At 46.1% G+C, this 72,089-nt stretch overlaps 1 protein-coding gene across 1 annotated transcript; it reads left to right on the top strand.

The window, feature by feature from the left end:
* Positions 1-14,742: 14,742 nt before the first annotated feature.
* On the top strand, positions 14,743-64,493 carry LOC137525541 (serine/threonine-protein kinase mos-like). Its single transcript, XM_068246671.1, has 4 exons — positions 14,743-14,857; positions 38,069-38,201; positions 63,437-63,544; positions 63,634-64,493. Coding segments are annotated over exons 1-4 (669 nt in total). The 5' UTR covers positions 14,743-14,855; the 3' UTR covers positions 64,060-64,493.
* Positions 64,494-72,089: the final 7,596 nt, after the last annotated feature.

The raw sequence follows: 72,089 nt of genomic DNA, 5'->3' as shown, positions 1-72,089 counted from the left end.
GTATGTCACCTTTGGCTTCACATCCTCTACAACAGTGACCTGTGTTCATGCCAGATAAGTGAGATAGCCTGGCTGGTACCCAATGCCAGTGGAGGAGCACCTTGCAGGCTGATTCAACCATAGAGATGGCTCAAACGGGTTTGCATGCGAACGTGAACACGCAAACTTCGGTGGTTTGTGTTCGCGGTGAACCGCAAACTATATGCGAGGTCGATCCGCCCCCTATATTACATCATTAGGCTCAACTTTGACCCTCTACATCACAGTCAGCAGTCACATGGTAGCCAATAAGGCTACACTCCCTCCTGGAGCCCCCCCTTATAAAAGGCAGACAGCATCGGCCATTTCCCTCACTCGTGCGACTGCAGTAATTAGAGAAGGGAGAGTTGCTGCAGAGACATAGGGAAAGCTTAGTTAGGCTCTTGTTAGGCTTGTTAGTTTGCTCCTGTTGATACTTATTGCTAAAAAGCACCCCTCAACAGCTCTTTTGAGAGCTAATGTTGTTCGTGTGATCTATTTTGTGTGTGTGTGTGTGTGTGTGTGAGTGTGTGTGTGTGTGTGTGTGTGTGTGTGTGTGTGTGCATGTGTGTGTGTCCCACTGACACTTACATATACAGCCCTGTCAGTCAGTCGCAGCTGGCCCTTGGCCCCTTGCTAATTCCTACTGTGCCACTGCCAGGCCCAGCACATTCAGTGCCTACCTTTTCACTGCACGTGTGTGACAGGCAGCTGCACATTTGTAATACCAATCACTGCATACCTGTTCATGTTTACTGCAGCTGTGTGACAGAAGCATGCAGTGTTATATACCAGTCACTGCACCTGTTCACGGTACCTGTGTGTGTGTGACAGCTGCACATTTAGCTTCACCTCTACAGAAGGAAGAGTTGTGGGATCAATTCACAGCAGAACCAGATGTTTCCTAAACACCTGTGGCAGCACAGAGGAGGGGGGAGGAGGTGGAAGAGTCATGTGGGGAAGAGTAGTCAAATGATGAGGAAGGTGTTTTTTTTTTTAGGAGAAGGTGGAAGAACAACCGCAGCAGGCGTCACAGGGGGCTTGTGCTGCTCAACAATCCTGTGGTATTCTTCGTGGCTGGGGGGAGGAGAGAACTTACCTGACATCACTGAGGAAGAGCAAGACTAGTGTTGGGCGAACACCTGGATGTTCGGGTTCGGGAAAGTTCGCCGAACATGGCCGCAATGTTCGGCATGTTCGGGCCGAACCCCGAACTCCCCGAACATCCCGCTTGTAGGGGCCCTATGGGGTCACAGGCATAAGGGGGGAGCATGCCCCGATCGCGGGGGGGGTCGGAAAGTACTACTGCTGAACCGCCCGCTGCCCGGCCTCCCTCAACGCGTCACTCTCCGGACTCCTCCTCCTCATTTAGTCACTGCATAGTGCCGCCCACTGCCAGCCAGACAGCCACCCACTACCACCCGGACACAGGTACTTCTTGCAACTTTTGTATGGGGAAGCGGGCAGAGGGGGGAGCGCTAGCGGAGGGGGTGGGGGGAATTTCCGACCCCCCCCGCGATCGGGGCATGCTCCCCCCTTATGCCTGCGACCCCATAGGGGGGCCGTATTCGGCCGAACAGGGCCCTGTTCGGCCGAACAGGGGCCCTGTTCGGCTAGTAATTTGGCAGTTCGGGCGAACGCGAACAGTTTGGCCGAACACCATCAGGTGTTCGGCCGAACTCGAACATCACCCGAACAGGGTGATGTTCTGCAGAACCCGAACAGTGGCGAACACTGTTCGCCCAACACTAAGCAAGAGGAGATGGATAGTATGTCTGCATCCAAATTTGTTCATATGGTGTCTTTCAAGCTGTCCAGCCTGTTGAGGGACCCCGTATAAAAAAAACTCAAGGGGAATGACCTGTACTGGATGGCCACACTACTAGACCGTCGTTATAGGCACAAAGTGGTGGAGATGTTACCAACTCACACATCTGCCACAAATTACAAATTACAGCAAATTACATTTGCCACATGTCTGCCCATATAGCTATGCTATCAAGAACTTTCTACCAATATCCTGCTGAATGTTCATAAATTTGTAGCAGGTGTCTATTAAGATATGAATCCATGCTGTCCTCCACAATAACCCTATTTTTTTTTTTTTTTTTTTTTACCCCCTATAGGGATTATTGCTTTGCTTAAAGATTTCAAACAAAAAAATAGTGTTGAAGATGAAGGGGTCCAACAAGATCAGAAGAAGACTTCAGCAAAAGGTAGGCTGCAGGGAGGAGCTTGTAGTTTTCACCTAACACAAGATATACATTTTTTTAAATTAGAACTTTCTTCAAAAGGTGTTCCTATCATGGTCATTGACTTACTGTAAATAGTAACATATTAACATAGATTGGATGAAAAAAGACATCTGTCCATCAAGTTCAACCAAGAAAAAATGTTTTTTTTTAATATATCAATGGGGTTGATAAAAGTAATAGAAGGTAAGAGAAAATAGCTGCTTAAAACCCAGTTCCTCCCTCGTGCACAAGACCTCAAGAGGATATTCAGAGGAGAAAGAAGTCCGCAGGCAACCAAGGGCTCCACTCTACAATATATCATATCCCTATTGTTTTATGGGGGCATATTTCATTGATCCTTAACCCCATCCTATCAGGGTGGTTTCCACTTACTTACTGCCCGATTGCCTCTTGAGAGCTTTCCCACCTAACACATAGTTTTGTCCTATGTAAGAGGTCTCTATTAGCTTTTACCCTTTCTGCTTTTGAAACCAAAAATCAATCAACCAAAATCAATCACTATTAAAGGGATCCCAAACAGTGGATTCAATTGAAAGTGGTACTTACCTGGGGCTTCCTCCAGCCCACCATAGGCCACGTGTCTCCTCTCCTGGTCCCATTGGAGGCTCCGTTACTGGCGACTTTCGGCCCAACAATTCCTAGACTGGGACGCTATGCATCATCACGCTGGCCGGTGTGGCAGTCGGCCACTTGCACAATTTTCTAACTCTGAACCACGCATGCACAGGACTGTCATGCCGGCCACCGCGATGACGTGTAGTGGCCGGCATGATGACGCGGAGGGTCCCGGTCCAGGTAGTGTTGGGCTAACACTCCGCCCAAAAGCCGCCGGTAAAGGAGCCGCCAACGGACAAGGAGAGGAGCCAGAAGTACATTGGGGGACATTGTGGCATATGGTGGGCTGGAGGAAGCCCCAGGTAAGTATAAATTTCATTTTAATCCACTGCTCAGGATCCCTTTAAAAACTCAGACAGAGAAAAACAATAAGATGAAATTGACTCCCTGCACTCAAAATGTAACTTGAGATATATATTAACCCAGCCCCTCGGGGCACCATATTGAGTGGCAGGATAGGAGCGCAGCAGCGGGAGGAGCGGACATCATAGTTATAACTCACATTTTTCAGCCGAACCCCCTGCGGCTTAAATGTTCTTCCTCCCCTTGCGTCCGTCACATGGTAACAGCACCCCCTGTAATGTCATCACAGGGATCGCTGTTACTAATGAGACAGATGGTGGGAAAGGAAGGACATTAAAGCTGCGCAGGATCGGTGGCGGAAGGTGAGTTATAGCTGCTATGCCCGCTTTTTCCCCCGCACATACCTATCTAACCTAAACTGTGGGAACCTACCTATCTAATCTATACTGCAGGAACCTACCTATCTAACCTATACCGGGGGAACCTACCTATCTAACCTATACTGCAGACACATACCTATCTAACCTATACTGCGGAAACCTACCTATCTAACTTAAACTGCGGGAACCTACCTATCTAACTTATACTGGGGGAACCTACCTTTCTAACCTATACTGCAGGCAACTACCTATCTAACCCATACTACAGACACATACCTATCTAACCTAAACTGGCACTTACCTATCTAACCTATACTGCACTAACCTACCTATCTAACCTATACTGCACTCACCAACCTATCTAACCTATACTGCACTCACCTACCTATCTAACCTATACTGCGGGAACCTACCTATCTAACCTATATTGTGGGAACCTACCTATCTAACCTATACTGCGGGAACCTACCTATCTAACCTATACTGCGGGAACCTACCTATCTAACCTATACTGCAGACACATACCTATCTAACCTATACTGCGGAAACCTACCTATCTAACTTAAACTGCGGGAACCTACCTATCTAACTTATACTGGGGGAACCTACCTTTCTAACCTATACTGCAGGCAACTACCTATCTAACCCATACTACAGACACATACCTATCTAACCTAAACTGGCACTTACCTATCTAACCTATACTGCACTAACCTACCTATCTAACCTATACTGCACTCACCAACCTATCTAACCTATACTGCACTCACCTACCTATCTAACCTATACTGCGCGAACCTACCTATCTCTCCTATACCGGGGGAACCTACCTATCTAACCTATACTGCGGGAACCTACCTAACTAACCTATACTGGGGTAACCTACCTATCTAACCTATACTGCAGGAACCTACCTATCTAACCTATACTGCAGACACATACCTATCTAACCTATATGGCGGGAACCTACCTATCTAACCTAAACTGCAGGAACCTACCTATCTAACCTATACTGCGGGAACCTACCTATCTAACCTATACTGGGGGTACCTACCTATCTAACCTATTCTGCGAAAACCTACCTATCTAACCTATACTGCAGGCAACTACCTATCTAACCCATACTACAGACACATACCTATCTAACCTGTACTGGCACTTAGCTATCTAACATATACTGCACTCACCTACCTATCTAACCTATACTGCAGGCACCTACCGATCTAGCCTATACTACACTCACCTACCTATCTAACCTATACTGCAGGCACATACCTATCTAACCTATACTGGGGGTACCTACCTATCTAACCCATACTGGTGGCAACTGTACGGGCTACCCTATACTGAAGGCACCTACGTAGCTAACTTATACTGCAGGCACCTACCTATCTAACCTATACTGGGGCACCTACCTATCTAACCTATACTGGTGGCATCTATACAGGCTACCCTATACTAAAGGCACCTACGTAGCTAATCTATACTGCGGGCACCTATGCCTGGCTCCATGGGGGGAAGGCGATTTTTACACCCTTGCCCTGGGTGAAATTTAGCCTAGAAACTGCCCTGATATTAACCACTGCAAAGCTCTAGTTATCCACAAATCCTGTGCCTCCTCGTAAAGCCAAGCGAAGTACAAGTCCACAATGCAACAGACACGTGGGCACCAGTTTTACAAGGCATATAGGGCTTGATTCACAAAAGCATGCTAACAGCACGCCCGTGCAAAGCTGCTTTGCACGTGATATCATGCGCGTAAAGCTTTACGCGCGTAAAATTTTGCACGCATTACATCGCGTGCAAACCAGCTTAGCACGGATGTGGTAAGCCTACACTCTAATAGGTTAACACGCGTAGCGCCATAGTTATCACGTGCAAAGTGCACTTACTAAAACTTAGCACACGAACGGCATAAACTTTGCCCATGCAAAATGCTTAGCACGCAAGTTTGCACGTGCAAAGCCTTAACACGTGATAACTGAGTTATCACCAGTTAGTGAATCGAGCTCATAGTGTGTAGAACTGTTCAGTGCAGGATTTTGTGTAGTATGTATAGGGTAGGCAGACATCATTGACATACTTTCCAGCTGAGGTACTAAATGGTTGTATTAGGGCCACTCCACTGCAGCATTTTCCTGCATGTGAATTTGGAAGTGAAATTGCAGCCTATTGAAATCAAATCCTCCTATTCCACTCAAGTCATTTCAATACTTTTCCAGTAGCAGCAAGTTGCACATGACTATTTGTTAGGGGCTTGTGTCTTTGTGGATATTCTATTTGTCATTATTGTACTGTCCTTAACCACTTGAGGACCAGAGATTTATACCCCCTAGTGACCAGGCCATTTTTTACAATTCAGCACTTCACAGCTTTAATGGTTTATTGCTCGGTCATACAACTTAACACCCAAATGAATGTTACCTCCTTTTCTTCCCACTAATAGAGCAGTCTTTTGGTGGTCTCTGATTGCTGCTGCAATGTGTATTTATTTATTTTTCTTATTAATTAAAGATGATCTTTTATTTTTTTTAACCACTTCGCCATATCTGGACGAATATATCCGTCCAGATAGGCAGTGGTGCTGCAGCCGTGTGGTGCGCGCGATCGGGCACGCGCCCGCGCGCGCTCCCGCTTCCTCCCGTTGCCCCCCCCCCCCCGATCAGTGAATGGGAATATATTTCCCATTCACCGATCTAAGTCCCCGGCAGAAATACCGATGCTTTCTCATCAGAGAGCGTGGTATTTCTGCCCCCCAGGAAACTTTTTCTCTTCATTTTAGTTCCTAGATGCGACATTGTTCGCATCCAGGAATTTTTTAAACTGCACCACATACTTTAATTAAATAAAAAAATACATTATATTACATCTAAAATTAGCAGTTTCCCTCACAAACTAAAATTACCCAAATACATTTTTGTATTAAAAAATTTTTTAAAAAAAATTACAATTAAAAAAAAAAAAAAACTACATAAATAGTTACCTAAGGGTCTGAACTTTTTAAATATACATGTCAAAAGAGTATCTTATTAATTTTTTTAAAATTATAAGCTTGTAAATAGTGATGGACGCAAATTGAAAAAATGCACCTTTATTTCTAAATAAAATATCGGCACCATAAATTGTGATAGGGACGTAATTTAAACAGTGTAATAAGCGGGACAAATGGGCACATAAAATGCATGGGTTTTAAATACTGTAGCATGTATTAATTTTAAACTATAATGGCCAAAAACTGAGAAATAATGATTTTTTTTTCATTTCTATCTTAATCTTCTAGTTAAAATGCATTTACAGTAAAGTGGCTCTTAGCAAAATGTACTACCCAAAGAAAGCCTAATAAGTAACGGAAAAAACGAGATATAGATAAATAAATTGTGATAAGTAGCGATAAAGTTATTAGCGAATGAATGGGAAGTGAACATTGCTCGGATGCATAAGATTTTCAAAGCTGTAGGCTGAAGTGGTTAAACACTATGGGCTTGATTCACAAAGCCGTGCCAACTGTTTAGCACGGGTGTGCTAAACAGTTAGCATGTGAAGTGCCGTTCGCGGACTTTTGCGCGTGCAAATTGCCGCGATTCGCAATTTGCACATGCAAAAGTCTGCGATCACGCGAATCGCGGCTTTTTGCGCGCGCAAAAGTCCGCTAACGGCACTTCACACGCTAACTGTTTAGCACACTCGTGCTAAACAGTTAGCATGGCTTTGTGAATCAAGCCCTATTTCTTCCCCCCACCCCTTGTAAATTATCCCTAGACTGCAATACATACACATACACTACACATACATAGACTTGCTTTTTTTTATAATTTCAGCCTGCCAGCTCCGGATGCAGCTGGCAGGCTGATCGCTATGGCCCGCCATGTTTACTGCAGGGAATGTCCACTTGCGATGTCACGCTACCTGCCGAGGAACGAGAGAGCCACTCTGCTGCCTTCATCCTCCGTTAGGCGGTCGCATAGTGGTTAAAGAGAACCCGAGGTGGGTTTTCAGAATCCTATTAGCACACAGAGGCTGGTTGTGCATATAATCACCAGCCTCTGTTACTATACAGTGTCCCCTCAGGCCTCCCCTGCGCTCTGCTGTCCCCATAAATAAAACCGTGCTAGCGACACGCAGCGTAACGCTAGCAAGCTGTTTACATTCACACTGTCACTCTACGCCACTCCTCCGTCTCCTCCATAGCGCCGCTCCCCGCCTGCTTCCCTTCCCTCCCCACCTGCTTCCCTTCCCTCCCCACTGATTGCAGGAACGGGACGCAGGCAGGGAGCGGCGCTATGGAGGAGGCGAGGAGCAGCAGAGAGTGACAGTGTGAATGTAAATAGCTTGCTAGCGACACGCTGCGTGTCGCTAGCACGGCGGTTTTATTTATGGGGACAGCAGAGCACAGGGGGGGGGGGGGGGGGCCTGAGGGGACACTGTATAGTAACAGAGGCTGGTAATTATATGCGCAACTAGCCTCTGTGTGATAACTGGTTTCTTAAAACCCACCTCGGAGGTGTGTTTTTTTTTAATTATGCAAAACAAAAATCACTTCCTATTAAAGTAAGAGGGAACCGCATTTTTAAAAAAATGAAGCAAATACTTACCTAAGGAGAGGGAAGGCTCTGCGTCGTATAGAGCCTTCCATCTCCTCTCTCGGTGGAAGTCTTCGGGTGCCGTGTCCTCCCGAAGACGTGCGGCTCCATACTGCACAGGCGTGAGCGTGCAAGAGAGCGTGCTTGCGCAGGCGCAGTACAGGGCAGCCCTTATTCAGGAGCACTTAGGCTCCCTCAAGACTTCTGAAGCCTCCTTCAGCCGGGTAAAGCAGTATTTGACTAATTTAGTCAAATACTGCTACCGGGCGAGCCAGCACTGGAACGAGGGGACCAGGAGAGGAGCGGGAAGGCTCTATAGGACCCAGATCCTTCCCTCTCCTTGGGAAAGTATCTCTCTCATTTTTTTTAAATGCGGGTCTCATTCACTTTAAGGGTTTTATCAGTTGCAATATTTACATTATTTTCTGCACCTCTCGTAAAATTACAGTGTGTGGGGTGCACACACAGGTCGTGCACTCAGAAAAAAGAATTTTAGAACACTATCAGCACAAGTACAATTTGAGATTATTTTAAGATGTTTAACCACCTTCATAGTGTCTTGTGGATCTATTTTAAAACCCACTAATTAGTTGTGGTATTGTAGTCACAGGGTTTAAAGAATGTAGGTATTTTTCTTATATATCGTTAACAACCTGTGCTTTCAAATTAGCTTATCTGTAGAGATGGCCCGAACGGTTCACTGGCGAACTTCTTCGCGTGAACAATGGGGGTTCGCATTTGCATCGATACACAAACAAATAGCGAGTTTGACCCGCCCCCTATACTACTTCATTGGGCTAAACTTTGACCCTCTACGTCACAGTCAGCAGACACATGGCAGCCAATCAGGCTGCACTCCCTCCTGGACTTCCGACCCCCCCTCCCCTCTAAAAAAGGCAGCAGCGTTGGCCATTGTCTCACTATGTCTGCTGCTGTTATTAGTGAGAGAAGGGAGAGACATTGGAGAGATAGGGAAAGCGATAGTTTGGAGGTCTGTTAGCTTGCTACTTTCTGATATTTATTCCTGAAAAGCACCCCAAAAAGCTTTTTTAAGAGGTAATGTTCTTGGGATTTTTTTTGTGCCACTGACACTGCATATACAGCCCTGTCTGTCACAGCTGGCCCTTTCTAATTGGTATACTGTGCCAGGCCCAGCACAGTCAGTGCATACCTTTCACTGCATCTCTGTGAATGCACATTGTATTACACCAGCAGTCAGTACCTTTCATTGCATCTGTGTGACTGCACACTGTTTTATATACCAGTCACTGCATACCTTTCACTGCATCTGTGTGACTGCACATTGTATTATACCAGTCACTGCATACCTTTCACTGCATCTGTGACTTTGTGACTGCACATTGTATTATATCAGTCACTGCATACCTTTCACTGCATCTGTGTGACTGCACACTGTTTTATATACCAGTCAGTGAATACCTTTCAGTGCATCTGTGACTGCGCATTGTATTATACCAGTCACTGCATACCTTTCACTGCATCTGTGTGACTGCACATTGTATTATACCAGTCACTGCATACCTTTCACTGCATCTGTGTGACTGCACCCTGTTTTATATACCAGTCAGTGCATACCTTTCACTGCATCTGTGACTGCACATTGTATTATATCAGTCACTGCATACCTTTCACTGCATCTGTGTGACTGCACATTGTATTATACCAGTCACTGCATACCTTTCACTGCATCTGTGTGTCTGCACATTGTTTTATATACCAGTCACTGCATACCTTTCACTGCATCTGTGTGACTGCACATTGTATTATACCAGTTACTGCATACCTTTTCACTGCATCTGTGTGACTGCACATTGTATTATACCAGCAGTCAGTGTATACATTTCACTGCATCTGTGTGACTGCACACTGTATTAGTCCAGTCAGTGCATACGTTTCACTGCACCTGTGACTGCACATTGTATTATACCTGGCAGTCAGTGCATAACTTTCACTTGAATGGATGGCAGACTTTCCCTCCATAACAGATTCTTGTTAAAGGATTTCAAGTGTATTTGTCTCATCATTATACAGCAGGACCTCGAAAGAGTCCTCCTGTATTGTTATTTTTGTCACTACCTCCCTGAGTCAGGACTGCGTGCCGTGCCTGCTGCCTTCCTTGGACGTGTGGTGGTAGCCGTTTCTCAGGCACCCACTACGGACCAGAATCGAACCCTGATTCCAGGCCCGTTACCCGTGGTCACCATGGTACTGAGAAAGTACCATGGGAAGTTTATCATACAGTTGAATGAATGGCAGACTTGCCCTCCATAACAGATTCTTGTTGAAGGAACTGCACAAACAGCAGAAAAAAAGTAATTTAATAAAATATATATAAGCTTTAACAATGGTAGAGAAAGAACCATCGACAGTCTGAGCAGTGATGAACCCCTGGACTACTGGGTGTGCAGGCTTGACCTGTGGCCAGAGCTGTCACAATTTGCCATCCAACTCCGGGCTTGCCCTGCCTCAAGCATCCTAGAAAGGAACTTCAGCGCAGCCGGAGGCATTGTCAGTGAGAAGAAAAAAGGTCAAAAAAGTGTTCAGTACCTCACCTTTGTCAAAATGAATGAGACATGGATCCTTTAGAGCTACTGCCTGCCCAAAGACTAAGTCAGTCCCCACACACAGCATCTCTGCCTGCACGCTGTGTGACCTGCCCGAAGACTAAGTCAGTCCCCACACAGCATCTCTGCCTGCAGGCCTTTTGACTGCTTTCTCCGCCACCACCAAGAGGGTCTAGGACTCCAGGTGAATGCCTGAATTTTTAAGGCCGCTAACAAAAAGAATAATTTTTTCTGCTGCGTGTACATGCCTGCCTAATTTTTCTGGTTGCACTGTGGCTGCAACAACAAAACAAAAGGCAAGTACAAGTGTAAATTCCCCTTTGTGATCGTTACCTTGCCGCGATGAAGGGGCTTGCGTATCACAATGACGCAATGACCGGCTATATGAGTGTGTTGGGGGGCACACCAAAGTAAATAAGGTCATTGCTTCATTGTGGACAGACCAAATTCGATCAGCTGGACAGTTACTGGTGTTCTGTCATTGAGCTACCTCAGCCCGACCATTTAGGCTTGAAAAGTGCTTTCGGCTGCACTCTCGCCATCGTGCGCACCAGTCCAGCACGGCCATCACTACACAAACAGCTGTTTGCGGTTCGTTACACAGTGAGTTTGGTCTGTCAGTGTGAAGCAGTACATTACTTACACTAAGTAATAATCAATGTATACACACGCAAGATGTTTTCAAGCACTTTAGGCATCCAATGCAATGCGATTTCTGCCCTTTAGGGATTATAACCCTGCTCTGCATCAAATCTGTAATTTTCCCCGGGACTTTTGATGTTTATCCCACTCCGCCATGCCCCCCTCCAGGTGTTAGACCCCATGAAACATCTTTTCCATCACTTTTGTGGCCAGAAACAGTGTTTGAAGTTTTTAAAGTTAACCTGCCTATTGAAGTCTATTGCAGTTTGCATGATTCGCTCAAACTCGAACTTTTGCAGATGAGGGTGAATTAGACAGGCTAAACTCTCTAAATACATACAGGGTACATTTCTCTATGGTTTCCTTCTGTCCTGGGCAACAGTTCAAGTCCACTTTAATTGACTTTCTCCTAAAATTGGCCCTAGAAGATACAATAATTCCAAATAATAATAATATGGACATATGACTATGGTAGGGATTAAATTGTAAGCCCCTCTGAGGGACAGTTAGTGTCAAGACTATATACACTCTTTATAGTGCTGTGGAAGATGTCAGTGGTATATAAATACTAAATAACAATAGCTAAAAATGTAAAAAGGTCTTGAGGGATATGATATTTGTGATACAATTCTTGAAAACCTGATAAGATGTAATTGCAGAATAAGTCCTCTAGGGAGTTTATTCCTGCTTAAACCCTGGTTTTAATGAACCTCTCGAGGACCACAGGCTTATATCCTCCTAGTGACCTGGCAATTTTTTTTACAATTAAGCACTGAGCCACTTTAACGATTCATTGCACAGTCATACAACTTAGCAGCCAAATTAATTTTACTCCCTTTTCTTCACACCAACAGAGCTTTCTGTTGGTGGGATCTGATTGCTGCAATGTGTTTGGTTTTTTTAAATCAATTTTAACGTTATTTTATTTTAAATAAATAAAAAAAAAACTTAAAAAAACAAAAAATTCCCTCCCTCCCCCTGAGATCCACTACTATAATCACCTCTCATAGGCATCAGCCTGTGAGAGGGATCAGATTGTGAAAGGGATCAGATTGTGAGCCTCTTCTGGGGACAGCTGTACATTTTTTTTCATGTACAGCCTGTCAGCTCCGATTGCAGCTGGCAGGCTGTCCACGGCCGTCTCCTCTGTCCCCCTGCAGGGAACGGGTGCTCGTTCCCTGCTAATCACACGATGAGCGAGATGACACACTGGTGCGTCATTTTCGCATCGAAAATCCTATTTTTGATTTGACAAAAAAAAATTAACAAAAACTAGCTTGTATTTTCACGTTTTTGCATTTTTTTGCAAAATCACAGAAAAATAATATTTTTAACACGAAAAGCATGAAAATGTGGAAAACAACATTTTTACCGCAAGTATTTTGCTAACATTTTTTGCGAAAATTTATGCAAAAGAAGTATTGGCATTTTCGCTCCTCACTGTTCAGAATCTCAAATCCGGGCATCTGAAATTTATGGTCTAATTCATATGCTAATAAGACTTCTAGAAGTGATTTATTTGCAAACGCCTGTCAATTTAGCACTCACAAGATGGCCCGAACGGTTCGCCGGCAAACGGTTCCAGGCGAACTTTGGGTGGTTCGCGATCGCATGCGAATGCGAACTTTCCCGGAAGTTCGGTTCGCCCCCATAGTGCACCATTAGGGTCAACTTTGACCCACTACATCACAGTCAGCAGGCCCATTGTAGCCAATCAGGCTACACTATCTCCTGGAGCCACCCCACCCCTTATATAAGGCAGGCAGCGCCGGCCATTATAGTCGTTCGTGCCCCTGTAGTAATTAGTGAAAAGAAAGGTGCTGACAGACTTTCATAGGGAAAGATTAGTTAGGCTCTTGTAGACATGTTAGCTTGCTCCTGGCTGATTGTTATTCCTAAAATAGCAACCCACAACAGCTCTTTTGAGAGCTTATCTTGTTCTTGCGCTTTTTTTTTTACCCTCCCTTCTCCCCCTCCTCCTCCTCCTCCTCCTCCTCCTCCTCCTCCTCCTCCTCCTCCTCCTCCTCCTCTTGTCTTGTCTTCCAGGGATTTGTAGGATGTCAAAAGTACGCTTACATACATTGGACAGGAATCGAACCTTGGTCAACTGCTTTGAAGGCAGCTATGCTCACCACTATACCACCAACGCTACATGCAGAAACTTCTTGGAGCAGACTTACTTCCTACCTCCAAAAGACACACATACATTCGCCGTCTAACAGTCTCCTAGTGGCGAGGTAGACTGATGGCGGAGCAAACTCTGTCATTCAAGTGGGATGCACGCGCATCGGTGCACGGGATCCCCTGCAAACCATGTCCCCAGGACTTAACGCCAATTGACATTATGTGGAACTGGGGGAGCCGCCATGTTCATTCATGCTTATCGGTGTGACGTGGTTGCTAGGTGGTGAAAAAGGCAAACTTCTGTTTTTTGAGAAACAGCTCCAAATAGATTAAAAGACATCCAAGAAAAAGCAAGGCATTTTGGAATATATTCAGTAAATTGCATTAAAGTGAACCTCCAGACTAAAAATCGACTCAACAGCACTGAAAAGGCCTGGTGTTTCTTTAACAGTTTCACAGCATCAGAACTTTGTTTCTCTTATACAAGATTTTTAGCTGCACAGAGGAAAACTGCCCGGGCATTTTTCCCCTGATGCTGAGCAAAGCATGATGGGATTTCTGCTGTTGTTGCTCTTGTTCTGCTGTTTTGGTGCAATTTTTTTTTTCTTACATTTTGAATTTGACATTTGAAGCCTAGTGCGTGCAGCTGGGAGGGGTAATCAGGACACAGGACAGTTGGAACTGTGTCTCCTGCTCCTTGTCACCTGCTTTCAACCAAAAATATGGCTGCCCCCATGACAAAGATGGCAGCCCCCATGAATCAAAAACATTTGCCTGTTCTTTTAAAACAGGGTAAGAGATTATATTACCTATCTATTCTAATTAACATAACTCATGTAACTTAATGACGGTATGTTTGTTTAGGCTGAAGTTCCCCTTTAAGCAGAAAAATGTGCGTAAAGTCTCATGCACAATGAGTAGAGCGTAATGTATTGCATGTTATGTATGGCATTCTGCTCTACACATGGTGCGATAAAACTTTACATATGTTATTCTGCTTACTGCAGTTTAATAAATATATCTCTTTATATATAAAGATGAGAGTGCAGGAGCAAAATGCTGAGTGTGTTGCACAAAAATGCAAATGACAAAAAAAAAAAAACCTGTTTTCCTGAACTCAGAAAATGACTAATTATTTATGAGTTTGAATCTGTTTTATCCACAGCAGCACGACTTCCCCCAGTACAGTTTGTACCCAGAGAAGAAATACAGTTTGATAGGCGTTATATTCTTGGAGAAGGAGCCTTTGGGAAGGTGTACAAAGGCACTTATCAAGGCACACCTGCAGCTGTTAAGGAAATCTGCTGTGCAAGGGGAGACATTAAGGTTATAATTCATGAAATTCAAGTCAGCATGTAAGGTTTTTTCTTCTTTTTTATGTATGATTTGCTTTGCACAAATGTCTTTAAAATGATGTGAGAAGAACTAATGTAAAGCAAGAGAATGCACTGTCCTTCAAGCACTATACATCTGTAGTATTTATCTGTGCAGGCGCTCAACATCAAGTCTCAACAATAATGACAGTTCCAGTATTTCAAGTCAATAGTAACAGTTCCAATTCCTGATGAACTATATAGGTTAATAGTGACAGTTCAAATTGCTGATAATCTTCATAAACTCCACTCAAACAGACAGACCCACACTGGGTACTCTCACCGGATTTGCAGGCTGATTGTATTACAGATCAGCTAAAACGCGTATTTTTGATGATATCCCATCGGTCTCCAATCGATATTAAATTTGCAGGCTGATTGTATTACAGATCAGCTAAAACGCGTATTTTTGATGATATCCCATCGGTCTTCTTCAATATTAAAATCACAGCAATACACTCACAAACATCCTTGAATCATGCTGCAGATGAAAACGGACGCTAACGAGACCTTCTGAGGATTTATTTACATGCGCATGATTCAAGGATGTTTGTGAGTGTATTGCTGTGATTTTAATCTTTTAATAAATACAGAGTTACGCTATGTAGCGTTTGTTTCTGAGTTTAAGGTAACCAGGAAGAAGGCTGCATACCCTAAAGGCGGATCACAAAGCGCATTAGCTGATCTCCTACAAGTAGTCAGCACTGTGATCTGGTGAGCGGTTACCATTACCTTCATAGTACCGGTGGAGGGTTGTCACCGTTTTGGCACTGTATGGGTGAAAGTGCTACACTTGATGTCACTTGCGTTATAGTGTATACTGGATTACGCTATGTCCTTGTATCCCTGTTTGAGTTCTAGATAAAAGCTCGATTGGAGACCGATGGGATATCATCAAAAATACGCGTTTTAGCTGATCTGTAATACAATCAGCCTGCAAATCCGGTGAGAGTACCCAGTGTGGGTCTGTCTGTTTGAGTGGAGTTTATGAAGATTATCAGCAATTTGAACTGTCACTATTAACCTATATAGTTCATCAGGAATTGGAACTGTTACTATTGACTTGAAATACTGGAACTGTCATTATTGTTGAGACTTGATGTTGAGCGCCTGCACAGATAAATACTATATATGCAAATAGGGTGTTAACCCCCACTGTGTGGCGATCCATAGATACATGTTCATTCATTTAATTTTTACGATATATACAGTTCCAATTGAGATACACGTAGGTCTGATTGAGGAGCGCTCATAGCCACCTACAATTTTCAGACTATACATCTGTACCTCTTTCACTTGCTTGTGTGCACAGTACTCTACTTGTCTGCTGTAAAGAATATCTCTACTACATGAGCTATACTCTTGTTTAAAGAAACCTCAGGTGGGGGAAGCCTCCGGATACTATGGAGGCTTCCCCCGTCCTCCTGTGTCCCACGGCGGCAACGGAATTCCTTCGGAACGGCGGGGATGTAAATATTTACCTTCCCAACTCCAGCGCAGGCGCAGTATCGGCTCTCCACTCGGAGATAGGCAAAAATAGCCGATCGCTGTTGGGCCGCTCTACTGCACAGGCGCAAGTCGCCTGCGCAGTAGAGAGGACTCGACGGAGATCGGCTATTTTTCGCTTATCTCCGAGTGGAGAGCCACAACAGCACCCCCGCTGGAGCCAAGAAAGGTAAATAAATCAGCGGTTGGCAGCCTTGTCCAAGGAAGGATTCTGGGACACTTCGGGACTGCCTGCATTTTTTTTGTTACAGGTTCTCTTTAAAGTTCATTGCCAGAGTAGTAGAAGAACTTATGTAACATTTCTGTCCACAATGAGAAGGTCAAGTTTGGAGAGTTTGGGCACTGGGCTATATCAAGTGCTGCCATATTTCCACTAAGGGTGCATCCAATTTTAATTGGTCAATCACTAACCAATTTTACCACCTCAATGTAGTGTGAGAGCTTACATACACAATTTGCTCATAGTATTCAATGGGCCATATGCAATTCTCTTTTTCACCTGAGTTTTCTCCTAGGAGATAATTTTTAATCCTCAATTTTAAATAACTTTCCAACACTTTTCAACTAAAAAAATACCAAAAAGTAGATGAATAAGTACTATCAAAATTATTTTGAGCATTTTCTAGCTTTCTGGTTGCTTAAAAGGCATTTTATTGACAAGTTTAAAAATATCACCTGGGAGAAAACTATGGAGAAAAAGTGAATTGCATAGGGGCCAATATCTGTTGAACTTCATACTACATGGAGGTGATGAAATTGGTCAGTGATTGGCCAATCAAAATTTAAAGTATATATGGACCGTTAAACGCTGGGATAAGTGCCCTGGAAGTGCCATTGTTGCTACACTGTATGACTTGGAGCCCTTAAAGGAAAACTTTAGCCATTTTTTAATTGAGAAATGAAATAACAGCCATGTCTCTTTAACCCTCCTGGCGGTCTATTAAAATCCGCCAGGGGGCAGCGCAGCAGTCTTTTTAAATTTTTTTTTTTAAATCATGTAACGAGCCCAGGGCGATCTCCGATCAGGAAATCCCATTCAAAGATAGGTGGATAGCGGTGATCGAGCGCGGGGCGGCGGTGATCGGTGTGCTCACGCAGCTAGCAAAGTGCTAGCTGCATGCAGCAAAAAAAAAAATTATGCAAATCGGCCCACCAGGGCCTGAGAAAACCTCCAGTGGGGTTACCGTCAGGAAGGTTAATAGGCAATACTATCTCAGAAAAAAAAGCACCACATATATACTGTAAATACTTGTTCTACTTACATAACATATGTATTGCACTGTCCACGGTTTGACTTTAGTGATTTTTGTACAGTAAAAAAAGAGAAAATCCTTCTTAGCATTTTCCATTTTAATTGTGGCTATTTTGAAGCCAATCCTGATGTTATTTCCTCCTTTACTTTCCTCTGCCTGATTTGCCCACCCTTCACTGTAGAAACAGGAAAATTGAATACTCACCTTTCGTTAATTTTCCTTTCCTGGAACAGAAGATGGCGGCATACTCCTGGGTTAGGCTCCGCCCCCTGACCCCATAGAACAGATTTGCTAATAAATTAAACAACCCCGCTCCCCCCCCCCCCCGCCATTCTCGTGAAAATCAGTCCTCGAATGGACAGGAGGGAGGGATTTGTATGCCGCCATTTTCTGTTCCTGGAAAGGAAAATTACCGAAAGGTGAGTATTCAATTTTCCTGTTTCCTGGACACAGAGATGGTGGCATACTCCTGGGACATAAAATATCATACAAGAGGGAGGGAATGAAAAAGAAAACAATTTATTTATCGACTGAAGACAATACAGCTCTTCCAAATTCAAGAGTAGTGAGAGAAGCAGGATCAACATGATAATGCATTAAGAAGGTATGAGAAGAAGACCAGCTAGCTGCTCTACAAATGGTTTCTACTGATACTTTTGAAAAAGATGCCCATGAGGCAGCCATTCCTCTAGTCGAATGAGCATGGATTTGCTCTGGTACATTTAAACCTTTTATTCTGTAGCTCTGCTGAATCATTTTTGCCAGCCGGTTAGCAATGGTTCTGGATGTTACTGGATATCCTTTTCTAGGACCCTGCACATTAACAAAGAGACAATCTGAGGACCTGAATTCCACTGTCTTGTCTAAGTAAGCTCTCACACTCCTTCCTACATCCAATGGGTAACACTCATGGTCCACTGGGAAAGTTGGTAATGTTAATTCTTGATTTATATGAAAAGATGATGCTACCTTTGGAATGTGCTGAAGTACTGGTCTGATTACAAGTCCATCTGGATAAAATTGCAGAAGGTTCTGAGAACATCCCAGAGCCTGTAAATCCAAAACTCTTTTTGCAGAAGCTATGGCCACAAGGAAGATTGTTTGTAGAGTTATATTCCATAAATAAGCGGACTCCACCGGATAAAAGGGAGGACTTTTCAGGACGTCCAAGACCACACATAAATCCCACTGCGGGAAGAAAGGTTTTCGGGGAGGCCTAATCTTCTGCACTCCTCGAACAAATTGCATTACCAATGGGTTAAAGGCCCATCTCTCGCTAGTCAGTGCAGACAAGGCAGATATCTGCACCTTAATTGCTGACAGGCTTAACTGCTTTTCCACCCCTGTTTGAAGGAAGTTAAGGATATCCTGTACCTTTGGATTAAGCATATCAAATTTTTCCAAAATAGCAAAGGAAGCGAACCTCTCCCACACTCTGTGATACGTGGTATTAGTAGATGTCTTTCTTGCCTTCAATAAAGTAGTGGTCACTTCCTCTGAACATCCTAGGTCTCTATATTTCTTCCTCTCAACCTCCATGCCATTAAACTGAGGTTGCTGCTGTTGGGGTATAGCAGATTCCCTTGATAAAGCAGATCCGGCATTGCTGGAAGCTGCCATGGTTCCTCCACACTAATCTCCCATAGAAGTGTAAACCACGGCCTCCTTGGCCAATAAGGCAATATAGCTATGATCATGCATGACTCCTTCAATAGCTTTTGGAGGAATTACTAATTACTGGAAACGGAGGGAAGGCATACCCTAGTTCGAATGTCCAAGGGTGCGCTAGACAATCCGTCCCCAATGCTGCTGGATGGTGATGCAGAGAAAAGAACTTCTTCAACTTCGTATTCTTGTGAGACGCAAAGAGATCTACCTGCGAAAGACCCCACTTCTGAACAATTTTCTGAAACACACTTGGGTTCAGGGCCCACTCGTGACTCGTGAGCATTGGAGAATTGTCTGCTGAGTTGATCCGCTAGAATATTCTGAGATCCTGGAAGGTAAATTGCCGACAGGTTGGAAAGATTGCTCTGTGCCCAATTCATGATGTGCGTAGTTTCCCGCAACATGGGTTGACTCCTTGTCCCCCCTTGCCTTCGGATATAGGAGACAGCTGTCGTATTGTCTATTTGGAGCAAGACTGATCTGCCTATTATCAAGTGACGGAAGGCTCTCAGAGCTAAGAAGGCTGCCCTGAGCTCCAGAATGTTTGATGGAATCTAATGAGGAAAGATTCTCCACTTCTCCTGGACACACACATCCTTGCAGTTTGCCCCCCATCCTTTTAAACTCGCGTCTGTTGGGATCACCACAGGCTCCTCCTGCTGAATCTGGTGGCATAACCACAGATGGTGCTTGCAAGTCCACCAATAAAGAGAGTTCCTTACTGACAAAGGTAGAATGAACTTCTGACTAGAGTTGGGCCGAACCTCCGATTTTAGGTTCGCGAACTTCCGCGGAAGGTTCGGTTCGCGTTAAAGTTCGCGAACCGCAATAGACTTCAATGGGGATGCGAACTTTGAAAAAAAAAATAATTATGCTGGCCACAAAAGTGATGGAAAAGATGTTTCACGGGGTCTAACACCTGGAGGGGGGCATGGCGGAGTGGGATACACGCCAAAAGTCCCCAGGAAAAATCTGGATTTGACGCAAAGCAGCGTTTTAAGGGCAGAAATCACATTGAATGCTAAATGACAGGCCTAAAGTGCTTTAAAACATCTTGCATGTGTATACATCAATCAGGTAGTGTAATTAAGGTACTGCTTCACACTGACACACCAAACTCACCGTGTAACGCACCGCAAACAGCTGTTTGTGTAGTGACGGCCGTGCTGGACTGGTGCGCACCATGGCGAGAGTGCAGGTTTTGGTGGCTTTACAGCCCATATGGTCGCCTGGCTGATGTAGCCGAATGACAGAACAGTGACTGTCCAGCTGATCAAATTTGGTCTGACCACAATGAAGCAACGACCTTATTATCTTTTGTGTGCCCCCCGAGACACTCATCTATGCGCCGGTCATTGCTTCATTGTGATACGCAAGCCCCTTCACCACGGCAAGGTAATGATCACGAAGGGGAATGGGCGCATGTACATGCCTTTTCTTTTGTTGTTGCAGCTGCCCGCAGTGCAGCCAGAAAAATTAGGCAGTCATGTACACGCACCATAAAAATTATTACAGCGGCCGCTGCTAGCAGCGGCCTAAAAAATTCAGCAATCCGCCTGGAGTCCCAGACCCTGTTGGTGGTGGCGGAGAAGGTAGTCAAGCGGCCTGCAGGCAGACATGCTGTGTGGAGGGACTGGGAGTGACTTAGTCTTCTTGGGGCAGCCCAGGCAGCCAGTCACACGGCGTGCAGGCAGAGATGGTGTGTGCGGGGACTGACTTAGTCTTGGGGCGGGCAGCAGCCCTCCGGGATCCATGCCTCATTCATTTTGATAAAGGTGAGGTACTTAACACTTTTGTGACTTAGGCGACTTCTCTTCTCTGTGACAATGCCTCCAGCTGCGCTGAAGGTCCTCTCTGACAGGACGCTTGCGGCAGGGCAGGAGAGAAGTTGGATGGCAAATTGGGACAGCTCTGGCCACAGGTCAAGCCTGCGCACCCTATAGTTCAAGGGTTCCTCATCGCTGTTCACAGCAGTGTCTACATCCACACTTAAGGCCAGGTAGTCGGCTACCTGCCGTTCCAGGCGTTGGTGGAGGGTGGATCCGGAAGGGCTACGGCGAGGCGTTGGACTAAAGAATGTCCGCATGTCCGACATCACCATGAGATCGCTGGAGCGTCCTGTCTTTGACTGCGTGAACACGGGAGGAGGATTAGTGGCAGTGGTACCTTGCTGGTGTTGTGCTGTCACATCACCCTTAAAGGCATTGTAAAGCATAGTTGACAGCTGGTTCTGCATGTGCTGCATCCTTTCCACCTTCCGGTGAGTTGGTAACAGGTCCGCCACTTTGTGCCTGTACCGAGGGTCTAGTAGTGTGGCCACCCAGTACAGCTCATTCCCCTTGAGGTTTTTTATACGGGGGTCCCTCAACAGGCAGGACAGCATAAAAGACGACATCTGCACAAAGTCGGATCCAGTACCCTCCATCTCCTCTTGCTCTTCCTCAGTGACGTCAGGTAAGTCAACCTCCTCCCCCAGCCGCGAACAATACCACGGGAAGGTTGAGCAGCACAAGCCCCCTGCGACGCCTGCTGTGGTTGTTCTCCTGCCGCTGTCCCCTCCTCCTCCTCCTCCTTCTCCCCCAAAGAAACACCTTGCTCATCATCCTCTGAGTCTGACTCATCTTCTGCACACGACTTCTCTTCTTCCTCCTCCTTCCCCCTCTGTGCTGCCGCAGGTGTTGAGGAAACAGCTGGGTCTGATGAAAATTGGTCCCATGCCTGTTCCTGCCATAATGGTTCCTGGTCACGCTCATTCACAGCTTCATCCGCCACTCTACGCACAGCACGCTCCAAGAAGTAAGCGTAGGGAATTATGATATCTTCCAGAAGCAAGTTTTAAGGGACGCTAAAGCCTTGATATATCCTCGGGATAAAAGGAATTTATCTGCTACAGAATGGCGGGCCTTGAAATGGTTGAAGTCCCGCCGTGACTTGACTGTCAAAAAAGCGGACAAGGGGGGGAATATTGTCGTGATGTCCACAGCTAGTTATATCAATGAAGCCATGAGGCAGTTGGGGGACTCCAATACTTACTTAAAGTTAGAGAGGGATCCCACCTATCAGTATCAAAATCAACTGAGGAACCTCCTCAGAAAGGGAGTTCAGGAGGGGTTCCTCAATGCTAAACTGGGAGAAGACTTGTTCTTACCCTATCCTAAGAAACCAGTGATCTATTTCCTGCCCAAGGTCCACAAGTCCCTGGTGGACCCCCCGGGCAGGCCCATTGTCTCTGGAAGGGGCTCAGTTACTGAGCCCCTTTCTAAGTACCTCGACCATGTCCTTAGACCTCTGTTATCTTTTGTGCCATCTTATTTGAAGGACACCACCCATGTCCTGCAAATGGTACAACAGTTGGAGTGGAGGAAGGTGACTGCCTTGCCACCATTGATGTGGTGAACCTGTATAACAGGATACCGCAGAAAATGGGGGTTGAGGCAGTCCTCGACCACTTACATGACTGTGGTTGGAAAAATGACGCAGAAAGTCGGTTTCTGGGTGATTGCCTTTCGTTTGTATTAGATCACAATGCCTTCAGATTTGAGGGGAGGTGGTATAAACAGATAGCTGATACAGCAATGGGAACAGCGGTAGCTCCAACTTTCGCTAATCTGTTTCTGGCGAAATGGGAAGCAGAGTATATCTATGGGGAAAGAAATCCCTATAGATATGATCTGAGGACATGGTCGAGGTATGTGGACGATGTGCTTGTCATTTGGGCGTCCACCAGGGACAGGTTCGACCGTTTTATGCAGTACCTGGATGATAATGTGTTGAATATGCGGTTCACAGGTGAATGGGGAGGTGATCGGGTTGCTTTCCTTGATTTAACACTGGAGGTACAGGGGGATACCCTAATAACTAAGGGGTATAGGAAGAGCACAGCGACAAATTCGGTGCTACATAACGACAGTTATCACCCCCCCCCATGTTAAATCAGCCATCCCTTATGGCCAATTTTTGAGGTTAAAAAGAAATAATACTAATGAACAGATGATGTACCAGAGATTTTTAGAGCGAGGTTACGAGGCTGCCGTCCTTGATAGGGCTCTGGAGAGAGTAAGAGAGCAGGATAGGAACCAGTTGCTGGAGGGGGCGGAAGACCAGAAATCCCCAGAAGTGAGAGCAAAAGACAAGGATAACTTCATCTTTGTGTTTGATTACACACCTATGTCAAGAAAAATTAAGGAAATTATTTCCAAAAATTGGTCCATCTTAGAACGTGACACAGGATTAGGAGATAAGGTGCTTAAGGCACCTACTATAGCTTACAGAAAGGGGTTTACCCTGGGTTCTGTGGTTACTCAAAGCGAGCAGATTCAACAGCATCAGGACAATTGGCTAAACAATCGAAGAATTATGGGTAGTTTCCCTTGTGGTTTTTGTCCCACTTGTAGCCATATGCTGAGAGCATCTAACGTGAGGTTAGGACATTTGGACGTCCAGATCAAACACTTTATTACATGTAGAACCGCATTTGTCGTTTATGTGCTCTTCTGTCCCTGTCTTCGATATTATATTGGTGAAACCACGCGTCCTATGCGTGAAAGACTTGTGGAACACATCAGGTCTATAAGAAAAGGTGAAGGAGGAGTACCTAGGCTGGTCGAGCATTTTAGTGTAGCGCACGACAGCAACCCTTCACTGTTGAGGATGGTGGGTTTGGTGCATGTCCAGAATCCCAAAAGGGGAGGGGACCGTGAGAAAATATTGTTGCAGCGAGAAGCTTACCTAATCTCTAAAACCGAGGCCATGGGTCCGTTAGGTTTCAATGATAAAAATGACCTTGCTGTGTTCCTTGAAAGGTAGATAAAAAATGACATAGGTTTTTCTTGCTCCTAATGTAAATATTAGATATGCATTTATAAATTTGCTGTAAGGGAATATTTGAGGGAGGGTCTTTGTATGGGAGGGGCTATTTAAGTGGGAGGGTAAAGCGAATGGTCGAGCTAATTCCAATTTGGATCTCCTTGATATACTTCCTTCTTGGGCTGAATCTGTGGCGTTGCTTTTCTTGTTTCATTACACTTGGTGTCCTTTTCTCACCTCTCGCTAATGGTTTTTGTAATTACTTATATGTATGAGCTACCGTGCCTCTTATCCTGAGTATTCTTCCAGTTTGTGTGCACAGGCCGCCAGGCCATTGCTCCCCCTGGTTAGTCAGTAACCCTGTACTAAGCAATAAGTTTTTTGCTAGGGATTGGCAGCATGATGTATCCCACGCGGATGAATGGACGCATGGTATGCGACATTCAGCCGTGGGAGGCAGCCAACCCATATATGCCGCATGCGCATGCGTATTTTTGTATGCATGCAGCCGCGTCATGCGTACAGGACAATCTGATTGGCCGGTGGGATCATGTGAGCGCACCCGGAAGTTCTTTAAAAGGGAAGCGCTGTCTTGCTGGCGTGGAGCTCCTGTCCCACGCTGCCAAGATCTGAAGGGTCCTTGATGATGCATCTCTGATGTGAAACAATTGTTGACCGAGGGGTCTCTATGCTGGGTGCACCTGGATGGGGTGAAGTATTGCCTTTTTGCTGTCAAATCTGTTGGAATGTTGCCTGCAATGCATCATTAAACACAGAGGTGTGCATTTTACTGGTGCCCACGTTTTTCTTTGCCTGTGATGAACAAGCGTAGGGAATTATGCGGCTCACCAGGTTGGTCACCTCCTCATACGGCCGCATGAGCCTGCATGCATTTTTCATCAGTGTCCAGTTGTCGGGCCAGAACATCCCCATCTTCCCAGACTGTTTCGTTCTACTGTAGTTGTAGAGGTACTGGGTGACGGCTTTCTTCTGTTCTAGCAGGCGGGAGAACATGAGCAGGGTCGAGTTCCATCGAGTCGGGCTATCGCAAATGAGGCGTCTCACCGGCATGTTGTTTTTCCGCTGAATTTCCGCAAAGCGTGCCATGGCTGTGTAAGACCGCCTCAAATGCCCACAGAACTTCCTGGCCGGCTTCAGGACATCCGCTAAGCCAGGGTACTTTGCCACAAATCTTTGAACCACTAGATTCATGACATGTGCCATGCAGGGTATGTGTGTCAGCTTCCCCATATGCAAAGCGGCAAGCAGATTGCTGCCGTTGTTGCACACCACGTTGCCTATCTCCAGGTGGTGCGGGGTCAGCCACTCATCAACCTGTTTCTTAAGAGCAGCCAGGAGAGCTGCTCCAGTGTGACTCTCCGCTTTGAGACAAGACATGTCTAACACTGCGTGACACCGTCGTACCTGGCATGCAGCATAGGCCCTGCGGAGCTGGGGCTGTGTAGCTGGAGAGGAGAACTGACACTCAGCCAAGGAGGAGGAGGACAGCAAAGAGCATGTAGCAGGTGGAGAGGAGGTGGCAGGAGGCCTGCCTGCAAGCCGTGGAGGTGTCACAATTTGGTCCGCTGCGCCCTGCTTGCCATCGTTCACCACCAGGTTCACCCAATGGGCTGTGTACGTAATGTAGCGGCCCTGCCCGTGCTTGGCAGACCAGGCATCCGTGGTCAGGTGTACCCTTGACTCAACGCTCTTCGCAAGAGATGACACCACTTGTCCCTACGTGAGTGTTGGCCTTTCCACGGCTCAATTTTTGTTGGCAGAGCGAACAGATGGCTTTGCTCCGATCTGAGGCACACACATTAAAAAATTTCCACACCGCTGAGCCACCCTGGGATGTGGGCACTATGGGGACCTCAGCAGCTGATGCTGAAGGGCAAGTTGGCTGGCTGTACATAGGTGGCGATACATGGTGCCGGACTCTGCCACCAGCTGTTTCTGACGAAGAGCTGCCCCAGCTTCTTTCAGCAACTTCTATCCTCCTACTACTCTCTGACTCCCCCTCTGAACTGTCCCCCTCTTCATCTCCTCTATTGGGAACATACAGAGGATCCCTATCATCGTCATCATCGTAATCATCCTGCCCAGCTTCGCTTGACTCAGAAAAATCCAAACATGCACCATCAGTAGGTCCTTCATCCTCCTTACACGTTACATCCATAGTGTTGCCGCGTAACGCAGACATATGAGCTGGTGAAAATTCATCTGGCTGTAACAACAATGGCTGTGCATCAGTGATTTCACCACTAAATAATTCTTGCGAAGTGTCAAATGCAGCGGAAGTGGTGCTAGTAGTAGCGCTGGTGGCTGAGCAAGATGAGGTGTTCTGTGTCGCTAAATACTCAACCACGTCCTGACAATCTTGGGACGTGATGGGACGTGCCTTCTTCCGAGCACTGTACTGTGGGCCAGGTCCACACGAAATTACATTTACACGACCTCGCGCAGACCTGCCGGGTGGCCTTCCTCTGGCTCTGGCACTACCTCTTCCTCTACCTGTTTTTTCCATATCGGGTATGCACGGAGTGGTATATCACACTGCGTGCACTCACGTAGGTAGGTGGGTTCACTTAACTGCACAGGTATGCGCACTGATGCGGTGGGTTCACTGAACAGAACAGGTATGCAGTGGCAGGTTCAATGAACAGTACAGGTATACAGTGGCGGGTTCACTGAACACAACAGGTATGCAGTGGTGGGTTCACTGAACAGGTATACAGTGGCGGGTTCACTGAACAGAACAGGTATACAGTGGCGGGTTCACAGAACAGGTATGCAGTGGCAGGTTCACTGAACACAACAGGTATGCAGTGGCGGGTTCACTAAACAGGTATACAGTGGCGGGTCCACTGAACAGAACAGGTATGCAGTGGCATGTTCACTGAACAGAACAGGTATGCAGTGGTGGGTTCACTGAACAGGTATGCAGTGCTGGGTTCACAGAACAGGTATGCAGTGGCGGGTTCACTGAACAGAACAGGTATACAGTGGCAGGTTCACTGAACACAACAGGTATGCAGTGGCGGGTCCACTGAACAGAACAGGTATGCAGTGGCGGGTTCACTGAACACAACAGGTATGCAGTGGTGGGTTCACTGAACAGGTATGCAGTGGTGGGTTCACAGAACAGGTATGCAGTGGCGGGTTCACTGAACAGTACAGGTATACAGTGGCAGGTTCACTGAACACAACAGGTATGCAGTGGCGGGTTCACTAAACAGGTATACAGTGGCAGGTCCACTGAACAGAACAGGTATGCAGTGGCGGGTTCACTGAACAGTACAGGTATACAGTGGCGGGTTCACTGAACACAACAGGTATGCAGTGGCGGGTTCACTGAACAGGTATGCAGTGGCGGGTTCACTAAACAGGTATACAGTGGCGGGTCCACTGAACAGAACAGGTATGCAGTGGTGGGTTCACAGAACAGGTATGTAGTGGTGGGTTCACAGCACAGGTATGCAGTGGTGGGTTCACTGAACAGGTATGCAGTGGTGGGTTCACAGCACAGGTATGCAGTGGTGGGTTCACATCACAGGTATGCAGTGGTGGGTTCACAGCACAGGTATGCAGTGGTGGGTTCACTGAACAGGTATGCAGTGGTGGGTTCACAGCACAGGTATGCAGTGGTGGGTTCACTGAACAGGTATGCAGTGGTGGGTTCACATCACAGGTATGCAGTGGTGGGTTCACAGCACAGGTATGCAGTGGTGGGTTCACAGAACAGGTATGCAGCCAGACAGGAACAAGTTAAGCCTAACTAATCTTTCCCTGAGAGACAGTCTGCAGCAGCTCGCCCTACTCTCACTAACGCAGGCAGTACACGAGTGACCGTAATGGCCGCCGCTGCCTGCCTTATAAGGGGGGGGTGGGGCTCCAGGGTCTAGTGTAGCCTAATTGGCTACACTGGGCCTGCTGACTGTGATGTAGAGGGTCAAAGTTGACCCTCAAGGTGCATTATGGGGCGAACCGAACTTCCGCAAAGGTTCGCCAGCGGGACGCGAACGCGAACCACTGAAGTTCGCGTGGAACCGTTCGCCGGCGAACCGTTCGGCCCATCTCTACTTCTGACTGTAACAGATTCCTCTTGTTCCATGACCTGAGAAAAAAGTTTTGAAACACTCTTAGATTCCAATGTGCCCACTTCACCATTGGAATCACTGAAGAGAACCTCCCCAGAAGACTTAGGCACTGTTTTGCTAGAATGGTGCGCTGCGACAATACTGCCTTCACCTTTTGCTGAATCATAATGATCTTCTGTATGGGCAAGCACACTCTGTTATCTTTCGTGATGAACCTGGCACCCAAGAATATCATGTCCTACGAAGGGGTCAGCTGGCTCTTTTGAAAGTTCACCAACCATCCCAATCTCTGCAACTCCTCTAGAAGCAGCTGTTGATGTTGCAGCAACACTGCAAGATTTTGATTGACAAGTAGGATGTTGTCTAGGCAGTGGAAAACTCTTAGACCTTTCTGCCTCAAAGATGCTATTACAGGAAGAAGTATCTTCGAAAAGGTTCTGGAAGCTGTCGAGATGTAGCCAGCTACAAAAAGAAAACTTTTTTTTTTTATGTATATTAGCCAGGCCAGCGCTGCTGCTAAGAGCAGTGCTGGCGTTAGACTGCTAGCAAATAGAGTGAGTGGCCAGTAGTTAATATGGCCACTCTGCTCTCTAGAGAGGGCGGTGCTGCACGTGTGAGATATGCACGCCCCTCTCAACGGACAGTGAGCCACACAGCTTTTCTAGAAATGTCTCCAGTGTGCAGGTGGGGGAGTGGTTATATATAAACCAGTAATTACTGGTTTCCTGTCAGAGAGTCTGGGGACAGCGGAGAGGAAGGATGGGGCAGAAATTTTTGCCTGGAGGCGATCGTGATATACTTTGGGGGACATGGAGAGCTGACAGGACCAAGTAGGGGCAAGAAGGGCAATATAACAGAGAGACACAGATGAGGGGTGTGAGAGAGGCTGTGAAAATAAGTGACTTTGTTGCCGGGGAAACCAGAGAGCATTCAGTCAGAGCTTTTACAGACTGAGTAATCCAGTGAGTGACATGATAAAAGATAGCTCAGATACACCTTTAAAAGGAGAAATCAAAGCACCCAAAGAGAAAAAGAGAAACATTGAAGTCAGTATATGGAAAAGAAGCAAACAAGAAAAAGTGTGACGATGAAATAACATAACGTAAGCGAAACTACAGTCAGCAAATGTGTTATTTAACCACTTGATGACCCACCCTTTACCCCCCCTTAAGGACCAGCGCTGGTTTGATTGATCTGTGCTGGGTGGGCTCTGCAGCCCCCAGCACAGATCAGGGTGCAGGCAGGGAGATCAGATTGCCCCCCTTTTTTCCCCCCTATGGGGATGATGTGCTGGGGGGGTCTGATCTCTCCTGCCTGCTGTGGGTGGCGGGGGGGGCACCTCAAAGCCCCCCTCCGCGGCGAAATTCCCCCTCCCTCTCCTACCTGCTGCCTCCCCCTGGTGTTCCGGGCTGCACAGGACGCTATCCGTCCTGTGCAGCCAGTGACAGGATGTGGTCTGTCACATGGCGGCGATCCCCGGCCGCTGATTGGCCGGGGATCGCCGATCTGCCTTACGGCGCTGCTGCGCAGCAGCGCCGTACAAATGTAAACAAAGCGGATTATTTCCGCTTGTGTTTACATCTAGCCTGCGAGCCGCCATCGGCGGCCCGCAGGCTATTCACGGAGCCCCCCGCCGTGATTTGACAGGAAGCAGCCGCTCGCACGAGCGGCTGCTTCCTGATTAATTAGGCTGCAGCTGGCGACGCGTCCTGCAGCTGCCACTTTGCCGACGCACGTTATGAGTGTGCGGTCGGCAAGTGGTTAAAGAATAGTGTCCAGATAACACTAAAACTGTTTGAAAGCTGCTGAACAAAATTCCTGTCAAAACTGAGATGTGGAGCCGCTGTGATGCATTCTGCCCTATGATTGGTGTTTGTTTTATACTGCCTAAGATGTAAAGTGAAATATAAACATATCTATGCAGGAGAATATCACTATATCTGCTAACCAAAACTTTAATACTGAAAATTATACCATTAATTTTTAGACTATTGTCAGCTGTGTATACCTCCAGCAAGTAAAGTCATCTGTGTTAATCCTAACAAGTGTCCCATTCCTATGTCCCCTGTGCCTCAAAGATACATATACTGTAGTACCTAGCAGATATGTGTGTGTTCTCTTGTAGTGGTTCTGGACTGATTAAATATAAAAGTTAAGAAGATAATTACCTCAGTTGTTAGTTCTTTGTTGCAGAAAAAGAAGCATAGAAGATAGTTATAAATACATTTTTATCGGTTCAAAATAAGATAATTGAAAAATTACCTTTAACTTTACTGACGATATTCAAGCAGAAAGACTATAAAGAAAAGAGAATACTGTTATCCTGGATGTACATCTTTGTTTTCTGCAAAATATAACACATCTACATAAGAGCTAAAGAACTTTCCTTCTGAGTGTTAATAAGAAAGAGAGAGAGTTTTATATCCTGGAGAGAAAGAAAAAGTTATTAGCAACCAGTCTACGGCTTCTAAGGATTTCCTGTGGATTACAAATTTGCATGATTTTATTAGGCGCTGCGTAATATGTTGGCGCTTTATAAATACAATAAATAATAATAATAATAATAATAGTTAGATACCTGCATATTATCTTTGTCCTGGAACATTTAGGAAGCAACACACTCTTAGGAAGTCTTACAAAATAGATTTTTATTTACTCTACTCTCACTGAGCATTCTTGTTGAGACTCGGACAGAAAACTGTTAGTCAATTAATACTCAGTGGAGGTAACTTTTTAGAAAATTTGAATAAGCTCTTTTGGTCTCATGCAAAGAACTGATGACTGTCTAGGAAAGACTCAGCTCAGTTTGGAAACAATTAGAAAAATTGCATTTGGTAAACACTAAATATCCTTAAATGAAATTGTGATAGATGTTGAAGGTGCTAACAAAGAGTTCTTTTGCAGAACAAGTATTACTCAATGTTGTCGAGAACAGAAGAGAGCAGATATTGATAACTACTAAAGAGAAAGAGTGATAGCATATTGTTATATTATAGGCAAGTAATTGGTGCATTTATAGATAGTTGCAGTCAAAACAACCAAAAGTGAAGAAGTTCATTTTGGTTAGACAATTGTATATTTTATGGACATTGGTTGAACACTGTTTCCTTTAGTTAATACAATGTTAACATTTTTGTTTAAAATAAGGAAGTAGCTTTCCGTTATTACAAATATCACACAGAAATAGTATTAATCTTGTAGTAATCGAGAAATCGGTTACAGAGAGACCAAATGGCAGACTTTGGAATTGCCAATGCTTGTTGTTGATTGAGAACCTTAGGTATTTCTGAAAGCTGCGTCTGATTGGTATGTGTAGGTATGCATCCGAGAGATCGATTGTTGACATCCAATCTCCTATCTTCACCATCTTTATTATGGTTTGCAAAGACTCCATCCTGAAATGTCGGATTTGTATATGCTTGTTTAGGAATTTCAGGTCTAAGACCGGCCTCCAACCCCCTGACGTCTTTGGCACTAAGAATAAGGGAGAATATATTCCCCTGGACCTGTCTTTGCGGGAAACCGGCAGTACTGCCTCCACTTGCACTTGGGAGTCGACATACTCTTCCAAAACCAGGTGTTTCTGCATATTCTTTGGTACTCTTGTTTGCACATATCTTGCTAGTGGATGAGTCCTCTTGAATCTCCATGAATGTCCCTTTTCCAGGGTTCTTCGAACCCAGGGATCGTCTATTGATTCCACCCAGTTCCTCCAAAAGTAGCGCAATCTTGCTCCTACAGGCGGTGACTGGGTGGACGTACCTTCAGAATGACTTCTGACTTTGTCCTGAACTGAGGATAGACTTTGGTTTTCCTGATTTGAGAAATGATGACTGTGAACCCTTCCAGTTCTTGTTAAACTGTCCCCCTGGCCTATATGATTTTGCTTGCTGAAATCTTGTCGAAGCTTGCTTCCTAGATGTTTGCTGACGAAAAGGACGAGTATTTCTATCCTGGGGTAACAATCCTGATTTTCCTCCCGTAACTTTTGATATTGCGTCATCCATCTCTGGGCCAAAGAGATGCTTCCCATCAAAAGGGACCTTGCACCAATTGTTCCTAGATGACTGGTCTGCCGACCACGGTTTTAGCTAAAGAGCTCTTCTTGCCGTTACGTTATGAAACATTGCTCTAGCTGATGACCTAATGGTGTCTATGGCAGGCTCTCCCATAAAGTCACTGGTTAATTTTAACTCATCCAAGGCCTTTATTATATCTTGTCTATCTGCATCAGAATTTAGAGCCAATTCAATATTCTCTATCCACACTTTAGCAGTTTTTGCCAGAGAGGTTAAGGCTATCGCCGGCCTGTACGCTGCCCCTGCTGCCAGAAACGCCTTCTTGATATCAGTATCCACCTTTCTGTCAAGAGAGTTGCTGAAAGATACAGCATCGTTCATGGGAAGAGTCACTTGACGTGCTAGCCTCATGATGGATGCATCCACCACTGGTGCAGATTCCATAACGTTCGCATCTTCATCACTTAATGGGTATAATTTTGCAAAGCGATTTGAAAGTGATGGCTTTTGATCCACTTTACTCCACTCTTTCGTAAAGATTTCTTTAATTACCTTCATAAAGGGAAAGTTGTTTGGCTGCCTATCCAAGTGAGGATAGTATTTGTCAGGTTCCTGTAACGTTGTTTTGTCTTCCTCCCAACCTATCGCCGATTTTATTTCAGACACAAAAGCTGGGATCAAAGCGAAGTCGAACCCCATTGGTGATGGCATTGCCGAGGTTGAAGCTTCCTCGGACTGAGCCTGCTGCGCTACAGAAGTTGCTTGAGCGGCAGACAGTTTATTAAATGATTCCTGTACTGCTTGCTGGATGAAAGACATTATCTGTTGATTGTCAGAATCCTTTTCTCTTCCTAATTCCATAAAACAGGATTCACAAACCATTTTATCCGGCATGGCCGGTTGACCACATGACCAACAACCTGATTTTTCAGGCTGAACATATCTAGTAGCTTGGTTTTGCTCCACTGGAGACCTATGGCTTTGATAAGGGCTAGGAGAACAAAAAAGAAAAAAGAGAACATTGCTCGTGTCTAAGTTTTTAGTTACTTGTATGTTTACTTGTCTTTATATAAAATTCCGTTTGTTTCAATTAAAAATAGAATCATAAAAAATCATGCACTATTTCTCAAAAAGTTCCTCAAGAAGTATCTTGTCTGCAGACTCTTACATGTATCTTACACTTCTTAGAAATGGAGTTTAGACAATAAGCCCCTTTCATATCCACATGCATACTCCCATGCATACTATGGAGCCACCTGAATCTCTATAAAAAATTATTCCCCAGATAAAAATCTCAAAAAGAATCCGTGCAGATGAGTATACTAGGCAAGTCTTTTTGTATATATACTTCACTACCCTCCGTTTTTTAGGGAGGTTTTCCCCCTCAGTGAGGAGCACTTGCAGTCACTTACGCATCTTGCCGCTTTACTGATGTTCCACGCGGGCTCCGGCTGGTAGCCTCGCAAGCAGAAGTCTTTTCCAGCTCCGTCTTGCCGCTTCCTCCGGTATAGCGTCCACCTGTAATCCTCTTGCGGCTCCGTTCGTTCCGGCTGTGCGGCTTCCGGGTGGTTGGCTAGCTGGGAGTGACGTCACTTCCCTTCCGGGCTCCTGCGTCCGACTCTGCGTTCCAATGCGGCCGCTGCTCTCAGAGCTTGTGTAGGCAAGCCGTATATTGCGCACTATGCATACTTTGTTGCAAACAGTGGAGACAGCTTGATGAATTTATCAAAGAGCCCTTCTTACATCGACATGTTTCAAAAGTTGGTGACTATCTTCATAGCTATCCGGATTTGGGCCCAGGTATCCGGAATCTGAATCCGGTCGGATAGCTGAAAAAAGGTTGGCTATCTGGGTTACCTGGATATCCGGAATCTGGATGAGCAGCACTGTTCAGGACACAGTAGTAACAGCAAGAAACTCAGTGGGGACACAGAACAGAGGCCAGCATAATGCTTTCCCTATCTGCAGAAATGCTCTCTCCTTACACTCCTTCACAGCAGCCACAGACAGAGGGTAAAATGGCTGCCATGCTAGCGTTTTTATGGAGGGTTGTGGTCCAGGAGGGAGTGCTAGCTGATTGGCTGCCATGTGCCTGCTGACTGGAGTGAGGGGTCAAAGTTTGGCTCCATGATGATGTATAGGGAGCAGGTCAGTATGCCATGTGTTTGCCTGCCGACACAAACATGCGTTCTTCGCCAGAAACAATCTGCCTGTGAACAGTTTGGGCCATCACTAGTGAAGGGAAGGTTTTCTGCCCCTCTCCTGCAAAGTTCCTCCATGTCATGGACAATTCACAACAAGAGGAAAGTGTGTGCATCAAACCAAGTGGAACCTGATATATCTGGCTTTGCAAACTTGGCCTAATTGGCTTAATCAAGAGGCATTGCTCATGTAAATTTGCATTTGCTTTCACATGCCAGAATATGCAGGGTCTTTTAACTAATTATACCCAGGGATGAGTAGAAACTACGCCAGTGCGAATTTACGCATCGTAGTTTGCATCTACGCATCGTAGTTCGTAGGCGAAGTTTCAAAACTATGGTTACGATTTTACGCGTAGCGAAGTATCTTTACGCGTAGTTTACGCCCCCTTCACATGTGTCAAATAGGGAGTAGATTGAAGACACAGCACCAACTCCATGCAGTTAGGTTTAATGGATTAAGACATAGGGCATACAGGCATAGGGGGTACAGACATCGGCCGATGTCTGTACCCCCTATGCCTGTATGCCCTATGTCTTAATCCATTAAACCTAACTGCATGGAGTTGGTGCTGTGTCTTCAATCTACTCCCTATTTGATGAAACTACTGCTGAAGCACATCCAGGTTGGGAGGATTAAGTGCGAAGCTGCCGGCTATCGCATCTGGTGCTGACCTTTTTTCTTCAACTCTACAAGTACTGTGATTTGCCTGTGCACAGATGCAAAATACTACTGCCTCCGCCGGGAATGTACCGGACGTACAGTCCGCGACTGGGACTGAGGTTAAAACTGGAGGAAAAGTTATAGCTGGCAGAATCGATTGGGAAACTTTCCTGACGGATCCTTCCCTGGGCAGTGACACAAGTAAGGCATTGGGGGTAAAGGTTGCTGAACAACGTCTATTCCGTTTATCTGAAAAAGAAGTGAAACTGTTTTGGACAGTTGCAAGTTTGAGAAAATACAAAGATAAAGGTATAGCTGCCAGAGGCTTTAGGAAATATAGCGAAGCTGCGGATTACAAGAATGATCCTGAATTTATGAAGGTCTGGACTCAACAACAATCAGATAACGCTCTGAAATTACAAGCGATTGTGTTAACACGCACAGAGGTGGAATACAATAAAATATCTGAAGAAGTCACTAATTGTAAACAAGAATTGATCAAATTAACAACTGCAGAACAAGTGGATAATATTGTTGCCAAAGTTGATAATAAGGTAGCCAAATTGCAGGACGAGATAAAGGAGAGGAAGCTCCGGAAGTTCCAACGGGATCAGGACGATTACCTTAAAGGTCAGATCTTTGACTGGGGTCAGGCTACTCAGCCAAATAAATCCAAACGGAGGCACCCCTCAGGGAAGCCGACAAAAGGTTACTGGACCACAGAGTCTAGCTCCGAATTAAGCTCTGAGGAACAAAGTGGCGTCCCTCCAAAGACACCTATAAAAAAAGATTCCAAAGGCCGATGTCTGTACCCCCTATGCCTGTATGCCCTATGTCTTAATCCATTAAACCTAACTGCATGGAGTTGGTGCTGTGTCTTCAATCTACTCCCTATTTGATGAAACTACTGCTGAAGCACATCCAGGTTGGGAGGATTAAGTGCGAAGCTGCCGGCTATCGCATCTGGTGCTGACCTTTTTTCTTCAACTCTACCCTTCACATGCGTATTGCGAAGTAAACTACGAATGCGTTATTCGTGTTATTCCAGGTACAAAAATTACACATTGGAAAGGGGAATGTACGCATAGAAGAATTCCTGGTATAGGCATTTGCAGAGGAATTCATGCGTACATTTTTCCGCATAAATGGCATAAGTGTCCGCATACACTATGCTTCGCACTACGCGTAATTGCGTACTTTAACGCGTAGTCTATGAAATGCATATGAAGCGAATATTTGATTTCGAAGCCGTAGTTGCGTAAAACTATGCGTAGTTCCAGCGTAGCAAAGTTGGCTGACTACGACCATCCCTGATTATACCGCAAAACTATGCCCTGCGGGTATTAGTCAGCACAGCATTTAGCCAATTAGGCCAAGTTTGCAAAGCCAGATATATCAGGTTTCATTTGGTTTGATGCACACACTTTTCTCTTGTTGTGAATGCGGTTCACTTCTATCCTTTGGAGGTGGGTGGTGGATGGCCCTCTCAGGGGAAGCCATCTGCGCCTGTCCTCACCCCCTCCTTGGGTGTGGTGCATGGGAGCCACCCCTGAGCTGTAACCAGCTTGGGGTGGCCCATGCTTCACTCCCCTCTCTGTGTGTTTGCTCCCAGGTTGTGCTCATTTGGCAGCCTTTGAATGACATATGTGGACGCAATGTGTTAAAAGGTAGGTAGCTATCCTTTCGGAGACAGGTGTGGATGGCTCCCCCTGGCACTGGCCATGCTTGGGGGGGGGTGCTGCCTGTGCTTCTCATCCCCTGGGGTGCAGTTGCAGGGTCTCTGAGCAGTGAGAGGGCGTGGAGCTCTGTTCTGCTGCCCCCCATTTCATGGGAGCATGGGGGGGGGGGCTCCTCTTGTGCCCCTGGTAAGGTGTTAAATGCTGCGCTGACTGATCCCAGCAGGGCATAGTTTTGCAGGGTTTTTAGTTAAAAAACCCTGCATATTCTGGCAAGCAAAAGCAAATTCAAATTCACATGAACAATGCCTCTTGATTAAGCCAATTAGGCCAAGTTTGCAGGTTTGATGCACACACTTTCCTCTTGTTGTGAATGTCATGGGCAATGCAGGTTGATAATGCCCGCATCAGGTAACTTGGGGCATGGGGCACAAGAGGTTGGAACATGATATGGAGTGGGGGAGGTCTGTGTCACCCCTTGACAAACCTCCTCGTCCCTTACAAAGCCCTATCTATATCATGAACAAGGGGAACATCCTTACCTCTATGTTATAGAGGTGGGGGTAACTACCCCCATACATGAAGGTAGGATGGGTAATGGAGAAGGTATCTGGGAACCTCCTTTAATAAGGTGATCCCCAGATTTGTATCTTTTACCCTTTTAGTAAGTGGAGGTGTGATTTTTTTTTTTACTGTATTCTTTAGTTGTTTATGTCACTTCTTTTTTCTTTTATTTCTTCTGTCTTCTTTCTTTTCCTTTTTTCTTGAACGTACTGACTCACCACTTCTCGCTGGGATACCACCATCCTAAAAAACAGGGAGCGCCAACAAAGCATCTTTAAATCTGCCACTAGAGCCCCTGTCACAAATTGTACCTGCTGGTATCCTGGCAGCGTTTATGGACTTTTGTATGGACTTCCACTGTCCATCAGCAGATGTTACCCTTTCAAGTTGTGAAATATACAGTTCTTCAGCCCACCTGCAGGTGGAACACTCTGGACATTTGCAAATGGTCACATGAGCATCATAGATACAGCCTTTGCCATTAGTAAACTGCAAGATCATTTTGCCTGAAACCTATGTGTGTCTGGTCACCCGTTCCTGCATGCCGTACCTTGTTATTTGATTCCCTGGTATCGACCTTCTGCCTGTTCTGATCACTCTTGACCTGGAACACGTGGATTTATTTGTGAAAGCTGCGCTTCAGTTCAAGTATTTCTAAATACTGTAAAGTTCTTCGCCAAAATGTGAAACTAAAAACACACACACATACAAAAAGTGTAAAATTTTTCTTATTTAGGGAATTACATCATCCCAACATAGTGAAGCTCATGGCAGCCACAAGAACAGACACGCATATTCTGCTGGCAAATGAGTACATTCATGGAGATAATTTGGAAAAAATACTTTACGGCCCTACCTCTAAAGTGCAGGTAAGCCATAATCACCAATACATTGCTATTTGTTTGTATAAGTTGCGATGGGAACGTTTAAAAACATTATACCAACACGTTAATGAATTCGGATCTTGGGTGCATGTAGATATAAAAGTAATCTTTATTAGCATTTTTTTATATATCTACATTTTATATTAACTACATGCACCAAAGACCCAATTTGACTTGTGTTGATATTTTGTAATTTGTTGGCATGGTGTTTGTCGACTATTCATGAGAGAAGTGTCTGATTAATAAGTAACAAGGTGTTGAGTCCATTCGGTTGCCCTCTCCTAATTTAAAGGTGTGATTTATATATTTAGAAACACTAATGAATGAAATCAATAAATAACTATGCAACATCGAAGAAAAGAGCATTTGGAAACTTGTTTTTAAGCAATGAGATTGAAAATAATTCACTCCTGGAATCTGGATGCCACAACAGTCCTGATCTGATTCCCCTTTTGATACCCAAGAAGGAAAGCAGGTCTGGCACCAGTCTCAATGCTTCAGTAGTAATTTATTCCAACAGGTACAGTAAGGTCATATGAGGGTACAAAAGAGCGGCCTTACAGCCGTTTCGCAGGTCCTCCTGCTTCATCAGTATTCATCACTATTGGCCTCTGACGAAGCAGGGGGACCTGCGAAATGGCTGTCAGGCCGCTCTTTTGTACCCTCATATGACCTTACTGTACCTGTTGGAATAAATTACTACTGAAGCATTGAGACTGGTGCCAGACCTGCTTTCCTTCTTGGGTATCAAACGTGAGTTCTCATAGGTAGAGAGCACAGTCTGCTCAGCTTCCAACTGCCTATAGTCAGTGTGCAACGAGTGCCAGCCACTCCCTGTTCTCTCTCTTCTCCAGTTTCCCTTTTCTCCTAAGTTTTCTCTCAGGAGATAATTTTTCATCTTCTGTTTAAAATAACTTTTCAGCACTCTGCAGTTGAAAAAGTACCAAAAAGTAGGTGAATATAACTGTTAAAATTATTTGGCGTATTTTCTTGCTTGCTAGTAGCTCAAACGGCATTTTATTTATAATGTGAAAACATCACCTAGGAGAAAAAGCAAATTGAATCTGGCCCAATGTATTTGGGGTGATTATTTTAAAGAATGAATTATGCCGGCTAAATTAGCAGCTAAATAAAATCCAATACTTTAATCACTGCCAAGATTGGTTAAATTGCCATGTAATTTGTGGTAAGCTATGAATACATGACCATTACCACATTTAGACACAATCCTCACGAGACATTAACCTCCTGGAAGAGGAATCGATTCCAGTGAAATAAGATATAATTTACTGTAAATAATGTATGATTGTAGGCATGTTGCTCGATTCTCCCCTAGTTCTTTTTAAGGACACTGGACCTGAATGAGCCCCAAATCAGATTTGGGGAGGTCCCAAAACTGCACAATTTCAATAAGTGAATTATTGGAATTTTCTGGCATGTATTATGTCCTCTGGCAGACCAAGCACAACTGCACCAAAAGGAACAGGGTACCCCCCCCCCCCTCCCCAGTAAAATAAATGGTACAATGATAAGTTGGAGTCCTCCTCATCCACAACATCAGGACAAAACTGAATTATTGTTCCAGACCCATATGTACATTGACACCTCCAATATGTAAATGTACTCTCACTGCCTTTAAAAAAAACAATCAAAATTGTAGCTGTCAGCTCCCGAAATATTCAGTCAAGCAGTGATCAAACTGAACAAAACACAGTTTGGTCCATCCTCTGCAGAAACATGACAAGCACACAATTTAGCAATGCAGCTGTGTCTCTAAATGGCAACTGTCGATACCCAAACCTAAAATTATCATTCAGTCAATTGTAATAATCACCAAGGGATTGTAAATCCCCCCCCAATCAGTATTATAGTATCTATAAAATGTTGCCATGTGACCAGGTCTGGACCTGATCCCTTCCATGCAGGCATGAACTGAATGGCAAACCCAAGCAAGAACCTGGTCCCCATAGCTGTGCCAATACATTGCAGATAGCACTGATCCCCGAACAAGAAATAGTTGTGAGTTAATATAGATGTTATAGAATACAATATAAACTCCGTTTGCTCTTGACACATGTATCCATCCCTTTTAAATAAAATTTCACTATTTTGTCTCCCTTTGGAAGGGTTTATTATAGTATAAAGATATGACCCATCTGTTATGCTTAATTGCCATCCATTTTCCTATTCCACATCACTGAATAAATAAATGACATCTTTAAAGTGTACCCGAGATGAAAATAAACTAATGAGATAACCAATTGGATCCGTCCTTCTACTCCTAAAAATGACTTTTTTAGATATCTCAAGGCTTTATTTTATGTACAAACATTTACAAGGCAGATTTAATGTTTTAAAATATCTGCTCAATTGCAATTAGAGATGGCCCAAACGGTTCGCCCGGCGGGTAGTCCGCACGGATCTCAGTCATCTGCTAACGAACACATGGCGCGTTCGACCCGCCCCTATACCTCATCATTGGGCTAAACTTTGACCCTCAGCATCACAGTCAGCAGACACATGGCAGCCAATCAGGCTGCACTCCCTCCTGGACCCCTGCCCCTCCTTTAAAAATACAGCAGCGTCGGCCATTTTCTCATCTGCTGCTGCTGTTTTAGTGAGAGCAGGGAGAGACATTGCTCGAGATCGGGAAAGCGTTAGTTAGGCTGTTAGCTTTCTCCTCAATGAAATTTGTTACTGAAAGCACCCCCCAAAAAAAACCTCTTTTGAGAGCTAATATTCTTCTGATGTGGTTCTTTTTGTGTGTGTGTGTGTGTGTGTGTGTGTGTGTGTGTGTGTGTGTGTGTGTGTGTGTGTGTGTGTGTGTGTGTGTGTGTGTGTGTGTGTGTGTGCGTGTGTGTGTGTGTGTGTGTGTGTGTGTGTGTGTGTGTGTGTGTGTGTGTGTGTGTGTGTGTGTGTGTGACACAGACAGGCATACATACAGCCCTGTCTGTTGCCCTTGCTGTACTGTGCCAGGCCCAGCACACTGTATTATACCAGTGCATTTATTCCCACTGTATTTGTGTGATTTAACTTACTAAAGCATAGCTTTCTTTGTGGGTGACACTGCATAGATACAGCCCACAGACAGTTGACTGCTGGCATTTGTAGTCCCACTGTCTGCCAGCACACAACCTTCTCTGGCAGCGCATGATTTTCCTTGTGGAACTAGTAGAGAGAGATGCCATAATGTACAGCTTCAAGCTATCCATAATATCCTGATGTGGAAGCTGAAACGCTATTAAGTAGCTGTGCAACCTTCTCTGGGAGTGCATGATTTTCCTTGCGAAACTAGTGGAAAGAGATGCCACAAGGTACAGCTTCAAGCCGTCCATAGCAAGTGGTGCTCAGATACCCCCAATCATGATTCGACATATTCGTCCATGATTGAAAAAAAATCCGGAAACGGTGTGATTCATTTCTGGATTTGAGACGGACTCACGAATTCGACTGAATGAAGCAATCGTGGCTAATCACAGCAGTGATCACGGAATAGCGTTTAAGCTATTATTAAAACCCCCATACATGCTACAATCCCCCAAATTGCATGGAAACAAACAAATACCAAAAGAACTTTTCGTTTTTGAGAAAATGGATTATAAAGTTAAATTAACACTTTATATGGGGCTATTAATTGGTAATAATTGGTTTAAAACAGGGAAATACACTTTAAGCAATCGCAACAGGTGATGGCGAGTCCCAATGGCACCTGGTGGTGGTGGTAGCACTGGAGAAGGATGAGTGGCAGATGCCACAAAAACACCCAGGGAGGTTTTTGTAAATGTTTTTTTTTTTCTTGCATCGATAGCAATGACATGGCAGCAAAGTTGTCCATGGACCCTGGCAGTGGGAACACAGATATTAGTAGTGAAATAGAACATCAGCAGCAGCAGCAGGAGGAGGACTAAGCGGTCAGCGCGGCAGCATAGAATGACCATGGCACCTCACTGGTGGCACCAAAGCATAATAAATCAGCCCAAACATTGTAGCATCCATGGACACTGGTGGTGGGTACACAGACTGCTGTTGTCATTAAATATGACATGAGAGGCGGCAGCAGAAGGACTAAGCAGCACTCTGCGGCAGCACAGAAAAAGAGTATGGCACCTCACTGGTGGCACCACAGCACAATAAATTATCAGTCCAAAAATTGTAGCATCCGTGGACCCTGGTGGTGGGTACACAGACTTTAGTTGTAAAACACAACATCAGCAGCAGGAGGAGGAGGACTAAGGACTCAGCAGCAGCACAGAAAGGCATGGTCCCTCATTGGTGGCACTACAGCACAAGAATTGTGCCCAAAAATTGTAACTATCCATGGACCCTGGCGTTGGGAACGCAGACTTTAGTAGTTAAACACGACGTCAGCAGCAGCAGGAGGAGGAGGATTAAGGACTCAGCAGCAGAACAGAAAGGCAAGGCACCTAACTGGTGGTACTTCAGCATGATAATTGTGCCCAAAAATGGTATGCATCTGTGGACCCTGGGAGTGGGAACACAGACTTAAGTATTAAATTCCAACATCAGCAGCAGGAGGAGGAGGAGGACTTACCACTCAGCAGTAGAACAGAAAGGCAAGGCACCTAACAGGTGGTACCTCAGTATGATAATTGTGCCCCAAAATTGTATGCATTCGTGGACCCTGGCAGTGGGAACATAGGCAAATGCAGGGGGGGGGGGGATTAAAGCTTCCCAGAAACCCCCCTCAAACCAGGGTCGGTGCAGTGTCTGGGGCATAAGTTGAGACACCAGAATATCTGCAGGCATCCTGCAGCTCACAGCACTGTCCCCTTTCTTTCCCTGCTACAGTTGTCTTTGGATGGAGCAGCAGCATGTGTACAGAACATGGAGCAGCAGCGTGTGTACAGAGCATGGAGCAGCAGCGTGTGTACAGAGAATGGAGCAACTCTGGGGAACTTAAAGGAATACTGTAGGAGGGTCGGGGGAAAATGAGTTGAACTTACCCGGGGCTTCTAATGGTCCCACGCAGACATCCTGTGCCCGCACAGCCACTCACCGATGCTCCGGCCCCGCATCTGGTTCACTTCTGGAATTTTATACTTTAAAGTCTGAAAACCACTGCACCTGCGTTGCCGTGTCCTCACTCCTGCTGATGTCACCAGGAGCGTACTGTGCAGGGCCAGTATGGTATGTGCCTGCGCAGTACACTTCTGGTGATATCAGTGGAACTGAGGACACGGCAACAAAGGTGCAGTGGTTTTCATACTTTAAAGGCTGAAATTCCAGAAGTGAACTGGAGGCGGGGTCGGAGCATCGGTGAGTAGCTGCGCGGGCACAGGATGTCTGCAGGGGGCCATTAGAAGCCCCAGATAAGGTCAACTCATTTTCCCCCTACAGTATTCCTTTAACAGAGCCAGGTATGAGCACAGCCCTGTGCTCCTGCTGTGTGAATACTTCACTTTCCCCTTCATTACCAATGTCGGCAGTCATCATTATTATCTGTATACAAACTGCTCCTGATTGATCCCGTTGTTGATCGGGAGCAGATCGGACATTTAGGAAATACTTGTCAGATCCTGTCAGTTGGACAGGAAATTGCATTATGTGTACCCAGCATGATATCCTTCCATATTATTATACTGTATTGTGCGTAGCTGAGGGAGACCTTTAAGGAATCCCTCCCTTGAAAATCCTGAATTTGCCCCGGGGAACACAGACTTAAGTATTACATTACAACATCAGCAGCAGGAGGAGGAGGTGGACTAACCACTCAGCAGCAGAACAGAAAGGAGAGGAACCTAACTGGTGGCACCACAGCATGTGAATTTTGCCCAAAAATTGTAAGTATCCATGGACCCTGGCATTGGGAACACAGACTTTAGTAGCTAAACACAACATCAGCAGGAGGAGGAGGACTAAGGACTCAGCAGCAGCACAGAAAGGCATGGCCTCTCATTGGTGGCACTATAGCATGAGAATTGTGCCCAAAAATTGTATGTAACCATGGACCCTGGCGTTGGGAACACAGACTTTAGTAGTAAAACGTCTTTAGTAGTTCATCCTCATCTTCATCATTAAAGAACTCTTCTCCTGACCCCCCCCCCCCACCCCACCCACCACCACCATCAATACTCACCCAGACGCCGGACTGAGGGACAAAACGCTCTTGTCCGGGGAGGGCTGCTGACCACTGGCTGCTGGGGTGGATGTCACAACTTGCGTGGGGCGTTGGCTGCTGCTGCTGGGAATGCTGCTCACAGCAGAGGTCTATGAGAAACTCATGATGGGCTGCTCCTCCGTCATCATGTCCATCATTGCCTGTGAGTCAAGCTCCTGAATGACCACATGGCGTCGAGCCAAGGTGCTTAAAATGGGTGTCACCGGTGTCGGTTGACTCGGCCCAGGCTGTGCTGCGGATAGACGCCTCTCTGCTGCACCCCCTACAGCTCCCTGGCCATGGCACCCTCTCCCTGGCCATGGACCAGTCCCAGAAATGGCAGAGGCAATGGAACTCCCTCTCCTGCCACATGCACAACCCCTGCCAGACATGCTGTATACTAGGCACAAGATTTCAAGATTTCAAGATTTCAAGGTGGAGAAAGTGTGCTGCTTTTTACAGTCACTATGTGTGTGGGCCTGAGGACAGACGGAATATAACAGGGGGCTTTTATTGATTTTTCAGAAAAGAACAAAAAAAATGTGCAGACGGCGCAAATACTGAATACAGTAATAGACCATGAAAATCTCTGGACAGCAGCGCAGTCTGACTGCACAGCAAAGTAGCTGTCTGCATGCCACTAGCGCCGTACAATGTCACTGACTGAACAGTCGCAGTGACTGCAACTAACTGAAGTTGGTCACTGGCTAATGAGCTGAATACAAGTGATACAGTAAAATAATAAAGAGAAAAAAAAATAGTGTACAGCCGTCTGCCTGGACTAATAGACCAGTACAATGTCACTGACTAAACTTAGTGACTGACAAGTGGCAGTGACTGCAACTAACTGAAGTTGATCACTGGCTATGAGCTGAATACAAGTGATATACAGTAAAATAATAAAAGGGCACAAAAATTAATGGACAGCGGTCTGCCTGCAGTGCACTAATAGAACAGTACAATGTCACTGACTAAACTTAGTGACTGACCACAACTAACTGAAGTTGATCGCTGGCTGGCTTAGCTAGCTAACAAGTATACAGTAATAGAGCAGTAGAATAAGTGTGAAGTTGAACCTGCCTGCACTAAGCACAACAAATCAGTACACTGTCACTGACTACTACACTGACTACATCTAACTTAAGTTAATCACTCGCTGGCTAGCTAAATACAAGTATACAGTCAGTAATAGAGCAGTAGTAGATAGAATCAGTGCGGAACAGCTGATTTTGGCACGCGGTTCTGAGAGCCGAGCGCCGAAACTGGGTGCCCCATAGCAGGAATGCTATGCTGCACGGGGCACGTAGCGGTAATTCGGGGCTCTGGCAGCTGCCAGACCCCAAATTACACCTCCCTCCAAGTTGCGTCAACTCGGAGGGGGAATAGTATTTAACGGCGCCTCGGAGTTTAGCGGCAGTGGTGAGAGCCGTCATTCGTCTCTCACCGCGCCGAACTGAGCGGCGACGATTTAATATGCACCCAAATCAGTGGACCTGCACTGCACTAAGCACAGCAATAGAGATGTAGCGTACGGTTCACCGGCGAACGGTTCCAGGCAAATTTCGGTGGTTCGCGTTCGCCATGCAAAGGCGAACTTTTGCGGAAGTTCGATTCGCCCCATAATGCTCTATGGAGCAGGACTTTGACCCTCTACATCACAGTCAGCGGGCATATTGTTACCAATCAGACTACACTCACCCTGGAGCCCCACCCCCCCCCCCTTATAAAAGGCAAGGTCCTTGTGCCGTTTTACTCACTCATCTGCCTACACCAATTAGTCAAGGGACAGCTGTTACACACACTCTGCTAGGGAGAGTTTAATTAGGTTGTTGTATACCTCCGCTTCTCCCCGAGGGAGGAGGGTCTCATCTGCCAGGGAATTATAGTATTTCAAAATCCAGCTTATATACTGTAGCTGGGAATCGAACCCAGATCTCACTGTGTGGTGGGCAAGTACCTTAACCACTGTACCACCAACACTACTAACTGAAGCTAGCCTAGCATGTACCATTTCTGCTTCATCCAAGAGAAACATTAGGTTGCTTAAAGGGAACCTTAACTGAGAGTGATATGGATGTGTCCGCTGTACCACCAACACTACTAACTGAAGCTAGCTTAGCATGTACCATTTCTGCTCAATCCAAGAGAAACATTAGGTTGCTTAAAGGGAACCTTAACTGAGAGTGATATGGATGTTTCCTGTTAAACAATACCAGTTGCCTGGCAGTCCAGCTGATCTCTGTGGCTGCAATAGTGGCTGAATCACACCCTGAAACAAGCATGCAGCTAACCCAGTCTGACTGGGTCAGAGCACCTGATCTGCATGCTTGTTCAGGGGCTGTGGCTAAAAGTATTAGAGACACAGGATCAGCAGGCGATTCAGGCAACTGGTATTATTTTAAAAGGAAAAATCCATATCCTTCTCAGTTTAGGTTCCCTTTAAGAATTTGTAGCATAAAAGCCAACTCACATTGGTTGGGAATTGAACCCAGGTCTCACTGTGTGGTGGGCAAGTACTTTAACTGCTGTACCACCAACACTACTAACTGAAGCTTGCCTAGCATGTACCATTTCTGCTCAATCCAAGAGAAAAAGTTAGACAAGACAAATAACATTTATATCACGCTTTTCTCCTGGCGGACTGAAAGCACCAGAGCTGTAGCCACTAGGGCACACTCTATAGGCAGTAGCAGTGTTAGGACGACTTGCCTAAGGTCTCCTACTGAATAGGTGCTGGCTTACTGAACAGACAGAGCCGAGATTCGATGGATGGTGTAATGGTTAAGGGCGCTGCCTTTGACACAGGAGACCAGAGTTCAAATCTCGGCTCTGTCTGTTCAGTAAGCCAGCACCTATTCAGTAGGAGACCTTAGGCAAGTCTTCCTAACACTGCTACTGCAGTGTGTGCCCTAGTGGCTGCAGCTCTGGTTTGAGCTCTCTTGGATTGAGCAGAAATGGTACATGCTAGGGTAGTATCAGTTAGTAGTGTTGGTGGTACAGCAGTTAAGGTACTTGCCCACCACACAGTGAAATCTCGGTTCAAGTCACAGTATGTAAGCTGGTTTTTAAATTACTATAATTCCCTGGCAGATGAGGGGGGAGTAGGCCTGTAATTGAAAATTGACCTTAAAATAGGGGTTTATGTGAAATCTAGATTTTTGCCTGGGACTTTTGATGTGTATTTCATTCAATCATGTCTGCCTCCAGGTATTAGACCCCTTGAAACATGTTTTCAATCATTTTTCCAGCCGGTAGAATTTTTTCTATTTTTCAAAGTTCGCCTCCCCATTGAAGTCTATTGCGGTTCGCAAACTTTTTCGCGAACCAAACCTTTCGCGGAGGTTTGCGAACCAAAAATCGGAGGTTCGCGACATCACTACACAGCAATCAGTACACTCTCTCACTGACAAATACACTGACTACAACTAACTTTAGTAATCACTCACTGCTAGCTAGCTGAATACAAATATCAAATACAGTATAAGAGCAATGTTAGGAGTAAAAACAGGACAAAACACGCTTGCTGAAGCAAAAAATGGCCTGAAGATGATCCTCTCAGTGCCACAGTCTAGCAAGGACTAGGGATGCTCACCGAATTCCGCGGAATTGAGATTTCCGCGATTGCAATTGGAAATTCACAATTTCGTTCTGATGAGGCGGAACGGAAAAGCCATAGCGCTAAATGGTAATTGAGGAAATTCTACGACAACTCCTGCTACAAAAAAAAAAATTGTAATGACCGCCGTGGAACAGCCTCTAGGTCCCATGGCCTACGATGTTTCAAAAACGAGGTTTCAAATGAGAAATTGTACCGCCGGAATGCGGAATTCCGTGAAATACCGCTGGAATGTAGAGGTTACGGAATTTCGTTCTGACGGAATTTGGAATTTCCGTGATATCGGAAATTGCCCTTTCCGATCATCCCTAGCAATGACAGAGCTTTTTATCATGGCCGTCGCTTTATATGATTGGTTGCTAGGGTCTGGCTGGGGGGCCTCTGATTGGCACAGGGACATCATTTCGGTCAAATCACGACCTAATCACGTCTTTCCGAACTGCGAGCACAAGCGTGATCGCTTTCCGAATATTTGCAGTCACTGAATTTCTGTGGCCAATTTCCGTAATCCAGAATCGATCATGGCTTCTGTTTCGGCAGTCAAATAGTGAAAAAATGCTCGTGAATCACGGCTATTCCATGATCAATGAAATTATCCAAGCACCACTGTCCATAGTATCCTGATGTGGAAGCTGAGATGCTACTAAGTAGCTGTGCAACCTTCTCTGGCAGTGCATGATTTACCTTGTGGAACTAGTGGAGAGAGATGTCACAAGATACAACTTCAAGCCATCCATAATATCTTAATGTGGAAGCTGAAAGGCTACGCAGAAGCAGCTGTGGGTCAGAATGAATTTTTTTTGGCCCCACACAACAAAGCCTGTCACTGAACAGGAACTCCGGCCAGCATCATGATAAATCCATTCCAATCACCATCAGATTTTTCCAGGATGAAAAAATAACATCCACTCCCCACTACATCTTGGTACACCATAATCGTCTCTGACAGCGCATAATTTCCCTTGTAGTACTTCTGGATGCCCATCACTACACAAATATTGCCACTGAGAAGACTGACATTTTATGTCCTGAGAGTGTCAACTAATGACAACCCTTTGCAGCTGTTTGTGGTGCGTTAAACAGTGAGTTTGATCTGTCAGTGTGAAGCAGTACACTACTTACACTACCTGATCCATGTATATGTTACGGCCAGAACCCGAAGTCTGGCCACTTCGGGTTCTGGCCGGTCAGTATGCGAAGTGGCCGGCTCATGCGGCCAATGTGAGAAACGGGCTTCAGTTTCGGACTTTGGCCAGCCAGAACGCGTTGTGACTTCACGTGGCTGGCCAAGTCCCGAAGTCCCGCCCACCGCCGACAGGAAGCCCCGCTCACCTCATCCCCTGCTGCCGCTAAGTACTCAGACCTCCGATCAGGGCGACCGTACCAGGGAGGCAGAGAGAGGCATAGCAGCTGCCAGCTCACGCGAGACCCGCAGGACCCGAACACTTCAATGCAGAAGTGACTTCATTGAACACTTCTGGATATGAAGTGTATGGGTCCGGGTGGGTAGCGTGCGCGCTGCTCTGCCTTTCTCCGCCTCTCTGGTCACCCTGATCGGAGGTCTGAGTACTTAGTGGCAGCAAGGGATGAGGTGAGCGGGGCTTCCTGGCGGCGCCTCCAGTAAAGCTCCCCCAGCCCAGCAAAGCTCCCCCAGCCCAGCAAAGCACCCCCAGCCCAGCAAAGCACCCCCAGCTATGCAAAGCCGCCCCCCTCCCCGACCATGCAAAGCATTTCCAGCCACGACCAGCCCAGCAAAGACCCCCCCCAGCCATGCACAGCCCCCCAGCAAAGCACCCCCAGCCATGCACAGCCCCCCAGCAGAGCACCCACAGCCATGCACAGCCCCCCAGCAAAGACCCCCCCAGCCATGCGCAGAGCACCCACAGCCATGCACAGCCCCCTAGCAGAGCACCCACAGCCATACACAGCCCCCCAGCAGAGCACGCACTGCCCCCCAGCAAAGACCCCCCCAGCCATGTACAGCCTCCCACAAAGCACCCACAGCCATGCACAGCCCCCAGGAGAGCACCCACAGCCCTGCACAGCCCACAGCAGAGCACCCACAGCCATGCACAGCCCCCCCAGCAAAGCACCCACAGCCATGCACAGCCCCCCAGCAAAGCACCCACAGCCATGCATTCCCCCTCATCTGTGACTAATCACCACTGTAATTTGATCTCTCCCCTGTGTCACCTGACTGCCACAGCAGAGCAGGTAATTTTAATGCACAGGATGTTAACAATGTCTTCTCCCAAGAAAGCAGGATGTAGACACACTGCAGATTTATTGCAGGATTTGTATCAGCTGTAACTAAGAAATGCTTTTCTTTAAAAAAAGATTAGTATGCTGTATCTTTCAGAGCAGAGAGGAAGTGCCATTCATGGTGCTGGACAGGACCCGGGATGTTCTGGGATTTGTGCGTTTTGGACTTTGGCCGTTTCTAGAACTGGCCGGCCAATGTCAGAAATTCCCAGCATTTTGGACTTTGGCAAATCGGCCAGTTTTAGAAACAGCTGGCCAATTCTAGAATTGGCCGATTTCTGGTTTTGGCCGTAACATATACACATGCAAGATGTTTTAAAGCACGTTATGGGCCTGATTCACAAAGCGGTGCAAACACTTTGCACGCCTGTGAAAAGCCCTTTATCACGCCTAAACTTAGTTTAGGCGTGATCTGAAGGAATTCGCGCGAACTCCCGCGCGCAAAGTTTTGCGCGCGAAGCGCCCATTAAGTCCTATGGGACTTTGCGCGCGCGCGTACGCGCTGTAGCTTCGCACGAGTTAGAGCACAAAGCGGTGATAACTTTGCTAGTGCAAAGGTTATCACGCCTAAAGTCTTTTAGGCGTGATAACTGAGTTATCACCGCTTTGTGAATCAGGCCCTATGCCTCCAATTTAGGCATGTACTGGGATTTCTGCCCTTTAGGGATTGTAACCCTGCTCTGTGTCAAATACGTAATTTCCCCAGGGACTTTTGACATGTATCCCACTCCGGCATGCCCCCCCCCCCCCCCCTCTCCCCCTCAGGGCGTTAGACCCCTTGAAACAACTTTTCCATCAATTTTGTGGCCAGAAACAGTCTTTGTAGGTTTCAAAATCACCTGCCCATTGAAGTCTATTGCTGTTCGCCTGGTTCGCATGAACCCGAAATTTTTTGGAAGTTTGCATCTGAGGTTCGAGCCATCTCTCATTGCAACGTCTCAAGTGTCCCACAGTATAAATGCATGTATTATTGACCTTTTAAACTGTTAGTTCCATAGCTGAATATTAACTTTTCAGGCAGAGAAAAAACAGAAGGTGCACAGCATAAGAGTCTGTATCCTTGGCAATATACAAACACATGTCTAACTCATCGTGTCACATGTCACCTCGGGTACAATTTAATGTAAGATATAGTATTTTTAATAAGACCATGTAGAAAGCTGTCAATGTATCTTGGCAGATTCAAGGTGTTAGAGTCAATCCCAAAATATAATTGGCCTACCAGATGGATTAACCAAACTCTTGGGGATCTTGGGGTGTGATAAAACGGGAGAGCTGGGACTTTTCACCCACTGTGCATCTGCAGCCTGTATTAGTGTTGGGCGAACAGTGTTCGCCACTGTTCGGGTTCTGCAGAACATCACCCTGTTCGGGTGATGTTCGAGTTCGGCCGAACACCTGATGGTGTTCGGCCAAACCGTTCGGCCACATGGCCGAACTAAGAGCGCATGGCCGAACGTTCCCCGAACGTCCGGCTAGCGCTGTGATTGGCCGAACGGGTCACGTGGTTCGGACCCGAACGCGCTCTGATTGGCCGAACGGTTCACGTGGTTCGGGCCCGAACGCGCTCTGATTGGCCGAACGGTCACGTGGTTCGGGTAAATAAATACCCGAACCACGTCATATCTCCGCCATTTGTCTGTGGGTTTAGCTTTGGGTAGGCAGGCAGGGTAGTTCTCTCTCCAGCCAGGCTAGCCAGGGTCCCCCCAGTCATTGTGTGTCGCTGCTGGGAACAGTAGTACACCGCTCGCTCAGCCACACTATATAGCAATGTGTTTACTGCCACTCTGTGTACCTCGCTCAGCCACACTATATAGCATTGTGTTTACTGCCACTCTGTGTACACGGCTCAGCCAGACTATATAGCATTGTTTACTGCCACTCTGTGTACACGGCTCAGCCACACTATATAGCATTGTGTTTACTGCCACTCTGTGTACACCGCTCAGCCAGACTATATAGCATTGTGTTTACTGCCACTCTGTGTACACAGCTCAGCCAGACTATATAGCATTGTTTACTGCCACTCTGTGTACACGGCTCAGCCACACTATATAGCATTGTGTTTACTGCCACTCTGTGTACACCGCTCAGCCAGACTATATAGCATTGTGTTTACTGCCACTCTGTGTACACGGCTCAGCCAGACTATATAGCATTGTTTACTGCCACTCTGTGTACACGGCTCAGCCACACTATATAGCATTGTGTTTACTGCCACTCTGTGTCTGCTGGGAACAGTAGTACACCGCTCGCTCAGCCACACTATATAGCATTGTGTTTACTGCCACTCTGTGTACACCGCTCAGCCACACTATATAGCATTGTGTTTACTGCCACTCTGTGTCTGCTGGGAACAGTAGTACACCGCTCGCTCAGCCACACTATATAGCATTGTGTTTACTGCCACTCTGTGTCTGCTGAGAACAGTAGTACACTGCTCGCTCAGCCACACTATATAGCATTGTGTTTACTGCCACTCTGTGTACACCGCTCAGCCACACTATATAGCATTGTGTTTACTGCCACTCTGTGTCTGCTGGGAACAGTAGTACACCGCTCGCTCAGCCACACTATATAGCATTGTGTTTACTGCCACTCTGTGTCTGCTGGGAACAGTAGTACACCGCTCGCTCAGCCACACTATATAGCATTGTGTTTACTGCCACTCTGTGTACACGGCTCAGCCAGACTATATAGCATTGTTTACTGCCACTCTGTGTACACGGCTCAGCCACACTATATAGCATTGTGTTTACTGCCACTCTGTGTACACCGCTCAGCCAGACTATATAGCATTGTTTACTGCCACTCTGTGTACACGGCTCAGCTACACTATATAGCATTGTGTTTACTGCCACTCTGTGTACACCACTCAGCCAGACTATATAGCATTGTGTTTACTGCCACTCTGTGTACACGGCTCAGCCAGACTATATAGCATTGTTTACTGCCACTCTGTGTACACGGCTCAGCCACACTATATAGCATTGTGTTTACTGCCACTCTGTGTCTGCTGGGAACAGTAGTACACCGCTCGCTCAGCCACACTATATAGCATTGTGTTTACTGCCACTCTGTGTACACCGCTCAGCCACACTATATAGCATTGTGTTTACTGCCACTCTGTGTCTGCTGGGAACAGTAGTACACCGCTCGCTCAGCCACACTATATAGCATTGTGTTTACTGCCACTCTGTGTCTGCTGGGAACAGTAGTACACTGCTCGCTCAGCCACACTATATAGCATTGTGTTTACTGCCACTCTGTGTACACCGCTCAGCCACACTATATAGCATTGTGTTTACTGCCACTCTGTGTCTGCTGGGAACAGTAGTACACCGCTCGCTCAGCCACACTATATAGCATTGTGTTTACTGCCACTCTGTGTCTGCTGGGAACAGTAGTACACCGCTCGCTCAGCCACACTATATAGCATTGTGTTTACTGCCACTCTGTGTACACGGCTCAGCCAGACTGTATAGCATTGTTTACTGCCACTCTGTGTACACGGCTCAGCCACACTATATAGCATTGTGTTTACTGCCACTCTGTGTACACCGCTCAGCCAGACTATATAGCATTGTTTACTGCCACTCTGTGTACACGGCTCAGCCACACTATATAGCATTGTGTTTACTGCCACTCTGTGTACACCGCTCAGCCAGACTATATAGCATTGTGTTTACTGCCACTCTGTGTACACGGCTCAGCCAGACTATATAGCATTGTTTACTGCCACTCTGTGTACACGGCTCAGCCACACTATATAGCATTGTGTTAACTGCCACTCTGTGTCTGCTGGGAACAGTAGTACACCGCTCGCTCAGCCACACTATATAGCATTGTGTTTACTGCCACTCTGTGTACACCGCTCAGCCACACTATATAGCATTGTGTTTACTGCCACTCTGTGTCTGCTGGGAACAGTAGTACACCGCTCGCTCAGCCACACTATATAGCATTGTGTTTACTGCCACTTTGTGTCTGCTGGGAACAGTAGTACACTGCTCGCTCAGCCACACTATATAGCATTGTGTTTACTGCCACTCTGTGTACACCGCTCAGCCACACTATATAGCATTGTGTTTACTGCCACTCTGTGTCTGCTGGGAACAGTAGTACACCGCTCACTCAGCCACACTATATAGCATTGTGTTTACTGCCACTCTGTGTCTGCTGGGAACAGTAGTACACCGCTCGCTCAGCCACACTATATAGCAATTTGTTTACTGCCACTCTGTGTCTGCTGGGAACAGTAGTACACCGCTCACCCGCCACTGTATAGCATTGTGCTCTGTGTCGCTGCTGGCAATAGTGGTACACCGCTCACCCACCACTGTATAGCATTTCTGTACTGCCACTGTTCTGCTGCCAGTCAGCGTGTACTTTAAGGATAAGTGAAACGAGGAAGAAATCCGGTGAAAGAGGGAGGGGCAAGGGAAGAGGTGTTTCCCCTGACGGTTCACGTACAGGCCACAGGGGAGCACCCAAGAAAACCCACTCAATACCGCACATGTTGTCCAGGACAACAACCCTCACAGATCCAAAAGAACAGGACCAGATAATTACTTGGATGACCTCTCAAGCGTCCAGCAGTGGGTTAAGCAGCACCAGCACATCACGCACGAGGTCCGAGTCCTCAGCCAGTTACAAGGAGCCAGTGGGCACAAAGCTGACACAACCGGCAGCGACACCACGCACACAACTGCCAGATAACCAGTCCGATGAATTACCTCAGGACACAATGGGGTATTCGCAGGAGCTATTCCCAGGCCAACAAACTTCCACCTTTCAAAGGTCAATGGAGGAACAGCCAGAAATGTTGTGCCCGGATTCACAACCATTAACTGTGGGAAATGCACCGGGCACTGGAATACAAGGCGAGACCGAGGACTTTGAAACCCAAATTCCAGAGCAAGTTGGGCAGGAGGGGTTGCAATTGCAGGAGGTCGGCCGAGAAGCTCTGGAAGAGGACGTTGGAGTGAGCTGCGCAGAGGTTGTTCTGGGGAGCTCTACTCCACGGCGGCGGCAACCCACAATGACATATGACGAGTTTGAGGAGATGGAAGAGGAGGGTATGGACAATGTGGACACAGACCCAGATTTTGTATGTGAAGGAGAACATCGCCGTCGTAGCAGCACAGATGAGTCTGTTGAAGAACCCACTGCTGCACGAGTTCGTCTTGTGCCACAAGGTGGGCGGCGCGAAATTTCAGGCACCACAAGCGTGGAAGTTCCTTTGAGACGCAAAAGAGGCGCAAACAGAAATCGCCAGCAAGGCAGGTGCTCCAAAGTCTGGGCTTTCTTTGAAGACTGCACTGAGGATGGTACCATGGCGATTTGCAAGGTGTGCAAGACCCGCCTGAGCAGGGGGAAAAGTATTAACAACCTCTCCACCACCAGCATGAGCCGCCACATGCTATCCAAACATCCCACTCTGTGGGCAAACGCGGCAGGACAGGGTACCAGCAACACTGCCTCCCTTGGGTTCACCAGACTCACCACCAGACCCGCCTCAGCAGCAGCAGTAGCCCAGCCATTGCGTGGTTCACAACATTCACAAACATCAGACGACGCTGACACTGTCACTTTCCGGACTAGTGCTCTTGAGGTCTCCCAGTGTTCATCAAACACAACAACCAACAGCCCTTCAGTGTGCAGCCCTACGGTTCAGTTGTCTGTCTCTGAGATGTTTGAGCGCAAGAGGAAATTGCCAGCAAATGACCCCCGGGCCGTGGCAGTAACAGGCAGCATAGCCAAGCTTCTGGCCTGCGAAATGCTGCCATATCGAGTGGTGGAGACAAACAGCTTCAAGGGCATGATGTCAGTGGCCATCCCACGTTACGTGGTTCCCAGCCGCTACCACTTTGCGCGCTCTGCAGTGCCTGAGTTGCATGAGCACGTGGTCAGCAAAATAACCCGAAGCTTGAAGAATGCCGTTGCCTGCAAGGTTCACCTCACCACTGACACCTGGACGAGTGCGTTCGGCCAGGGTCGATACATCTCCCTTACCGCGCACTGGGTGAACCTTGTGGAGCCTGGCAGCGATTCCTCACCTGCTACGGCGCGGGTGTTGCCCACGCCGCAAACAGCTGCACCGCCGTCCCTCCCACTGGATAACAACAGCAGCACCTACCTCTCTGACTCCTTCTCCTCCAACGCATCTCAAAGCTGTACCTCATCCGGAAACGCTAACCCAGCACCAGCAGCAGTAGGATCGTGGAAGCAGTGCAGCACAGCTGTTGGCATGCGTCAGCAAGCGTTGCTGAAGCTGATCTGCCTTGGGGATAAGCAGCACACAGGAGAGGAAATTTGGAGGGGAATGAAGGAACAGACGGATTTGTGGCTGGCACCGCTGGACCTGAAACCGGGCATGGTTGTGTGTGATAATGGGAGTAATCTCATTCGCGCTTTAAGGTTGGCTAAGCTGACACACATCCCTTGCCTGGCGCACGTGATGAACCTAGTAGTTCAGCGGTTCCTGAGGACATACCCAGGCGTGGCCGATCTTCTGTTGAAGGTGCGTCGAGTGGCCAAACATTGTAGAAATTCCAGTACTGCTTCGGGGGCACTCGCCAAGATGCAGGAGCGCTTCAATATCCCCCACCATCGCTTGCTGTGTGATGTCCCTGCGCGCTGGAATTCTACGCTGCACATGCTAGCCCGCTTTTGCAAGCAGAAGAGTGCAGTGGTCCAGTACATGACGGCGCAGTACCGAGGCGCATCCGGCCAGCTGCCAAGCTTCTGTGGATCCGATTGGGCCAACATGTTGGACCTCTGCCAAGTCCTCCAAAATTTTGAGCAATCCACGTTGCTTGTGAGCAGTGACAACTCTTCAGTCAGCATTACCATACCACTGCTGTGTTTACTGAAGAGGTCAATGTTGAAAATCAAGGAAACAGCTGTCATGATGCAACTGGGGGAATCTGAAGGAGAAAACGAACAGCGTGATGGTACCAACATCAGGACATCCGCATCAGGAAACGCTGGCCCCAGCAGCTATGACGAAGAAGAGGAGGAGGAACAGCTGGAGTTGGAGCAGGAATTTCCTGACACCACTGACGAGGGCCAGAGCGGTGCACGTTGGACTTCCACAATTCAGCGCGAATGGTCAACAGAAGCAGACCAGGAAGAAGGTGACGACTATGATGCATCACAACAACTATCACAACGCTCACAAGAGGATGATGAGGATTCTGGTAGGACTCTGGCACACATAGCTCAATTCATGCTAGACTGCATGGAACGCGACCCACGCATTGTGCGCATTCTGGACAACACCAATTACTGGGTTTATACCCTTCTGGATCCACGGTACAAACACAATGTTCCAAAACTGCTTGAAGAAAGAGTCAGACAGGTCAAAATGGAAGAATACCAGCAGGCCCTTGTGGAGACTTTAGAGAGGAGATTGACATCCTCCCCCTCCTCTAGCCAGTTGTACGCCGACAGACTGACTTCCGCAAACCCAGGACGACCAGGAGGGCAGCAAACAACACAAGCCACAGCTAGTGCCCAAAAGGGAATGGTATCGGCAGTGTCCTTGGAGTGGGAAAATTTTCTGACACCCATGCAGCAGCAGCCCACTGAACAGCAAGCGTGCAGATCCACCTCCAACACCGATCGCCTGGAGAAGATGGTCAAGGACTACATGTCAGATGGCGTAGCTGTGTCTAACAATCCATCTGCACCCTTCAACTATTGGGTATCGAAGCTAGACACCTGGCACGAACTGGCAATGTACGCAATAGAGGTGCTGGCTTGCCCGGCAGCCAGCGTTATTTCGGAACGCTGTTTCAGTGCTGCCGGAGGCATCGTCACAGATCGGCGTATCCGCCACTCTCCACAGAAAATGCAGACCGTCTGACTCAAATTAAAATGAATCAATCCTGGATTGGAAACGACTACGCAACACTCCAGGACCCCAACCAAGTAACATGACCAATGAACATCTGGGATGGTTTAGCGTTTCCGGTCCCTGTTTATTGAACCTCTCATCTGTATTACATTTATGACTGCATGGCGGCAAAAAGCATTGCTGCTATATCCGCACGCTTTTTGTCCTCATGCAAGGCCTGTGTTGTTGTGTCTCAAAAAGCATGGCCTTCTCCTCCTGCGCCTGCTCCTGTTCCATCACGTGTGCTGCTGCTGCTGGGTTAGCGTTGCCGGTCCCAGTTTATGGAACCTCTCATCTGTATTACACTTATGACTGCATGGCGGCAAAAAGCATTGCTATACCCGCACGCTTTTTGTCCTCATGCAAGGCCTGTGTTGTTGTGTCTCAAAAAGCTTGGCCTTCTCCTCCTGCGCCTGCTCCTGTTCCATCACATGTGCTGCTGCTGCTGGGTTAGCGTTGCCGGTCCCTGTTTATGGAACCTCTCATCTTTATTACATTTATGACTGCATGGCGGTAAAAAGCATGCTATCCGCACGCTTCTTGTCCTCATGCAAGGCCTGGGTTGTTGTGTCTCAAAAAGCGTGGCCTTCTCCTCCTGCGCCTCCTCCTGTTCCATCACGTGTGCTGCTGCTGCTGCTGGGTTAGCGTTGCCGGTCCCTGTTTATGGAACCTCTCATCTTTATTACATTTATGACTGCATGGCGGTAAAAAGCATGCTATCCGCACGCTTCTTGTCCTCATGCAAGGCCTGGGTTGTTGTGTCTCAAAAAGCGTGGCCTTCTCCTCCTGCGCCTCCTCCTGTTCCATCACGTGTGCTGCTGCTGCTGCTGGGTTAGCGTTGCCGGTCCCTGTTTATGGAACCTCTCATCTTTATTACATTTATGACTGCATGGCGGTAAAAAGCATGCTATCCGCACGCTTCTTGTCCTCATGCAAGGCCTGGGTTGTTGTGTCTCAAAAAGCGTGGCCTTCTCCTCCTGCGCCTCCTCCTGTTCCATCATGTGTGCTGCTGCTGCTGCTGGGTTAGCGTTGCCAGTCCCTGTTTATGGAACCTCTCATCTTTATTACATTTATGACTGCATGGCGGTAAAAAGCATGCTATCCGCACGCTTCTTGTCCTCATGCAAGGCCTGGGTTGTTGTGTCTCAAAAAGCGTGGCCTTCTCCTCCTGCGCCTCCTCCTGTTCCATCACGTGTGCTGCTGCTGCTGCTGGGTTAGCGTTGCCGGTCCCTGTTTATGGAACCTCTCATCTTTATTACATTTATGACTGCATGGTGGTAAAAAGCATGCTATCCGCACGCTTCTTGTCCTCATGCAAGGCCTGGGTTGTTGTGTCTCAAAAAGCGTGGCCTTCTCCTCCTGCGCCTCCTCCTGTTCCATCACGTCTGCTGCTGCTGGGTTAGCGTTGCCGCGTGGTCCCTGTTTATTGAACCTCTTATCTTTATTACATTTATGACTGCATGGCGGTACAAAGCATTCTATCCACACGCTTCTTGTCCTCATGCAAGGCCTGGGTTGTTGTGTCTCAAAAAGCGTGGCCTTCTCCTCCTGCGCCTCCTCCTGTTCCATCACGTGTGCTGCTGCTGGTGCTGGGTTAGCGTTACCGGTCCCTTTTCCTGGAACCTCTTCTCTGTATTACATTTATGACTGCATGGTGACAAAAAGCATGTTACCTGTGCAAAGAAACATGACATTTTCCACATTTAAAAGACAGTTTTTCCTTTGAAACTTTACAATCAATTTTCTCAAAAACTATAAGCTCTTTTTCAAATATTTTTTTTCCTGTTGTACCCACTCCCAAGGTGCACATACCCTGCTAATTTGGGGTATGTAGCATGTAAGGAAGCTTTACAAAGCACGAAAGTTCGGGTCCCCATTGACTTCCATTATGTTCGGAGTTCGGCGCGAACACCCGAACATCGCGGCGATGTTCGGCGAACGTTCGCGAACTCGAACATCTAGGTGTTCGCCCAACACTAGCCTGTATACTGTAGCCAGTACTCCGTGCTAGACTCCCGTGCCAAGTACATGATGTAACATGCTGGCTGTTGAAAGCTATATCTGGATTATTTATCAATAAATGTTTTTGACCAGTAAGCCAAGGTGTTTGTGCATGTAAAACTTTTTTTTGGCCTAATTGATTCTTCATTTTAATTCAGTCCACCTGTTGCAATGTACTTCTTTCATTTTAGATATTGGGTAGAATGTATCTTCCAGTGTGTCCTCTGTTATTGTGATTTATTTATTAGCAGTTTATTGCAGAAATTGTATTGCGTGGCACTGCATTCAAATATATTTTATGCCCTCCTTCTCCATTGTCTTCTATATCCAACTGTCAACTAAGCCAGACATAAAAGGAATCAAAAATAATAGGGCCCACCAGCAAAATTTGAACTGGGTTTCCAACCTCCCCCTAGCTCTTTGTGGACATCCAGCACCTAAAGGTTGGTTAAATAACAAGTGTAACCATCAAAACCCACCCTAGGGGCAGTTCATATAACAAATGTAGCCATCATAACCTGCCCCAAGGACAGTTCATATAACAAGTGCAGCCAATAGCCATCATAACCCAGCCTAAGGGACCTTTCATATAACAAGTGTAGCTATCATGACTCAATAACCATGTAAAAACTTAACTCCACCACCCATAACACATGTGGCCACATCAGTATCTGCTAAAAGAAGGGGCTTGTATCAGCAATAGGAAGAGTGAGTAACTGAAGCTCCCAACAGCCTTCGCCCCATGGATTTGTAGGGGCTGCTACTCCAATTGTTACATCTCTGGAACTTGCCTAGGGGAAAGAGGTGCCCAAGGATGTATAATACAACATAAAATATATATTCAGTGCCTAAAACATTAACATACACACAGGGGCGTTGCTAGAATCAGAGGAGATCGGGGGGAACTTTTGGGCACTTCAGCCGGAAAATGGGTGTGGACACACACCAGAATATGGGTGTGGTCATAGGTGGACCCACATTTACATGTACTTAAAGAGAATCTGTACTCTTACAATAAAAAACATACCATTCTATTCATGATGTTCTCCCGGGTCCCTCTGTGCTGTTTCTGCCACTCCCTGCTGCAATCCTGGCTTGTAATTGCCAGTTTTAGGCAGTGTTTACAAACAAAAGACATGGCTGCTAACAGCATGTGATAGGCTGAGAGGAGCTTAGTCTGTGACTCACACAGAGCCTGGAGGGGGCGTGGAGAGGGTGTGTATAGCTTCTATCCTATCACAAGCAGAGCAGCACATTCCTGCCTGAGTGCCTAAGCCCGGCAAAGCCGTCAAAGGAAAGAAGATTAGATTACATAACAGAGAAAATACAGCCACTGTGCAACTAGGAAAGGCTGCAGTAAGACAGACCACATTAGAACAGGTATAGGAACTTATAGGATAGAAGAAATAAGGCTGAACATTTTGTTACAGAGTCTCTTTAACAGCGGTCAATGTAGGCCTGCCCAGCAAAATAATGAATGTAGCCCAGCTCTCCATTAAAACAACAACAATAACAACAAAAAATGCAGCATATCACATAAATAGGCAGTGTCACTTAAAGCGGGATTGTCACCATAAAAATCAAATTTCAGCAACTGGTCTGAGCGTATTAAGTGATCAAGATACTAATCCTGCATTGAAAACTTTCAAAACATTTTCTGCTGTTATGGTTTGGAGTTATCACATACTTTAGGAGCACTGGCCCTTTAATGGTCAGTGCCAACAGTTGCATGCTGGGAGTTATTTTTATCTATAATATATTCCTCCTCTTCCATTTATTTCCCAGCCTAGCTGCCGATCTGAAACACGATCCACTGCTCACTTGTGTTTACAAGCAAGGCTGAGGTGACTCAGCGATTGGAGGAGAAAAGAAAAAAAAGTTATGGGCAGAAATGACATCAGGATTTAGCCTCAAAGGGCTTGATTCACAAAGCGGTTATAACTCAGTTATCACGCCTAAAAGACTTTAGGCGTGATAACCTTTGCACCACTGAGTTATCACCGATTTGTGCTGCTCTTCGCGCGAAGCTACCGCGCGTACGCGCGTACGCGCGTAAGCGCGCGCACAAAGTCCCATAGGGCTTAATGGGAGCTTCGCGCGAAGCGCCGAGTGCTGCGCGCGCGCGCCTGCGCGCTTGCGCGCGGAAAACTTTGCGCGCGCAAAATTCGCGCGAGTTTCTTCTTATCACGCCTAAACTGAGTTTAGGCGTGATAAAGGGCTTTTCACAGGTGTGCAAACACTTTGCACCGCTTTGTGAATCAAGCCCAAACTGTGGGCAAAAGACATGGTTCCCACCAGGAACAGAATTCTTTTCATTTACTATATAAAATTCACAGAAATCAAAACGTGGACAGTACAATACACGTGTTATGCAAGTAGATCAAGTATTTATCTACTTATATATGTGTTTTTTTGCCCCCTGTCATAGTATGCCTAATCTTCCTGCTTTAAACATAACTAGGCAGAGTTACCTGGCTTTTGTGCTGGCTGTTCTGGCTTTCTGCTGGGAGGGCTGGCCTGCTGCCAGGTTATGTGGCAGTTCCCTCATAGCATTCCATGACTGTCTAATGGACCCCCTCCCAAGCTCCCACGGGCCTCTCATTCAGGCACCACAATGCCCAGCATACCTCCATAGAAGAACCACAGCTCCCTGCATGCCCCATAAAGGCATCACAGCAATCAGCATACCTCTGATTAATGCACTACTGCTCCTAGCATGCCCGCCATTGAGTCAACACAGCTGACTCTGCCTGGGGGACATCCGGGGCACCCCAGAATAGATCCGGGGCAAGTGCCACTGATCTTTGGGGCTACATACACATCTGATTGTGTCATTCTTGAGATAAGCCATCTCCTATTTTCATGTTTAATTGTTTTCAAGGCATTTTATCCATCCTTGATTGCCCCTTCCTTCTGTGCATCATACAACTCCCAACAGGAGGGTTAGGGCCCCAGCTTGCTCCACTGAGCTGGTGGTAACCCCAAATGTTTTCCAAGAGAGTGACCAAAACCAAGTAAGAACTTGGTGTATTCGAGTGGAGATGGATTTTCTCCGCATACCAGTTTGGTTGTTTGACTATTAAGCAGCTGCCTAATTTTGGGCGTATCTCTTCACATCTTCATATTTGATAACTGAGTGACAATACTACACCATTTTGGCCCCCTTTGTCTCTGTGTGCTGTTCTAAGGTGATCTACATGTTATCTTTCAAGTATTGTGGAACTTTCGACAAGTAAAAATAGATGAATAAATCATACTCTGGCCTGGCCACCAGAGGTGCAAAATAGGAGCTTGATATTGTTGTTTTCTTTTTCTTTTTATAGATCTCAGAGGAAGATAAATTATATGTTGGCCTAGAGTTGATGCAAGCCTTGCAATATATTCATTCCAAAAATATAATACATCAAGATATTAAACCTGCTAACATTCTAGTAAGTTCATCACTGCCTATAGATTATAAATTTGTTATTTTATTTCCAATAGTATTGGGAGACAAAACCTGTATATTTTTTTTTTATAGGTTGAAGCAAGAACAAAAAAAACACTTCTAACAGACTGGGGGATGGCAAATATTCGAATAACCATTTGTCCAGATATGTATGAGAAGATTGGGCAATTGGGAGGGACTGTTTTTTACATGGCCCCTGAATGCCTCATGCAAGGAAAGCCAGCAAGCAGAAAGTCTGACATGTGGTCAGGTGGAGCTACAGTTGTTGAACTTTTCACTAAGGCAATGCCTTGGACCACACGCCCAGAAATATTTCATGATATGAACCTGAAACGACCACCACAATCATTAGCTTCAATGAATTTTAAGCAGCTGCCCCTTTTGAAATCCTGCTTTTCTTATGAACCAAGGAATCGACCATCTGCCGCCGACATGGTTGTTGCTATGAAAAATATGAAAGGCATGAATCTTCAAAAACGCTATGGCTTTGCATGGTAACCAGGTTACCAGCCATTGCCATATGAGAGAATGATTTTGTGAATTCAACCAAACATGATCATAGAGAAAAAAAAATAATAAAATATGAATCCAATTATAATTAAGATTATGGCCGGTTTCAGACTGCATGTTCAGGGACCGGACATGTAATGTGATTTAACCCATAGACTTACATTGGGTGGCATCAAGCTGAAATGCGCACCACACCGCTCCAGTGTGAAAGGGTCCAGTGTGAAAGAGGAAAATAAAAAGTTAATTGCATATGGGCCCAGGTGCTGTTTCTGCACACTTCACATGGGGAGGGGGGTAACATTCCACAGTGATGCACCTTGTCAGTAGTAAAAATGTAACCATGTGTGATAAATAGATACATTAAGACTGTAAATCAGGGTGAGGACAGATTTTATGATGGGCAGACAATGACTAAATGAATGTTGTACAAAATAAAAATTGTATTCATAAATTTATACTCAGTAAAGTTCCTCTTTAAAATTAAGTGCAATGTTTTTATTTATATCTGATTTATTGAAATGTGTTTTATTTTTCTAATGCAACTTTGGACCAGGAAGCTATTAGCTACAGCCACCCTGCTCTCTCTCCTTACTATGCTTCCTGGACCCACGCATGATCACCATTGCAACTCACCTGTCCCTCGCACTGCTGCATCCGTGCTTTGTCTTCAACCTGGCTGCCTCTTCTCCATGATGGCATGAAAATTATGTACCAGGTCACTGAGAAGAGACATTTACTATTAAGGTTACGGAATGTTCACAATTGTAACTTCCTTCACGATTGTTTAAATTAATTCAGAGTTGCATTGAATTTTCTAGATACTGAGTAGGGATGGTGGAACAGGACTCTTCTTTCAGCCAACCAGGAGGAGTCCACCAGACACTGATCACACACGTTTTCAACACTCCATTACATATCGCCAGAGCCGGGACAAGGTCCTCCAGCACCCAAGGCCGAGACACCAAAGTGCGCCCCTCCATCCCTGCCACCCCAGCCATCACACACTGATTGCTATTAGACTAAGAGGCGCCACAGGGCCCACAACCTCCCCAACACCTTAATATCTAGTTATCTGGCTTGCAGTCACTGCCATGTATCCCCTTTTCTTATTTCTTTCTGCTTCAAACACAATTAGGAATGACAGCTGAATGAATTCTGCTCCCTCTTCTACACTGCGCCCTGAGGCTGGAGCCTCTCCAGCCTATGCCTCGGCCCGGCCCTGCATATCGCAATCTACTTCCAGAACAATTTTTGTACCCTTCTGCACTTGCACCTAGTAAAATGGAATTCCTTCTCCTATTTATTTGGTTACATCCGCTTAGCTGGAGAACTAAGCATACCGAGCAGCCCACTGTGTCCGTAACCTAACAGTTTTCTGTCCCTTGCAATAAATCCAAACTTGGGCTACTCTGTGTTGCTCCTTCTTTGGTTGTAAGGTATATATGATAAATCCAGTACTAGGTAAGTATAATCATTCCAGCTCCACTGAGCCTATGTAGACTCCTCCTCCTTTCAACAAAACTTTTGCAGGCCTGGTGCGGGTGGAATTTGTCCATTAATTAAGAATACATTAAATAAATAAAAAATAAACAGGGAGTTTCTTTCTCCCCATTCATTTTCTTTCCCTACTTTGTGTGTGTTTTCAGAGCTTTCCTTGTGGGTGGCAGCATACCTTTCATGAACATCTATAGGATATGGTTTACTATGTTCCCCCAGATTGTTTCAGATGTGCCCAATGTTTGCTATGTGCTGCAGACCACCAAAATGTACACATGCCTAAAATTGAGGCGCAATAGTAAGATAGAGGGTTAGGGAGACCACATACACCCACTAAGGGATAATCAGTTAAGATTTAATTCAACAATCTATGGCTTTGATATCTGCTAAAGCAGCACAGCTTAATGTAACAGAGTATACTGGTAGGTGAACAGAGGCGCCAGTAGATTAAAAGTACATAACATTTTTAAAAATTGCTGGGAGGAAGTGGTGGACTTGCCTCCATTAAAGCAGACACCAAGGACTGTGATTAAATAAATAAATACACATTTATTGAAGATACCCCAACGATGCAATGCGTTTCGCGGGCACAGCCCACTTCTTCAGGCAATAAACAGGGGATAAACAACTGTAAACAAAAAAACATCACCAGGGGAGTTTTGATATGTATGCCATTCTCTACCTTTGTTAATATTCCCCTTTGCTAACTATAACCTACCCCACTCCCTACCTTCTAATTTGATCCTTTTTAATTATTCACTGTTTACCACTGCAAACTCACCTATTCCACTCACATAGTCTTGCAGTTTACTCCAGACTCCAATCACACATTGCTTGTAGTTTATTCTACTGGCGCCTCTGTTCACCTACCAGTATATTCAAGTCCACCCCAGGTGGATGGATGATCTACCCTTTTTCTCCTATCTAAAGAGAGCGACTTCTTAATCCTGAGTGAGGACAGGTCTAATCTCCTCACCTGCCTATTGAGTGGTTACCTGAGCGGTAACCCATGTTTGTGAGTATTACCATCTCACTGTCTCAATTATTCAATCTGTCTTGACATACTACACCATATTGGGCTCTCAATTTCTCTTCAATTGTAATGTAACAGAGTGCTCATTAACAAAAAGAGCGGCCACTATGCATGCTTTACATAGCAGCACCTGCTGCTATGTAAGGAGCTTGTTTTCCTTAGTTATGCGTTTTGCTTACATAGCAAGGCACGTAACTTTAAATGCGGGCAGTCCTTTGAAGTATCACTACTTCACTAGCGGCTGCTGCTATGTCAATTAGTAGAGGCTGTAGTGAAGTATCACAGTCATGATACTTCAAAGATTCAGACAGAGTACTTGCAAAAAGGGCGCCTGAAATATTGGCTTTAGAATACTGGTAAATGTACCAATATTTTACTTTTATGAAGTGCAAATTACGATAGTAAAATATTGGTAAATGATACCAATATTTTAATACAGCTAAACCTAACCCTATCTCTCTCTCTCTCATTCACAGGGGCAATATTATGCTACCATCTCGAGTTTTCATTTCCCTTTGAATGCATCCCAAAATTTTATTAGCTTTAGCTGCAGCGGCTTGGCATTGAATATGATTATTTAACTTACTGTCGATGAGTCTCATTTTCCAAGTTTGATTTCCCGTTTATGTTGCTTCCTGAGAGTTGCTGTATCCCGTTTATGTTGCTTCCTGAGAGTTGATGATTATCATTATTATCACCTCCTCACAGCAGGCAGTATTCTTAGTGTCAATACCGGCTACTCTAATCTTTTATGAATTGACATATACTGACATGTGCTGGAGGAGTTCACCACAGAAGTCGGTAATTTACCTCACTGCTAGGTAATTTGAGCTTTTCATGTGGTAACAGCTTTTATGAATTGACACTTCATGCGGTAATGCTTTATGAATCAAGGCCATTGTCTGTGTCTTGACCTGTTTTTTAGAATAATGTCAGCAGACATTTTGACTTGTGATTATTAAAGGACTTACGATGTCAGAATAGTGAAAAAAAGTTAAATACCTTTTTACATTCTGGATCTACGGAGGACACCATCCACGCCCTCCCATTCATTCTGCCTTGCCCCCGCTGTAATATTGGCCCCAGTTGGGTACCAACCCACCGAACGGGTCGGGTTATCACTCCCCCCTCAATATGGCCACCACTGATTGCCACGGCTGCACAATCCACATAGACGCGATTGGTGCTGTGCAGCTCTAGGGCCTCCTCTCGATGCGCCTGATGTATGACATTGAGGCAGTCAGGAGTGATGATGCGGCAGGAGGAGGCCCTAGAGCTGTGCAGCCGCAATCGCATCTATACAGACTGCGCAGCCGCAGCAATCTATGGTGGCCATATTTAGGGGGGAATGAAAACCTAACCCATTCAGAGGGGTCGGGACCCAACCGAGGCTGGTATTACACCGGGGGCAAGGCAGAATGAATGGGAGGGCCTGGATGGCGTCCTCCATAGATCCAGAATGTAAAAAGGTATTCAACTTTTTTCACTATTTTGACATTGTCAAAGTCCTTTAACCTCCCTGGCTGTGCATTTCTGTTAGGAATTAGGAGTCAAAAGCGGTACATTTTTTTTCATGAATTTTAGGCCCCCGATTTTTAAGTCTTAACTCACCAAAATACATCCGAATAAAAGTGTGGTAGACATTCTGCATATAAATAAAAGTCAGGAACACAAAATTGTTGAAGTAAATAAATGTATCAATAATCTGAAATAAAACTGTACAAATAAGGCAGCAGATTATGCAGTATGTACATATATACTCCTAATACACCTCCCGTGTGTGGTATATTTTAAAGCAAGGAATTGCACACAGGGCGACATCACAGTCTGGACAGTAGAATCGTGATTCTTTCCTGATTCTTTTCCCCTTCTCATCGCTTTTGCTGCAGCACACATGACATGTCCTAGTTGGGGCATTTTTTTGGGGGAATGGCGGCCAGTGAGGCGCTCCAGATTTACCACATAAGAGGCACGGCGTCCAACTCTGGCATCCGATGCAGTCTGGTACCTTAGACAGATACATTCGCACAGTTTCCAGATGAAGTCAGCGTGCGTCACTGGCCTGTCACTTCCCTGCTTGTGCAGAATGTATGCATTCCAAATGCTTTGTTCCAGTAGGTTCCGGAAAATCTTTTTATAATACTTTTTTTGCTGTTTCCTGACAGCAGGATAAAAGGTCACCGCCTGGTCAGCTTTGTCCACACCACCCATGGTGTGGTTATAGTCCACCACGACCTGCGGTTTTACAATATCTTTTCCTCCTCTCGTTCTGGTGGGGACAGTGGAGGTGTCATAAACAGTAGAGAGGAGACAGACGTCTTTTTTGTCCCGCCACCGGAGGGCTAACATCTTCCCTTTCTGCCAAGCAGCTATGTCCCCAGTCTTCAGCTTCTGCTTGGCAAAGGTCGACGGCATCTCCCTCCTGTTAGCCCTAACAGTGCCATAGATATCAGTCTTATGCTTTATAAGAATCTCAGACAGTTCAGGGGAGGTGTAGAAATTATCTGTGGTGAGACAGTAGCCTTTGTCCAACAAAGGCTCCAGAAGGGACAATACAGACGATGTCGCCACTCCAAACTCGCTAAACCTGGGACAAAATTTTGTGCCTTTTCCCCTATACCAAATAGTATTCCAGATGTATCCGGTACTTGACTCGCATAGAGTGTATGATTTTATCCCAAAGCGGGCCCGCTTGGAAGCAATATATTGGAGCCAGCTCAGCCTCCCCTTATAGGCCATTAGGCTCTCGTCCACGCTGATGTCCCTCTGTGGCACATACGTGGTCCTAAAATTTTCCACCACCATCTGGTAGACCTCCCAGATTTTTTTTTAGTTTTGGAGCAGGGTGGGTCGACTTATCAAAAGTTTCATTGTTAGAAAAGTGGAGAAATTTCATTATAAGGGAAAAACGGTACTCGGACATAACTGTACCGAAGAAGGGGGTTGCAATGATCTTATTCGTGCTCCAGTACCATTTCTGCAGGGGCTTGCCCACCACTCCCTGCAGAATGATCAGGCCCAAAAACAGCCAGATATCCGCTGCTGTTACCGGCTCCCAGGTCCTGCTTCTGGAAAAGGGTCCTTGAGGAGTAGCCAATTGTTGGGTGGCATAGCGATTAGTCTCCTCCCCTATCCTCTCAATAACTGCCTCCGAGAAGAAAAGCTGCAGGTATGCCAGGGGGTTGCACTCGCACTCCTTCTTCAGGCCAGGCTCCCCAGTAAAAGGGAAACGTGGAGGCGGTGGCGGAGCCTGAGAAATGTCGATGGGGCACCAAACCCGGACATCACTAACTTCGCTGGTGATGGAGTCGCTGTCGCTATCTGGGTCGGATGACAGATCCCCAGGTGCGTCGCTGTCACTGGAGTCCGCCAGTGACTGCAGATCACTGTCCTCCAACTCCGCCAGCGCTTCCGCGGTGAGACGCCTTCTGGAGGATGATGCCATAGTAAATCCAGGCAGAGGTCGGTGCAGGCAGCAGGCAAAGAGTAGTCCAAGTCCAGGCAAAAATCGTCAACAGGTAATCAATCAAATCGAGGCAGAAGGCAGAAAGAGTAGTCAAAGTCCAGGCAAAAATCGGCAACGGGTAATCAATCAAAATCCAGGCAGAAGGCAGAAAGAGTAGTCAAAGTCCAGGCAAAATCGGCAACGGGTAATCAATTAAATCCAGGCAGAAGGCAGAAAGAATAATCAAAGTCCAGGCAAAAATCGGTAACAGGTAGGCAGAAATCAGATAAGATAAGCACTCATAAATCACAGCCATCTCCTCTCCAGCTCAACAGCCACAACTCCTCTCAGCAATCCAGGAAGCAAAAGGCAACATTGCATTGGATACAAAATCCCATTGTATCCAATACAATGCTGTTTTGGCCCAATCAGAACAGTTTATTTTAATTTTTTTTTTATACTCCCTCCCTCCCTCCTCTCCCTCCCCTCCCTCCCTCCGCTGTGACCCTACGCTGCCCCTACGTCACTCGCCACTGATCGGCTAATTGGGCTAATTGGCCGCCGGGTCCCCTAGGATCAGAGCGGTAATGGGGACTCCGGCGGCCGGATGGAAGAAGCCTGGATCCCGCTGACAAGCGCTGATCACGCGCGGGACCCAGGAATTGGCTGCAGGCATTTTTTTTTTACTTCCAGCCTCCCTCCCCGATGACTTCTCGCCGCCCGCGACATCACGACGCACCGCCAATCCTCCCTGCTAATTGGCCACCGGGTCCCGGAAGACCAGAAGGTAATGGGGACTCCGGCGGCCGGGGGGGGGGGGGAAAGAAGCCTGGGTCCCGCTGACAAGCGCTGATCGCGCGCGGGACCCAGGAATTAGCTGCAGCCACAGATTTTTGCACACACGAGCAGAGCTCGGGCTTACCGCTCCTGACATGTGTCAGCCAGCCCGAGCTCTGCTCATGAATACCGCCAGGGAGGTTAAACAATTTCCACTGTCTATGCTTCATGACTAATTTTCTCTTACTTGTGATTAATCTGAAATATGTCTGACAAGGGTCATCAGACATCTGGGCTTAAAGGGGCACTACAGCGAAAAACTGTAAAATGTAAAATATGTGCAAACATATACAAATAAGAAGTACGTTTCTTCCAGAGTAAAATGAGCCATAAATTACTTTTCTCCTATAATGCTGTCACTTACAGTAAGCAGTTGAAATCTGACAAAAGTGGCAGGTTTTGGACTAGTCCATCTCTTCATAGGGAATTCTCAGCAAGGCTTTTATTCTTTATAAAGATATTCCTTAAAAAGGATTTAAACAATGATGCTGGCCAGCCTCCCTGCTCCCTACACAGTTTTTTGGCAGTAGGAAAGAGCAACTGCCATTCACTAAGTGCTTTTGAAAATAAATATATCCCTAAGAATCCCCTATAAAGAGATGGACTAGTCCAAAGTCTGTCACTTCTGTCAGATTTCTACAACCTACTGTAAGTGACAGCAACATAGGAAAAAAGTAATTTATGGCTCATTTTACTCTGGGAAAAAAATGTACTTCTTATTTGTATATGTGTGCACATATTTTCAATTTTACAATTGTTTGCTGTAGTGCCCCATTAATTAAAATATCTGACCATCAGTCAGAAACTTCAACAGCTTTGCTTTAAATACAAGGATAATTATATAACTGTCCTTACAAAAAATTAAATATATCTAGATCATAAATGTACTTATTAAATAATCAATTTTATACTTTTATGCTTTGATTTATTAGTGAGCAATAAACCTGCAAAGTTCCACGACTTTGCAGGTTGCAGATTATGCTGCTGGGAGAGGCAGAGCTGTGCGCTGTAGCTCTGCCTCCTCCACAATCAATCTCCGTGGATCTCCGCCTCTCCCTGCCCCTCTCAGTGAAAGAAGACAGAGGGGCGGGGAGAGGCGGCAATCGGCAGAGATTGACTGTGAAGGAGGCAGAGCTGCAGCGCAAAGCTCTGCCTCTTCAAGGAAGTAAAGCCCTGCAAGCCTTGGAACTTTGCTGGGATATTTCT

Source organism: Hyperolius riggenbachi, chromosome 7, assembly GCF_040937935.1.
Source record: "Hyperolius riggenbachi isolate aHypRig1 chromosome 7, aHypRig1.pri, whole genome shotgun sequence".
Classification (NCBI taxonomy): domain Eukaryota; kingdom Metazoa; phylum Chordata; class Amphibia; order Anura; family Hyperoliidae; genus Hyperolius; species Hyperolius riggenbachi.
The sequence above is the reverse complement of the archived record's forward strand: the minus strand, read 5'-3'. Positions and strand labels throughout refer to the sequence as shown.

Bases quoted from the DNA above. Each gene is read 5' to 3' on its own strand.
- LOC137525541 (XM_068246671.1), top strand. The intron at 38,202-63,436 runs GTAAGCCATAAT...TTCTTTTTATAG, and splicing joins GCCCTACCTCTAAAGTGCAG to ATCTCAGAGGAAGATAAATT. The intron at 63,545-63,633 runs GTAAGTTCATCA...TTTTTTTTATAG, and splicing joins TTAAACCTGCTAACATTCTA to GTTGAAGCAAGAACAAAAAA.